Here is a 72089-nt window from a genome sequence, read left to right on the forward strand (position 1 = left end):
AGTTATATTACAGGTCTTGAAGTATTTTAAAAGTTAAGTTAGAAGGATCTATTTAGTTTGCAAACAAGTTTGAAAACATTCAAACTATGTTCTTGTTGTTAAACTTTTGTACCACAAAATAAGATAGCTATATATATATGAATCGAACAAGGTTATGAACATAGATTCTACCTCAAGTTCCTTGGATAAGTTTGCTGTAAAAGAGGAGTAAGAAGCTAGAATCAAAAGGGTGATAGAAGTGGATGAAAGATTGGAAGTAAGTTGGTGTTCTTGGAAGGTTTTCTTGAAGTGTTTTTGTATGGTTTTCTTATGGTGTTTATGTAAGGTTTTTGAAGCTAGATCTTCTTAGAACTTTACTGAATTGTTGAAGGTGTTTAAGGGTTATAAGTGTGTGTGTTTTAGCTAGGAGATTGAAGTAGTAAATGAATCAAAATGATGATACATATATACTCCTAAAAATGTGATCTTTAAGGATAACATGACAAAATTTTAGTTTGTAATCTTATGTATTTGTCAAACAATAATACAAAAGCAATTACCTTATACCTAGGGTAGTAACAAGGGCTGGTTAGGTGGTGATTTGATGTGTATATACCAATAGTAAATACGTATAGAAGCTAGGTATGATACGAGTACAAATACTCAAGATATACGTATAGAAATTTTGTGAAAAATGGAATGAGGATTCAAATATAGCTATCTTTTGTGAATACACTTATATGATTTTATGTATTTAAGTCTTAAAAGTGAGTAAATACATTACTTATACGATATATGTATAAACATTATAAGTCTTAAGTATTTATGTCAAATAACGTTACGTATAGTTATCGTTTTGAAAACTTAAGTTAGTAGTTTCAAAATATACTTATAACTTATAGTTTTTGATACAAAATAAGATATTAAAACATTCATTAATCATGTTAAATATGTATATATACATATATATACGCAAACGTATAATTATCATATATTGTATAGTTCGTGATATCGTCGGTCAAACTAGACGGTCAAACGTTGTGTAAAACTCTTTTCGGAAATATAAATCTCGACAATTTGGATTACTTATCATGTTGGTAAGTTTTAATTTATGTAAATATTAATCTTATAAGTATAGAACGATCGAAAAAAAATGCGGGTCAACTTTAGGGTTTTTGCTTATCGTGTCGGAACCATATAGAGATTAGAGTTTAAATTTGGTCGGAAATTTCCGGGTCGTTACACTTTTAATCCGTTCATCGAAACTATTCGATATCTAAATGAAAAGTTATTGATTTTTCATTAGCTTTCCAAAAACATGTATATCATATATCTTTTTTGTAGTGACCCGAACTTTTCCATGTTTATATATATTAATTGAGATTGATATTTACATGATTAAATGTTTCCAACATGTTAAGCAATCAAACTTGTTAAGACTTGATTAATTGAAATATGTTTCATATAGACAATTGACCACCCAAGTTGACCGGTGATTCACGAACGTTAAAACTTGTAAAAACTATATGATGACATATATATGGATATATATATAGTTAACATGATACTATGATAAGTAAACATATCATTAAGTATATTAACAATGAACTACATATGTAAAAACAAGACTACTAACTTAATGATTTTTAAACGAGACATATATGTAACGATTATCATTGTAAAGACATTTAATGTATATATATCATATTAAGAGATATTCATACATGATAATATCATGATAATATAATAATTTAAAATCTCATTTGATATTATAAACATTGGGTTAACAACATTTAACAAGATCGTTAACCTAAAGGTTTCAAAACAACACTTACATGTAACGACTAACGATGACTTAACGACTCAGTTAAAATGTATATACATGTAGTGTTTTAATATGTATTTATACACTTTTGAAAGACTTCAATACACTTATCAAAATACTTCTACTTAACAAAAATGCTTACAATTACATCCTCGTTCAGTTTCATCAACAATTCTACTCGTATGCACCCGTATTCGTACTCGTACAATACACAGCTTTTAGATGTATGTACTATTGGTATATACACTCCAATGATCAGCTCTTAGCAGCCCATGTGAGTCACCTAACACATGTGGGAACCATCATTTGGCAACTAGCATGAAATATCTCATAAAATTACAAAAATATGAGTAATCATTCATGACTTATTTACATGAAAACAAAATTACATATCCTTTATATCTAATCCATACACCAACGACCAAAAACACCTACAAACACTTTCATTCTTCAATTTTCTTCATCTAATTGATCTCTCTCAAGTTCTATCTTCAAGTTCTAAGTGTTCTTCATAAATTCCAAAAGTTCTAGTTTCATAAAATCAAGAATACTTTCAAGTTTGCTAGCTCACTTCCAATCTTGTAAGGTGATCATCCAACCTCAAGAAATCTTTGTTTCTTACAGTAGGTTATCATTCTAATACAAGGTAATAATCATATTCAAACTTTGGTTCAATTTCTATAACTATAACAATCTTATTTCAAGTGATGATCTTACTTGAACTTGTTTTCGTGTCATGATTCTGCTTCAAGAACTTCGAGCCATCCAAGGATCCATTGAAGCTAGATCCATTTTTCTCTTTTCCAGTAGGTTTATCCAAGGAACTTAAGGTAGTAATGATGTTCATAACATCATTCGATTCATACATATAAAGCTATCTTATTCGAAGGTTTAAACTTGTAATCATTAGAACATAGTTTAGTTAATTCTAAACTTGTTCGCAAACAAAAGTTAATCCTTCTAACTTGACTTTTAAAATCAACTAAACACATGTTCTATATCTATATGATATGCTAACTTAATGATTTAAAACCTGGAAACACGAAAAACACCGTAAAACCGGATTTACGCCGTCGTAGTAACACCGCGGGCTGTTTTGGGTTAGTTAATTAAAAACTATGATAAACTTTGATTTAAAAGTTGTTATTCAGAGAAAATGATTTTTATTATGAACATGAAACTATATCCAAAAATTATGGTTAAACTCAAAGTGGAAGTATGTTTTCTAAAATGGTCATCTAGACGTCGTTCTTTCGACTGAAATGACTACCTTTACAAAAACGACTTGTAACTTATTTTTCCGACTATAAACCTATACTTTTTCTGTTTAGATTCATAAAATAGAGTTCAATATGAAACCATATCAATTTGATTCACTCAAAACGGATTTAAAACGAAGAAGTTATGGGTAAAACAAGATTGGATAATTTTTCTCATTTTAGCTACGTGAAAATTGGTAACAAATCTATTCCAACCATAACTTAATCAACTTGTATTGTATATTATGTAATCTTGAGATACCATAGACACGTATACAATTTTTCGACCTATCATGTCGACACATCTATATATATTTCGGAACAACCATAGACACTCTATATGTGAATGTTGGAGTTAGCTATACAGGGTTGAGGTTGATTCCAAAATATATATAGTTTGAGTTGTGATCAATACTGAGATACGTATACACTGGATCGTGGATTGATTCAAGATAATATTTATCGATTTATTTCTGTACATCTAACTGTGGACAACTAGTTGTAGGTTACTAACGAGGACAGCTGACTTAATAAACTTAAAACATCAAAATATATTAAAAGTGTTGTAAATATATTTTGAACATACTTTGATATATATGTATATATTGTTATAGGTTCGTGAATCAACCAGTGGCCAAGTCTTACTTCCCGACGAAGTAAAAATCTGTGAAAGTGAGTTATAGTCCCACTTTTAAAATCTAATATTTTTGGGATAAGAATACATGCAGGTTTTATAAATGATTTACAAAATAGACACAAGTACGTGAAACTACATTCTATGGTTGAATTATCGAAATTGAATATGCCCCTTTTTATTAAGTCTGGTAATCTAAGAATTAGGGAACAGACACCCTAATTGACGCGAATCCTAAAGATAGATCTATTGGGCTTAACAAACCCCATCCAAAGTACCGGATGCTTTAGTACTTCGAAATTTATATCATATCCGAAGGGTGTCCCGGAATGATGGGGATATTCTTATATATGCATCTTGTTAATGTCGGTTACCAGGTGTTCACCATATGAATGATTTTTATCTCTATGTATGGGATGTGTATTGAAATATGAAATCTTGTGGTCTATTATTATGATTTGATATATATAGGTTAAACCTATAACTCACCAACATTTTTGTTGACGTTTTAAGCATGTTTATTCTCAGGTGATTATTAAGAGCTTCCGCTGTTGCATACTTAAATAAGGACGAGATTTAGAGTCCATGCTTGTATGATATTGTGTAAAAACTGCATTCAAGAAACTTATTTTGTTGTAACATATTTGTATTGTAAACCATTATGTAATGGTCGTGTGTAAACAGGATATTTTAGATTATCATTATTTGATAATCTACGTAAAGCTTTTTAAACCTTTATTGATGAAATAAAGGTTATGGTTTGTTTTAAAATGAATGCAGTCTTTGAAAAATGTCTCATATAGAGGTCAAAACCTCGCAACGAAATCAATTAATATGGAACGTTTTTAATCAATAAGAACGGGACATTTCAGTTGGTATCCGAGCGTTGGTCTTAGAGAACCAGAAAATTTGCATTAGTGTGTCTTATCGAGTTTGTTAGGATGCATTAGTGATTCTAGACTTCGACCGTGTTTTCTTTAAAAATGATTGCTTAACATTTTTGTTGGAAACTATATATTTTTAACATATGAATATTATGTGATATATTAATCTCTTAACGTGTTTGATATTATGTGATAGATGTCTACCTCTAGAACAAGTCCCATTGACTCACCTAATAATAATGAAGAGTCAAATGTAAATTGGAATGATTCATGGACTGATTCACAAGTTCCCGAAGAGGAACCGGAAGAAGAGTCGGAACCGGAAGAAGAATCGGAACCGGGCAAAGAATCGGAACCGGAAGAAGAATCGGAACCGGTGGGGGGAAATAATAAAACGGTTAAATAAAAGAGAATCCTCAACCAACCGACCAAGGTTAATTATGGTCAATGGTGTTTCCGCCAAGGAAGCAAAATATTGGGAGGATTACCAATTCTCCGATGAATCGGATTCCGACGAGAATTCCAATGATGTTATAGAAATTACCCCAACTGAATTTAAAAAGGCAAAAGAAAATAATAAGGGAAAGGGCATAAAAATAGAGAAATCTAATTCCAACCCCGATGAACTTTATATGTATCGTCAACCCCCGAAGTTCTTAAGTTGTAACAATGACCCGGGAACCTCTAAACCACCAGGTTTTTCTAAACCAATGTGGACAACGACGGCTCGTATTAGGGGAACATCATATATCCCTAGAAACTTGGCAAAACGACACAAAACCGAAGAAGAAGAAACGAGCGAGTCGGAATAAGATAGTTGTATTCGTGTGGTGTAATATATGTAATATAGTGTTCTTATGCTTTATGATATATGTAAAAATTGCTTGTATTAATAAGTATTTTTTTATGAATCTAACTCTTGTCTATTTTACAGTTTAAAAACACAAAATGGATAGACAACCCAATATTTTAAGAGACCTACCCGGAGACATGATTGATGAAATCTTGTCTAGAGTTGGCCAGAATTCCTCGGCACAACTATTTAAGGCGAGATCAGTTTGTAAGACATTCGAAGAACGTTCCAAGAATGTCTTGGTTTATAAGAGACTTTCGTTTGAAAGATGGGGGATATCACATTGGGAAACCCATAAGTTACGATGTGTTTACTTTGACGCATATATTGCGGGGAACCCAAATGCTATTTTACGCAACGGGTTAAGAAATTATTTTGACTCAATATATCCGAATATTGGACTTCGTGATTTAGAAAAAGCGGCTAGCATGCAACATAAAGAAGCATGTTATGCTTACGGATTAGTAATGTTCGCTTCTCACCAAAGTGAGAACAAGAACATCGGGCTACAACTATTAAACAAAACGTTTCCACAAGTGACGGAGTCGGTAATTGGGGTAAGAAATGAGGTTTTTAGATTATTACGGGACTGTTGGACATTACGTAACCATCGTCCCTTTGACGACGTTACAACACGCTGTCTTATCAACGGACATAACGGTTATGTTGCACAAGACCAAGGATGGGAAGTAGTCCTAGTAAAACCAGAATGCATGACTTGTTTCTGGACGTATGAATTACGTGTCTTTATTGCCTTTGCTGAACGACTTGTGTACTAGCTAGAATTATCTTCACAACTATCTTGTATCAAAGTTATTGTGTGCTATATTTCATGCTTTATGTAAAATAAGCGGTATTGTAAGTTTGTAAAATATTGTATAAAAGTTTGAACGCGAAATATTATTATAATCAGTTTTTCATATAGAATTGTAGTAGTTGAATTGTATATTAGCTACTAAGTATGAACTTAACGGGTAGGTACTACCCGAATTTAAACTTATAAAATGCTAATATGAAGAAAAAGCTTTTATAAATGAGTTCATATTATGCTACGAAATACTATTAACTACTCTTAATATTCTGTATGATTAACTTGTTCCATTTGACTATTTTGAAGGAAATGGCACCGACTACTCGACACACCGTGAATATGAATGAAGAGGAATTCCGTACTTTTCTAGCTTCAAACATAGCCGCAGTACAGGCTGCGCTACATACCAACAATAACCTTGGATCTAGCAGTACAGGAAATCGTGTAGGATGCACCTACAAAGAATTCACTGCCTGCAAACCTTTGGAATTTGATGGAACCGAAGGACCGATCGGATTGAAACGGTGGACCGAGAAGGTCGAATCGGTGTTTGCCATAAGTAAGTGTACTGAAGAGGACAAAGTGAAGTACGCTACGCATACCTTCACAGGTTCTGCGTTAACATGGTGGAATACCTATCTAGAGCAAGTGGGACAAGACGATGCGTACGCACTACCGTGGTCAGCATTCAAGCACTTGATGAACGAGAAGTACCGTCCCAGAACCGAGGTCAATAAGCTCAAGACAGAACTTAGAGGGTTACGAACCCAAGGATTTGATATTACCACGTACGAAAGACGATTCACAGAATTGTGCCTATTGTGTCCGGGAGCATTCGAAGATGAGGAAGAGAAGATCGACGCATTTGTGAAAGGATTACCGGAAAGAATCCAAGAAGATATAAGTTCACACGAGCCCGCCTCTATACAACAGGCATGTAGAATGGCTCACAAACTAGTGAACCAGATTGAAGAAAGAATTAAAGAACAGACTGCTGAAGAGGCCAATGTGAAGCAAGTCAAAAGAAAGTGGGAGGAAAACGGTGATAAGAATCACCAATACAACAACAACAGCAATTACAACAATAATCGCAACAATTATCCCAACAATCGCAACATCAATCGCAACTACAACAAACGGCCCAACAATAACAACAAAAACAACAGCAACAGCAACTACAACAATCATCCCAACAACAATAATAACCGCAACAACAACAACAACAATCAGAAGCAGCTATGCCAAAGGTGTGAAAAGTATCACTCGGGGTTCTGCACCAAATTTTGCAACAAGTGTAAAAGAAATGGTCATAGCGCGGCGAAGTGTGAGGTCTACGGACCAGGGGTTAATAGAACGAAAGGAACAAATGGTGTCGGAACGAGTAATGGCGGAGCAAGTAGTGTCGGAGCAAGTTATGCCAATGTAGTTTGTTATAAATGTGGAAAACCGGGCCACATTATTAGAAATTGCCCGAACCAGGAGAACACGAATGGACAAGGCCGTGGAAGAGTTTTCAATATTAATGCGGCAGAGGCACAGGAAGACCAGGAGCTTGTTACGGGTACGTTTCTTATTGACAATAAATCTGCTTACGTTTTATTTGATTCGGGTGCGGATAGAAGCTATATGAGTAGAGATTTTTGTGCTAAATTAAGTTGTCCATTGACGCCTTTGGATAGTAAATTTTTACTCGAATTAGCAAATGGTAAATTAATTTCAGCAGATAATATATGTCGGAATCGAGAAATTAAACTGGTTAGCGAAACATTTAAGATTGATTTGATACCAGTAGAGTTAGGGAGTTTTGATGTGATAATCGGTATGGACTGGTTGAAAGAAGTGAAAGCAGAGATCGTTTGTTACAAAAATGCAATTCGCATTATACGAGAAAAAGGAAAACCCTTAATGGTGTACGGAGAAAAGGGCAACACGAAGCTACATCTTATTAGTAATTTGAAGGCACAAAAACTAATAAGAAAAGGTTGCTATGCTGTTCTAGCACACGTCGAGAAAGTACAAACTGAAGAAAAGAGCATCAATGATGTTCCCATTGCAAAAGAATTTCCCGATGTATTTCTGAAAGAATTACCGGAATTACCCCCACATCGATCCGTTGAATTTCAAATAGATCTTGTACCAGGAGCTGCACCAATAGCTCGTGCTCCTTACAGACTCGCACCCAGCGAGATGAAAGAACTGCAAAGCCAATTACAAGAACTTTTAGAGCGTGGTTTCATTCGACCAAGCACATCACCGTGGGGAGCTCCTGTTTTGTTTGTCAAGAAGAAAGATGGTACATTCAGGTTGTGTATCGACTACCGAGAGTTGAACAAACTTACCATCAAGAACCGCTACCCACTACCGAGAATCGACGACTTATTTGATCAACTACAAGGCTCGTCAGTTTATTCAAAGATTGACTTACGTTCCGGGTATCATCAAATGCGGGTGAAAGAAGATGATATTCCAAAGACTGCTTTCAGAACACGTTACGGTCATTACGAGTTTATGGTCATGCCATTTGGTTTAACTAATGCACCAGCTGTGTTCATGGACCTTATGAACCGAGTGTGTGGACCATACCTTGACAAGTTTGTCATTGTTTTCATTGATGACATACTTATTTACTCAAAGAATGACCAAGAACACGGTGAACATTTGAGAAAGGTGTTAGAAGTATTGAGGAAGGAAGAATTGTACGCTAAGTTTTCAAAGTGTGCATTTTGGTTGGAAGAAGTTCAATTCCTCGGTCACATAGTGAACAAAGAAGGTATTAAGGTGGATCCGGCAAAGATAGAAACTGTTGAAAAGTGGGAAACCCCGAAAACTCCGAAACACATACGCCAGTTTTTAGGACTAGCTGGTTACTACAGAAGGTTCATCCAAGACTTTTCCAGAATAGCAAAACCCTTGACTGCATTAACACATAAAGGGAAGAAATTTGAATGGAATGATGAACAAGAGAAAGCGTTTCAGTTATTGAAGAAAAAGCTAACTACGGCACCTATATTGTCATTGCCTGAAGGGAATGATGATTTTGTGATTTATTGTGATGCATTAAAGCAAGGTCTCGGTTGTGTATTAATGCAACGAGCGAAGGTGATTGCTTATGCGTCTAGACAATTGAAGATTCACGAACAAAATTATACGACGCATGATTTGGAATTAGGCGCGGTTGTTTTTGCATTAAAGACTTGGAGGCACTACTTATATGGGGTCAAAAGTATTATATATACCACCCACAAAAGTCTTCAACACATATTTAACCAGAAACAACTGAATATGAGGCAGCGTAGGTGGATTGAATTATTAAATGATTACGACTTTGAGATTCGTTACCACCCGGGGAAGGCAAATGTGGTAGCCGATGCCTTGAGCAGGAAGGACAGAGAACCCATTCGAGTAAAATCTATGAATATAATGATTCATAATAACCTTACTACTCAAATAAAGGAGGCGCAACAAGGAGTTTTAAAAGAGGGAAATTTAAAGGATGAAATACCCAAAGGATCGGAGAAGCATCTTAATATTCGGGAAGACGGAACCCGGTATAGGGCTGAAAGGATTTGGGTACCAAAATTTGGAGATATGAGAGAAATGGTACTTAGAGAAGCTCATAAAACCAGATACTCAATACATCCTGGAACGGGGAAGATGTACAAGGATCTCAGGAAATATTTTTGGTGGTCGGGTATGAAAGCCGATGTTGCTAAATACGTAGGAGAATGTTTGACGTGTTCTAAGGTCAAAGCTGAGCATCAGAAACCATCAGGTCTACTTCAACAACCCGAAATCCCAGAATGGAAATGGGAAAACATTACCATGGATTTCATCACTAAATTGCCAAGGACTGCAAGTGGTTTTGATACTATTTGGGTAATAGTTGATCGTCTCACCAAATCAGCACACTTCCTGCCAATAAGAGAAGATGACAAGATAGAGAAGTTAGCACGACTGTATTTGAAGGAAGTCATATCCAGACATGGAATACCAATCTCTATTATCTCTGATAGGGATGGCAGATTTATTTCAAGATTCTGGCAGACATTACAGCAAGCATTAGGAACTCGTCTAGACATGAGTACTGCCTATCATCCACAAACTGATGGGCAGAGCGAAAGGACGATACAAACGCTTGAAGACATGCTACGAGCATGTGTTATTGATTTCGGAAACAGTTGGGATCGACATCTACCGTTAGCAGAATTTTCCTACAACAACAGCTACCATTCAAGCATTGAGATGGCGCCGTTTGAAGCACTTTATGGTAGAAAGTGCAGGTCTCCGATTTGTTGGAGTGAAGTGGGGGATAGACAGATTACGGGTCCGGAGATTATACAAGAAACTACCGAGAAGATCATCCAAATTCAACAACGGTTGAAAACCGCCCAAAGTCGACAAAAGAGCTACGCTGACATTAAAAGAAAAGATATAGAATTTGAAATTGGAGAGATGGTCATGCTTAAAGTTGCACCTTGGAAAGGCGTTGTTCGATTTGGTAAACGAGGGAAATTAAATCCAAGGTATATTGGACCATTCAAGATTATTGATCGTGTCGGACCAGTAGCTTACCGACTTGAGTTACCTCAACAACTCGCGGCTGTACATAACACTTTCCACGTCTCGAATTTGAAGAAATGTTTTGCTAAAGAAGATCTCACTATTCCGTTAGATGAAATCCAAATCAACGAAAAACTTCAATTCATCGAAGAACCCGTCGAAATAATGGATCGTGAGGTTAAAAGACTTAAGCAAAACAAGATACCAATTGTTAAGGTTCGATGGAATGCTCGTAGAGGACCCGAGTTCACCTGGGAGCGTGAAGATCAGATGAAGAAGAAATACCCGCATCTATTTCCAGAAGATTCGTCAACACCTTCAACAGCTTAAAATTTCGGGACGAAATTTATTTAACGGGTAGGTACTGTAGTGACCCGAACTTTTCCATGTTTATATATATTAATTGAGATTGATATTTACATGATTAAATGTTTCCAACATGTTAAGCAATCAAACTTGTTAAGACTTGATTAATTGAAATATGTTTCATATAGACAATTGACCACCCAAGTTGACCGGTGATTCACGAACGTTAAAACTTGTAAAAACTATATGATGACATATATATGGATATATATATAGTTAACATGATACTATGATAAGTAAACATATCATTAAGTATATTAACAATGAACTACATATGTAAAAACAAGACTACTAACTTAATGATTTTTAAACGAGACATATATGTAACGATTATCATTGTAAAGACATTTAATGTATATATATCATATTAAGAGATATTCATACATGATAATATCATGATAATATAATAATTTAAAATCTCATTTGATATTATAAACATTGGGTTACCAACATTTAACAAGATCGTTAACCTAAAGGTTTCAAAACAACACTTACATGTAACGACTAACGATGACTTAACGACTCAGTTAAAATGTATATACATGTAGTGTTTTAATATGTATTTATACACTTTTGAAAGACTTCAATACACTTATCAAAATACTTCTACTTAACAAAAATGCTTACAATTACATCCTCGTTCAGTTTCATCAACAATTCTACTCGTATGCACCCGTATTCGTACTCGTACAATACACAGCTTTTAGATGTATGTACTATTGGTATATACACTCCAATGATCAGCTCTTAGCAGCCCATGTGAGTCACCTAACACATGTGGGAACCATCATTTGGCAACTAGCATGAAATATCTCATAAAATTACAAAAATATGAGTAATCATTCATGACTTATTTACATGAAAACAAAATTACATATCCTTTATATCTAATCCATACACCAACGACCAAAAACACCTACAAACACTTTCATTCTTCAATTTTCTTCATCTAATTGATCTCTCTCAAGTTCTATCTTCAAGTTCTAAGTGTTCTTCATAAATTCCAAAAGTTCTAGTTTCATAAAATCAAGAATACTTTCAAGTTTGCTAGCTCACTTCCAATCTTGTAAGGTGATCATCCAACCTCGAGAAATCTTTGTTTCTTACAGTAGGTTATCATTCTAATACAAGGTAATAATCATATTCAAACTTTGGTTCAATTTCTATAACTATAACAATCTTATTTCAAGTGATGATCTTACTTGAACTTGTTTTCGTGTCATGATTCTGCTTCAAGAACTTCGAGCCATCCAAGGATCCATTGAAGCTAGATCCATTTTTCTCTTTTCCAGTAGGTTTATCCAAGGAACTTAAGGTAGTAATGATGTTCATAACATCATTCGATTCATACATATAAAGCTATCTTATTCGAAGGTTTAAACTTGTAATCACTAGAACATAGTTTAGTTAATTCTAAAATTGTTCGCAAACAAAAGTTAATCCTTCTAACTTGACTTTTAAAATCAACTAAACACATGTTCTATATCTATATGATATGCTAACTTAATGATTTAAAACCTGGAAACACGAAAAACACCGTAAAACCGGATTTACGCCGTCGTAGTAACACCGCGGGCTGTTTTGGGTTAGTTAATTAAAAACTATGATAAACTTTGATTTAAAAGTTGTTATTCAGAGAAAATGATTTTTATTATGAACATGAAACTATATCCAAAAATTATGGTTAAACTCAAAGTGGAAGTATGTTTTCTAAAATGGTCATCTAGACGTCGTTCTTTCGACTGAAATGACTACCTTTACAAAAATGACTTGTAACTTATTTTTCCGACTATAAACCTATACTTTTTCTGTTTAGATTCATAAAATAGAGTTCAATATGAAACCATATCAATTTGATTCACTCAAAACGGATTTAAAACGAAGAAGTTATGGGTAAAACAAGATTGGATAATTTTTCTCATTTTAGCTACGTGAAAATTGGTAACAAATCTATTCCAACCATAACTTAATCAACTTGTATTGTATATTATGTAATCTTGAGATACCATAGACACGTATACAATGTTTCGACCTATCATGTCGACACATCTATATATATTTCGGAACAACCATAGACACTCTATATGTGAATGTTGGAGTTAGCTATACAGGGTTGAGGTTGATTCCAAAATATATATAGTTTGAGTTGTGATCAATACTGAGATACGTATACACTGGGTCGTGGATTGATTCAAGATAATATTTATCGATTTATTTCTGTACATCTAACTGTGGACAACTAGTTGTAGGTTACTAACGAGGACAGCTGACTTAATAAACTTAAAACATCAAAATATATTAAAAGTGTTGTAAATATATTTTGAACATACTTTGATATATATGTATATATTGTTATAGGTTCGTGAATCAACCAGTGGCCAAGTCTTACTTCCCGACGAAGTAAAAATCTGTGAAAGTGAGTTATAGTCCCACTTTTAAAATCTAATATTTTTGGGATGAGAATACATGCAGGTTTTATAAATGATTTACAAAATAGACACAAGTACGTGAAACTACATTCTATGGTTGAATTATCGAAATCGAATATGCCCCTTTTTATTAAGTCTGGTAATCTAAGAATTAGGGAACAGACACCCTAATTGACGCGAATCCTAAAGATAGATCTATTGGGCTTAACAAACCCCATCCAAAGTACCGGATGCTTTAGTACTTCGAAATTTATATCATATCCGAAGGGTGTCCCGGAATGATGGGGATATTCTTATATATGCATCTTGTTAATGTCGGTTACCAGGTGTTCACCATATGAATGATTTTTATCTCTATGTATGGGATGTGTATTGAAATATGAAATCTTGTGGTCTATTATTATGATTTGATATATATAGGTTAAACCTATAACTCACCAACATTTTTGTTGACGTTTTAAGCATGTTTATTCTCAGGTGATTATTAAGAGCTTCCGCTGTTGCATACTTAAATAAGGACGAGATTTGGAGTCCATGCTTGTATGATATTGTGTAAAAACTGCATTCCAGAAACTTATTTTGTTGTAACATATTTGTATTGTAAACCATTATGTAATGGTCGTGTGTAAACAGGATATTTTAGATTATCATTATTTGATAATCTACGTAAAGCTTTTTAAACCTTTATTGATGAAATAAAGGTTATGGTTTGTTTTAAAATGAATGCAGTCTTTGAAAAACGTCTCATATAGAGGTCAAAACCTCGCAACGAAATCAATTAATATGGAACGTTTTTAATCAATAAGAACGGGACATTTCATTTTTACTAGTAATATATGTATTAAATTCGTGATTCATTATAAACTGTTTAACGACGAAATTTAGTATACAAGCATGCATAAACATATATACTCGAGCACTAGACATGGATACACAATTAATATATAAAAGATAAGATATGAATACTCACGTATCAATATTGTGATTCAATATTGCAGGAAAGTACGTAGACACAACGGAGATGATAAACACTAGGTTTGACTTACGAATAGTACCCATGAATATTACCAATAACCTTCATAGCTATAATCCAAAGTTTCCTTAGCTCTATCCCGCTTGAAAACCCATTTTGAAAGTGACACGCTTATGACCTCGTCGTAGTATTTTTTGTATAATATTAATTAATATTACTACTAATATTTCTAATAATAATATTAGAATTAATAATAATAATAATAATAATAATAATAATAATAATAATAATAATATTAATAATAATAATAATATTAATAATATTAATATAAATATAGAGAGTAGAGATACAGATGTGTGTGAAAAACATTCGCAGAAAACTGGAGAATTTATAGTACATTTGCTGAAACTGAACCCCATGCGATCGCATGGGTTTTATGCCTATTTCTCATGCGATCGCATGGCCCCAAAATCCAGTTCACAATTTTTTAACTTTTAGCTTGTCGACATATTTTTATATAATATATATAATATATTTAATTTAAATAATTAATTATATATTATATTAAATTCACGTGCATAGTTGACTTGTAATTTTTATTCCGATAAGTCGTACGTCATCACTCGACTCATGTCCCGGTTCCGGTTTCTCGAACGCATTTTTGTACGTTTAGAAAACTTGCATTTTACGTTTCGTGTCACGTACCTTTGTCAAAATATAGCATTAAATTATCCCTAAACTATACCCCTCAAAGTATATATTAAACTTTCGAGTGTTTTGGTCATTTACTTCTATAAATCATTGTCTCGCTATTTGTTAATATATATATAATAACAATTCGTTTTATGACCAGTTTAATATTATATTTTATATATTTTCAATATTAATATATACGTTTTAAAATACATATCACAAGTTATTCATATATCTAATTCCAACAGTTAATATTCCTTATTATTGTATGTCTCCAAATTACGTTATTTAAACAAACACTTTACCATTTATTTCGAATATCGTTAAAAATGAACGATTTCCCAAATCAACGTGGACCTCACAACAGAGACTCGTAATAATATCATAATCTTTAAGGGACTCAATAAATATCTTTTAATTCAGTCGTTTGGCATAATCTTTTAACTCCGTAGTTAAATATATCAATCAGATAATCAAACCAATAAGGTTTATGCACAGTATCTTTTTCATAACACTTTGTTACGTTTTCAAGTTATAGTATATATATGTATCTATTTACATATATTTGTTCATGAATCGTTGAGAACAATCGAAGGGTATTTGAATAGTTCAAGAATTTTAGGATTCAACTTATAGACTTTGCTTATCGTGTCGGAAACGTCAAAGATTAAGTTTAAATTTGGTCAGAAATTTTCGGGTCATCACAAAAATGGACTATAAAAGCTCGATCATTTCTGTTTCTGATTCATTCACTTACACTAGCATAAACATATATATATATATATATATATTATTTATATTATTATTATTATTATTATTATTATTATTATTATTATTATTATAATTAAAATTAATATTATTATTAATCTTATAGTTAGGAGTATTATTATTAGTATTATTATACATAAAATATTACGACGAGGTTATGTCCAAACGATTTCAAAACAAGCTTTTCGAGCGGGATAAAGCTAAGGAAATTATGGGTTATAGTTATGGAGGTTATGGGTATTGCTTGGGGGTTATGATCATGAGTCAAAGGTCAACCTAGCGTTTATCATTTCCGTTGCGTCTACATACTTTCCTGCAATATTGAATCACAATATTGATACGTGAGCATTCATATCTTACCTTTTATATATTAATAGTGTATCCATGTCTAGTGCTCGAGTATATATGTTTATGTATGCTTGTATGCTTAATTTCGTCGTTAGATAGTTTTATGATGAATCACAAATTTAATACATATACTGTTGATATAAGATATATGATATGCATGTTATTGGAAAGCTGGCGAAAAATTAGTAACTTTTCATTTAGGAATCGTGTGATTTCGATGAACGAATTAAAAGTTATGGTCAACTGAATTATGATTGACGTTAATTGAAATTGCTTTTGAATCTACAATTTATATTTAAACAACTTATTTATAAGATTAATAAATTGGATTTTTGGATACTACTAGTCGAGTAAATAAATTCTTATATAAGACACGTCTCGTTTTGTTAAACAATTGTCAAAGTTGACTGTCTTATCATGTTTTAAAGCTTTACAAACACTATAATTTGATTTTACAAGTATTGAAAAACTATGTGAAATAATAAAATATTTTCGATTGCCATGATAATTCAAATATAATATAGCTACTGAAATAAATAATATTTTGAGTTTGATAAACTATAAATTCGTTCAATTATTAAGACTTATACTATGTTAATATAATAAACATGTATAGATTTAAAGATCATATTGGGTCAGATTGACTTTTGAGATGACTTTTGTTAACTTTTGCATGTCAGTCTCGAGCATTAGGATTGTGATACACTATGACCTAACCTAGCTTGTTAAACATCTATTGACCAACATATGTTCTCTAGGTTGAGATCTACGGTTACTTTGCATTACGAGTTTCGGTCACATTTCGGTGAATAACTTTATGTGCTAAGGTGAGTTTATAGATCCCTTTTTAATTGCTTTTGAAATCTATATTTTTGGACTGAGAATACATGCACTTTATTTTAAACGCAATGGATACAAGTACATACTAAATTCTACACTGAGTTTGAACCGAAAATCCCTTAGCTTTGGTAACTAGTAACTGCCAGTTATAAGAACTGGTGGGCGCGAGTAGTTGTATATGGATCCATAGGGCTTGACATCCCCGTCTGTTCTAGGTATAGAAACCCTAGCCTGAACTATAAAACAGACGTATGCTATTTGAGTTTAGTACACGTTGGATTGCGTGTATTGTACATGTTGGTTGCATGTATGTTAGAACAGTGGTATTTATTATAACGTTAAAACTTAGTTACCAGGGTGCTCAATCTTGTAGAATATTTTGATAAACTTTTCTGGATGAAACAACTGAAATCTTGTGATCCACCTTTATATATAGATTATGCGCAACGTTAAAACTATGAACTCACCAACCTTTGTGTTAACACTTTTAAGCATGTTTATTCTCAGTTTCCTAGAAGTCTTCCGCTGTTTGCTTATATGTGATACAAGCTATGTGCATGGAGTCATACATGCTTTATTCGAGAAAACGTTGCATTCACAAAATCATCACCATGTATCTTATTTTGACTGCATTATCAACGGATGTAGTATTGTAAACTATTATTTACGGTGATTGTCTATATGTAGAAATCATCAAACGTTAAAAACCTTAGAATTTGATATTCAATTTTGGTGTGCCTTTTCAAAAGAATGCAATGTTTATAAAACGTATCATGTAGAGGTCAGTATCTCACTGTGAAATCGATGAATGATGTATTCGTCCAAAGGAATTTGGAAGGATCATCACGCAAAATAATACAACTCTTTATTCATTATCGTTATTAATATTATTTTATCAAATAAATTACTATTATATAGAATATATATATAAAAGTATATATATAGAAATATATAATAACTAAAATATATATATAAACTTATTCGATTACGAGTGTATGTGTTAATATATATATACTTGATATAGGTTCGTGAATCCGAGGACAACTCTGCACTTGTTCAGTGCCATCATACTCGTAAAATACGAAATACAGTATCGTGAGTTTTCATAGCTCCCTTTTTATATAAATTTTTGGGCTGAGAATACATGCAATGTTAGATACAAGTACTAAACTTAATTCTACGTGGGTTAGAATCACAAATATTCCCCTAGCTTGGTAACGTAATCTATTGGTCTCTGTACCGTAGGCGCGAATCCTATTGATAGATCTATCGGGTTTGACAACCCCATCCGGGCTAGTCGCGCTAGCAGTCAACGGATGTTTAGTACTTCGAGGGTATTTTTCGCACTTGATTCGGTGCTCTTTAGACATCAGGGGTATTCATTATTATATTATAATCGTTAAGGCTGTTACCAGGTGCCCATGGTTGTAGAATCTTTTTATTACACTGCGGTGTAAGGATATTTATGGAAATTGAAATCTTGTGATCTATTACTATTATCAAAATCATTAATTATGACAAACCTATGAACTCACTCAACCTAGTGTTGACTTTTTAAGCATGTTTATTCTCAGGTACTTTTTGCTTCCGCTGTATAACTTTGCTGTTACATAGAAGTCGAGCCAAGCACTGGGACCAGAGTTAACATCGCCGTTAATGGATTTTGACGGGGTGTTACAGTTAAATTTGTTACTGCTAATCTTCCTGGCCAGTAATTAAAAGTAGTGAAATCATAAGAGCTCTAGATATCAATTGTCTATTTCGACGTTTTGAAAATGGACACCGAAATTGACGCGCCAATCGACACCCTTTAAAGTAGATTTCGGTGTCCATTTTCCGTATAGTCTAAAATACGACGATGTGTTTTCACTTTATTTTTATTTTACCTATTCTCTTTTTTATTGGTCTACATAATATTTTCTCTCACCAACACTTTATAAAATGATATGGAATAACTTCTTTGATTTATCAAATTCGAAGTCCTTCATAAACTTTGAGATGGACACTAAAATAAACCAACCATCACAATACATCTCTAATACACATCGTGCTCTAATACATGTTCAACAAGATGGGTCCATGCTACCTGGCACTCCGTATGTGGCATGCCATAAATTGCAATAGCCGGTAGTAGTTGGTTAAAAATGGACAAGAGAAAATGATTTTTTGATATTTATCATACAGTACACTTGTACATTCCTTATAAGTGATTTTATCATTCTTACGTAATTATTACAAGTTGATCAAAACTAATTAGGTGGCAGGAATCGGTGGGCATAAGAAAAATGGCTATAACAATCGCAATCGCAATCGCCTCAGACCCTCAAACACGTAGTGAAATAGTAGAAAATACTGGTAGCGGTGGAGGAGAGGGAAATGACAAAAAGGACCAAAGACAATATATATATATATATATATATATATATATATATATATATATATATATATATATATAGGCAAGGTTGCAAAATTCGCTATTCGGAGATTAATCGGTCGGGGCTTTAGAAGGATTAATCGGTAATTCGGAGATTAATCGGGGATTAATCGTATTGTACTGTTTACATTTAAATATTAAAATTTAAAAATTATATGTGTAAATATAGAAAAAACCATAAATATAAAAATAAACTTTAACATAATTGTCTAAAATTATTCATTTTCCTCAAAAACTATAAAGTTTAAATGTTAACCATTATTTACTTTGACCGACTTTGATTACCAAATTCGATTTTGATCCATTAATTGACGTTCATCGTTTAATTAAACGGATTTTTAAAAATCGAAACGGATTTCTCTATAAAATGATTAATCGGAGATTAATCGGAGATTAATCGGCGAGTAATCGGGTTTTTTGCAACACTGTATATAGGGGCATGATCAATGGGGAAGTAACCAATCGGGGTGAAGCGGGGGGAAGAAAAAAAAAATTTCGTTTTTTTGGAATTTTTTTTTTCCGGCATCAAGATCACACGAAAATATAAACATTTAGAAGAGACACTTCGTGATGAATGTTATTATTTAGGCGGGAAAACGATCGACAAAAATAACATTCAAGATAATATTGTTCGTGAAGAATATGAACGTTTTTTTTCTCCATGTTTTGTGAAGTAAAATTTAGCCCGATTTAGAGTTTAGGGTTTAGGGTTTAGGGTTTAGATTTTGGTGTTTTGGGTTTATTCCATAAACCCAAAACACCAAACCCTAAACTCTAAACCTTAAACTCTAAACCGTTCGTGTTAAAAACTCAATCTAAATCCTAAATCTAAACCCTAAACCCTAAATTTCTAAACCCTAATATCTAAACCCTATAAACCCTAATATCTAAACCCTAATATCTAAACCCCAATAGCTAAAACCTCAACATACGCTCGAAAAACACGATAATTGTTATATATTACTTCTTCGAGCATTTTCCCGCCAAAATAAAAACATTTATCACAAAGTGTCTCTACTAAATGTGTATATTTCCATCCCATCTTTAATGTTCGTGAACAAAGTTTTTTCAAAAAACGAAAAAAAAAAGAAAGTTTTTGCTCCCCCCGCTTCCCCCAGATTGGTTACTTCCCTCTTGATCCTACCAATATATATATATATATATATATATATATATATATATATATATATATATATATATATATATATATATATATATATATATATATATATATATATATATATATATATATAAAATTAATTAGTAATTCTTGTCTTGTCATATTCTACTCATATATTATTATCGTGACTCATATAATCAAGAATAGTGAGATGTGCTACTATGAATCAATGATTGATTAAGACATTCCTATTTCTCAGTCTTTGGTTTGTTATTGGTTTATTTCTCCTTATTTTGTCATTCTAGTTCCTCACTATATTTATATAGTTTATTTATTGTATGTGAGTGAATTGTGAGACTTTGATTCAACAGTTTGAGTATTTTGGCGCGGAGCTTTTAAGAGTTTTTAACTTTTATAAAAATACTCATATTTAATAAAAAGTTTCATTTGGTTAAACGAGCTTAAAGCTTTAAAGTTAATAGCTACAATACTAGAATTATCGCTTAACTTTTAGCTTCTAACTTTTATTGTTTTACTATTTATTTAACAAATTTAGCTACTCCACCGAACATAAAAATATATCTAAAAAGTTAACAGCTATCGGCTAAAAGGTAACAGCTACCAGCTAGTTTTGTCCAACATACTCATAATAATATGTATATGTACTTGCATAAAATCGTGACTAGTTTTAATTTGTAGCCATCTAAGATATTTCGGAAAAAGTCCAACAAAATTCTGTAAACATAAAATTCTGTCAAATATGGATGACATAATGAACGGGTCGGGTTTAGATGATCCACACACACTTGGCATACAATTACAATCTGAATTACTCAAGAATATGATTTGGGAAATTCGCCAAAATACACTTTTTTCAATATTTTCGTTCAAAATACACTTTTTTAAAAAAAATTGTCTTTTTACACCATTAGGTCGACCAAGTGTTTGGTCGACCACCTCATAACATGGTCGACCACCACTTTTTCAAGGTGGTCGACCAACTATTTTCAAAGGCCTGGTCGACTACAATACAAGCTTGGCCGACTACATAGTCGACCGTCCTTACATTGTGGTCGACCATATTTTTAGTCGACTACCTCTAAATCCATTTTTAGAGTGTGATGTTTGCATGAAGTTGTGCTTTATTGAGCTACTATGGTCGACCAAAACCAAACTCATAAGTATTATGGTTGACCAAAACCAAACACATTTCGTTTCAAGGTTACTTATTATTCAGATTCAACAACTAACTTTAACATCATCCAACCAAACTTATAACTTACTCACTTCGATTATAATAGCATTTTGTTTTTTACAATTTCACCTACTTAGATTAAAAACATCATAACAGAAACCAATTCTTTTAAAATCCTAACATGTTATTCTTTAAGGGATTAGGATTAAAATCTCAAGCAGCCATAGCATCAACTTCTTCTCCATGATCTCTAGCTTTACCTTTTGCGGTTCCAATTTGGGGTCGTCTCAATAAGCTGGTGAGGAACAAGCCGTCTTTCACGCTTAGTGAGTTAAATTGTGAACTTTTAATTGAGCTATTTCCGCTTCTTCTTCGGGAGTTATTTTTCTTAAAACAACTGTAAAGTCTACACTCGGCAGTCGGCTCTCACTCTTACTCTGCTTCTTCCTTTTGCATGTTCAAAACAGCTTAAAAACATGTTCAAAATAGTATCTGATTCAATTGGAAAGTTAAAAAGAAATTGTTTTGGTTTTATTTATATTACCAACAAAAAGACGAAGACCATCAAACCCATAATTGTGTGTTGAATTTGCACGAGCTGAGTGAATAACTTAGGGGTGGTCGACCAAAAACTTGGTTGACCACAATATAAGGATGGTCGACTATGTAGTCGACCAAGCTTGTATTGTGGTCGACCGAGCCTTTGAAAATAGTTGGTCGACCACCTTGAAAAAAAAGTGGTGGTCGACCATGTTATGGGGTAGTCGACCCAAAGGGTGGTCGACCTAATGGTGTAAATAGACAATTTTTTTCTAAAAAGTGTATTTTGGAATAAAACTAAAAAAAAAGTGTATTTGAGGCAATTACACATGATTTTAGTAAAATACTCTTCGGACTACCTTCAATTCACTTGGTACGTTCTATCTTAATTCTTAATCTAAACCTTATAGCTTAACCCATCTGAAATAAGACCATTCAAGTTGCCCATTAATAACTATACGGATCGAAATTACCACATCAATGTCAAGTTTTACACTTCTAAAATGATGAAATAGTAGAACTATAGTATTTACCACCATCATACAAATGGAACGTACTACTTGATTGCTTGACCATTCTAAGGTTGACCCGTTCCAGACCCGATCCAAGGCCAAGACAGTACAAATTAACGGGTAGATCCATGGCAGGACAGTACAGACCCATGGTTTTGGCCAGATACAGTACAATATACTTAACCATAACTTGTACAGTACAAATAAATGTAGGAGACCCAACTAGTTCATAATCCTCCATTCATTTCTAGTTGTTACAAAAAATAGAGTATGAGATTATGCAATGAATTCTTCATATAGCCATCGAAAATTTTAAAAAATAGTCAGACAAGCGTATTCAATGTAACAAACCATAAAAAGATCAAACAAGAAAAAAGAAACTGTAATGCAATGCAGTCGAAGCCCTTGTCAGTTGTCACCGAGGAAGTCCAAAGTCTAGCGAAAATTCGTAAAAAGATTAAATTAGTCAAAAGAAAACTTTAGCGAAATCTCAAGGATCACATATGTCAACCAAGAAACACAGCAAAAGGCATCATATGATTTTTTTTATTAACATTTCATATATTCAAACTTAATGGCATTCAACGCAACATTGTCGTTACACATAAAAGTTGAAGTCACTCATGAGTGACTAATTATTAAATTCACAGAATGAGGATCTTAATTTGGGTACAAAGTTGAGAATTAAAACTGGAAACAGATTCCTATGTTAATGGTTTAATGCAATTTTCTCATGCCTTAACTGCCTTGATTAATCCCACGGTCACAACGACGATGCAAAACCTATAGCAGTAAGCAGAAGAACTAGTCAGAATATATGTTGTATTGACACAACAATAAAACTACTTGACGTATGCCATGAACAACTTATTATCCATTGAAATAATTTATTTATAAGCTAACTCTTAAAGTTTATCCACTTGACCAAACACAAAATGCTGAATCCAAATTCGTTTACACATAAATGGCTTGAACCTATCCAATCTAATCCCAAGTTATTAACTCTTAACATACATTTAGGTATCTAACGAGTATAATCTATATCAAATAGGCAGGACGTAAAGGACTGGACGTTAAACGCTTTTCTCCATTGGTTCTCCATTATCATGTGTAGCTATAAATGAATGTTCAAGGACCGGTGTCCATTTATAAAGGACCGGTGTCCATTTATAAGCTCTAAGCTAAACTCCAAGACCAATCCTATATCAATTATCAGTACTTCAATATCCCAATAATTACTCTGTCTAGTAAATACGTTCAACTGTAACCTAAATCGAGAACTTTCGTAAGTAAAATCTAGTTACTGATATTTACCAATCCAGTTTATTTCTCTTAAATTTAAATCAAATACAATATTCCAAAAATTCACAATAAATAGTTCTCGAGTAGCAGACTTTAAGGTCATCATAACTAGTTATTTACCAATACATTCAATATCTAACAGCTAAACTATTAGTGTCAGCAATAACATTAGCTTAAAATTATAGTAATGCAGATGGATTGATACGTAATGATCATACTAAATCCGGATCGCGGATAGAATACGAGTGCAAATTACAATCACGTTAACGGTGAGCGGTTTAAGTCCTTGAATACTCTCTGAATAACAATGATTACCGGATCCGAAATCAAATTGCGAATCAAGTCAAGGTCAAATTTGGTCAATCATTTTAGAGAGAGAAAATCACTCTGTTGAGAGAGAAGGTTATGCTTGACAATATTGATGTAATCTACCTATCAATGAAGTCTAGGTGGCCTATTTATAGGCAAAAAAGTCAAAGGTTCTTCCGAGGATGGAAACGCGTCACATTCTAATTGGTAAGTCAACCCTTATTCTTCGGAAGTTGACTTTTGCCTTTAAGGCTATCTGTTGTCCGCTATACGCTATGATTTGTTCACTGAAACATAATGCTTTTATGCTTTTATTCACGTTTATGGTGATCGGTTTCTCTTTGGATTGTGCTTTATCGCCGTGTTTTTGTATGCTAACCGAATAGCGTATCATTACGTATAATATAATATAAATATAAATATAAATATATATGAATATACCTTGTGAAAGCCAGCTCCAACAAGAGGAATCAACAGCAATACTTGACGTAAGACGAGCTGATGCAATTGCACTGTGAAGAGGCATCATTGATTCAACACTTGCCAATGCAGCAACAACTCTAAAAACCGCAAAACATCAATTTCTATGAAATTAACATGTGATTAATAATTCAAAAGTGCTCAATTGTTTGTGAATTAACCTTGAAGCTGAGCGATGGAGTGATTTTGTCGATGACTGAAAAGAAGAAATAGGCACGGATTTGGGGGTTAGGGTTCGTGAGATTAGACCTGATTTAGATGTAATTGTTCTCGCACCGGAGATGATTGCTGATCTGGTTGCTGAAGCCATTTTTGTTTCAATCGCGGTGTAGTGCTGTTAAACCCTAACTTGAACCCTCACGAGAGGCATCATTTTTGTATTTAGGGGTTTTGAATTTTCTGAGGGGTCTTCCTCGAAGTCTGTTATACCCCAGGGTTTAATTGTTACTCCGTATTTCTGTAAGGCATATCGAACGAAATAAAATAAAAATTGAGACTAATTTTGTTAAAAATCTCAGACTATTTAGTTAAAAAAATCTCAGACTATTTTGTTTAAAAAAACTTAGACTATTTTTGTAAAAATTCGAGACTATATTGTTAAAAAGTTCGGACTTTTTTTATGAATTAAAACTTTTTGTTGTAATATAATTCAGTCTCTTTTAAAAACACTAGACTATTTTTGTTTAAGAAAACTAAAACAAAATTGTTAAAAAAAAGTGAGACTTATTTGTAAATAAAATTAAGATTTTTTTTTATTAAAAATGAGACTTATTTATTAACAAATAATACATTTTTAAAAAAAATTGAGACATAAAAAATTGATTATTTTTTTAAACTTTTTTTGAAAAAAAAAAATGAGACTTAATAGTAAAAAGTATATGAAAAGTACATACAATTTTCACTTAATTGCATAGTTTAATCTATAGTTAATATTAAAATTCTACAATGATGATGTCATAATTAGGTTAATTTTTTTGTTAAGAAAAAATCAAAAAAGAAAAAAAGAAAAAATCTAAGCATGGTGGATGATGTCATTAATATAAATAATTTTGAATTAAAATTAAATCTTATTAATTAATTAATTATTATTGCTAATTCCTTTTTTAAGAAAAAATCAAAAAGAAAAAGAAAAAAATCTAAGCATGGTGGATGATGTCATTAATCTAAATAATTTTAAATTAAAATTAAATCTTATTAATTAATTATTATTATTAAATCTTATTAATAATTATTTTATTATTAAAATTAAATAATTTTGAATTATTTTAATTAATTATTTTGAATTGAGTACGAGAAGGTATAAAAGCTAGGCTGAAGGAAACCAATTCTAAATTTATATTTTAATTTACAATTTTAAAATAAAATAACAATCAATATTATCTTTTATGATTGGATGTGGATTGTTTAATATGCATTTTAGGTGTTTAATGAAATGTTCAGCTGACGAGTTTTTTAGTCGGACTATGTGGTTCCACGGGTCATTAAACTAAATGACTTTAGCATTTACGTTCACTTAATACCTAAAACATATCATTAAACTGTTTCGTTTAAACAAACCCGTAGTTTCACGGGTCATTTCACTAGTTTTTTAAAAATAGCCAACATTATATGCAAATGAATTTAGGAGCTTAACTGTCACAGTAAAATGTTTTCTTGAATATCCATTAACCACCATAAAACTAACACATCATGGTTAAATAGTTTGCTTTAGCTGGTTTTATAACCACCGTCATCAACCATCAAACTGTCATTTGGTGTGTATCGTCGACTTTTAGATTTTTTTGGACATCAGTTTGAGATTACTCAGGGGAACTTAACCACCCACGCGTTCATCTCTCGTAGTTGTATAACTCGCCCCCAACTACTGCCCTGGAAGAAACTCAGACCAATCCGAGAGCATGACTAGTAAAATCCCCTCCCGCTGCCCCGCACTAAGCGAAAGGCTACCTGTGTGGATACTTCACGTCAAACCTGACTTTTAGATGTTATATAAGTTTTTTTTTTTTTTTTTTTAAAATCAACCACACATCAATTAACCATAGCCTTTAGCCCTTTAAGGTTATGTTTATCTAAATTCAGTAGTTTAAAACTTCTACACACATAGTATTATAGAAATTGAATTTAGATACGCGTCGTGTCTAAATTCAATTCCAATTCCGCCAGAATCCCATTGATTCCGTGAGCCAAACGGGACTTTAGTTTCTTATGTCCAAAAGGTTGGTTTTATGGAGCTTTCACAAGCATTTAATCAGGTGATTGTTTGTCTTGTTCAAAAAATGGGACAACAGAAGTTGGCAGGAACATATAACATAGCATACCATTTTGTCAGCCTCAATAGATACCAAAGATAGCCCATTATACGAATGTACCAATAGCTCAGTGGTACCCAGTACCTTTGAAGTTGAGACCCACCATGTAGAAGCTTGTACCTAAAACAGACGCTGCTCCTGTCACATGTGTGGGTCCGTTTGGGTGTCCCTGCCAAATATACACCTTTTGGACCTAAAGATAGCCCATTATAACCTTTTCCCCCAATAACCCGAACACATCATGGAGAAACCACTATAATTACATACACAAGAGATGCTGAATTACCTCTATTTAACTCTATAAACCACATCAAAACATAAACCATCCACAATTTACAATTAGAAACAAAAACTTTCAAGCATGCTATCAAGCTCCAAAACTAAGGAACATCAGTTAATCACGACATCTGAAACCCGAGTTTTCACTATTTATATATATCAACAACCCGACATCTTTCCATCAAGAAAAACCATCCTAGCCTATCCAATCCTATCCTAATCCTCGTTTAATCTTTCTTCATCTTGCACAACCAACGGTTCACGAAATACATCCTTCGAATGCTTAATAGTAGACAAGCAACGATCCACACTGTCCTGCAACTGAGATCCTCCCACCTGTCGTGGCAAACTATGCCGCCAGCTGGCACCACCACAAGAACACTTATTGGAGGAACTCGCTCGTAGTTCGGTGGAGTTCGTAGTCTTTTCACGAACAACTTTTAAAGGATTTTCCAAAGCTTTGAGTACGAATCTCATTAGTGGTCTCTTTGACGGTTTTGGATGAAGGCAAGATTTAGCAATTATAGCCATAGCCCATACTTCCTCTAATAAATCCTCATCTACTACCAGCGTTGGATCCATTATGTCTGTCACAAGTTCTTTATCGTATGTACTGATAGATGAAAGGATGCCTTCTAATAAATCTTTTGTGGTTGAGTCATTCGACGCACTAATACCAATTATACCAGTTACGAGCTCGAGCAATACTTTTCCAAAGCAGTAAACATCGTATGCACATGTAGCCGTAGCTATGCCTAAAAGAACAGCTTATTAGCTATATACGTATACAATCATCAAACATTCTAATATAACCAAAGATATAGGGTGAATATAGAGTGAAAGTATGGCAGATTTGGAACAAACAAATCATGAAACTTACCAGAAACACTCTGATCTGATGTCCTGCACGAATCCAGTAAGATAATTGCTGTTAAACCCTCAAATTTTCAACTATAAAACAGCAGTATAAATTTTTAATGATAATGTAAATGAGTACTTACTGGGATAATCGTAGCAACCTTGTGATCCTCTTTGAATTACGATCGCCTTCTGGGGTACACGCATCGCTTAGACTTCCTAACTGCACTTCATATTTATTATCAAGAAGAATACTACTAGCTTGAACATCTCTTCAAATATTAACATCAAAAAGGAAAGATTAGTAAATCAACTTTGTCACTGAAAGTCTCAAGTTAAAAACAACAAGATTCATCGAGCGAAGACTCAATCGCTCAAAGACTTAACAGCCAACAAGATTGTAGTACTTTGTGTGGTTCGCACCATAAGTAGTTGAACATGATTACAGGGGGTATGGGGTTAGTGTTGACCACTTGCCTTAGCATCAATCCTAGTATTTTCTAATAAATTTACAGACAATTTACTAAAAATACTGTAGAAGTTAATGTGATCTGAAGCATAACTTACTTACGACTGACTAAAAAAAAAGGAAGTCACCAACATGTTTTTATTTAAAGGTGGATATTTCGATCCATGTCGCAAAGGAATTGGATAATACAGGTTATGTTTTCTCAACCAGACCAAATAGAAGATTTGCTAAAAGGTAAACGGGATGAAAGCCACTCAAATTGTATTTCGGTTAAATGCATAAAGCTTCCGATAACATCTTATATAGAAAATCAGCTTATCACATAAAAGTATATATCCATATTTGACACATAATTGGTTATAAAACAAAAAAATGTACGACAAAACTTTTTCAGGCCAACCCACTCCATTTGACCAATACTAAAATACTCACTTTTTACCTGTTACTCAGACAAATCTGAACTGTCCATTTCACCACCTCTAAATTTTGATAGTTTAGTCTTTAGACTTATATAGATAATTGATGTATTATGCAATTATGTTACTTATGTATAAGTGATGCCACAATATGAATATAGATTTTTCTGACTAAATACAATAAAGACGAAAAGGATCTTCAAAATACCTATGAACAATGGGCGGAGAACATTCATGATGCAGATATGATAGACCCTCCGCAGCTCCAACTGCAATTTTCAACCTCGTGATCCAATCCAACGACTTTAAAATATCATCATCCGAACCATTATTCTTGTACAATGAACTTGACAAATCCCCGTTTGGCATATATTTGTAAATCAGAAACTCTCCTTTCTCTTTCTCCAAGCAATGTCCCAATAGAGGAACAAATCGGTGATGAGAAATCTTACTAAATATATCTGATTCTACCGTGTATGTGTTTTTTCCCGACTGCAGGTCGAATCTTTTAACGATTATACAAGTCCCTAGACCCAAAACGCCCATAAAAATATCCCCTGAATGGCCATTTCTAATAAAATTGGATTCATTGAAGCCACCAGTGGCCGCCACAATCTTCTCGTATGCAAACATTTCACCATATCCTTCAGCAGGTTCCACACCAGTTCCTGTTTGACTTGTTCTTCGTTTCTTACGACTGCATACAATCAGTAATATAACCAATGTCGCTAAGAGGATAGTGAACCCTAAACTCCCAAAAACAGCTACCACCAGTATGATCATTATATGTTTGCTTTTACGATCCCTTAATGTAGTAAGTCCAAAATTATCAAACAGTAACCCTTTTCTAGAGTAAAATAATGCACATTCTTTTAACTTTCTCTGATTTGAACAGCTTCTAAAGCAATTTCTATCCAGAATTGCAACATCACGCGTGCAATCAGGTAGTTTCCCTTGAAAGTAATTGTAAGATAAATCCACAAAACTAAAACTCCTAACTACATTTGTCAGCACCCCGTAAAACATATTATGCGAGAGATTAAACGTCGCCCTGGTCACGTTAGCATTCAAACTAATATTCGGGAGAGATCCTAGAAAACTATTATAAGATGCATCGAAAAACCTCAAACCAGGTAGTGACCACAATGCATAAGGAAGCTCACCAGTGAAGTTATTATCATTAATCATCATTATGCTCAAGTTCCTTAAATTCCCTAAACTTTTAGGTAAACGTCCAGAAAACGCATTGAAACTCAGATCAATAACAACTAAACTAGCAAGACTACCAAGTTGAGAAGGAACAAAAGAGGAAAAACTATTTCTAGAAAGATTCAAATAATGTAAGTTCAACAGGTTCCCAAAAGAAGACGGAATTGAACCAGTCAGCGAATTAATCGAGAGATCGAGAACCATAAGGCGCGATAGCATCCCTAAACTTGACGGAATACTGCCCATAAGATTGTTACCAGATAGATACAATTCACTGAGATTAGTCAAATTCCCAATACTGTAAGGAACACCACCAGTGATTTCACAAAACCTGAGATCAAGAAACTTAAGAGTTTTCACTTGAATCCCTAACCAATCCGGAATCGAACCAGGAAGTAAAAACCCTGAAGCATTAAACGAAACCAATTGCGTAAAATTCGCAAGCGAATCGACCGAAAACCTAGGGGTTTGACTACCAGTATTAGTTCTTTTAAAACCTGAAATATTAATTTCAGTAACAGTACCATTTTCACTACATACAATACCAGTCCAAGTTAAGCACGGATCAGTTTTAATAGGCCATTGTTTTGTTCTTACCCCTAATGTTGACCTAAGCTGAAACAGAGCCGCCCGTTCTACACGTGAATTCAGTGAACCAGATTGCAGTGATTGTTGTTGCTGTTGCAATGCAGTTCCAGAAAGCAGTAACGATAGTAATAACAGTGCGATCAAACTTACACAGATTGTCATTGTTATTGAGTTGTCGAATTAGGGTTTGTATGTGATTTTTGTGTTGTAATCCTAATCGCTTTGTGCTTACCTTAATTTGTGATTGAGAAGTTGAATGTGTATGTGATTTCTGCTTAGAATTAAGTAGAAATTGGTGTTTAGATTCATATGGATGTAGGAATTGAGAGAATTTTAAGGATTGGAGCATGGAGTGAATGAATAAAACTGACAGTGACTTCGTTGAGTTGAGAGGGAGGTTGTGTTTTATGAGTTTTGCAGAGTACGAATAACTGAAGATTCCACGATGAATGCTGATATTCGTAAGAGGCTGGCCGGGTCCAGGTACTAGGAGAAAAAAAAAAAAAAAAAAAAGTTGCTTTGGGTTAAGCACTAAATTATTCATAATAGGAATGATTAATAGGTTTTGAATGAATTTAATTTTAAATGACAATAAGCTGTTTGATAATCATTTTGGATGACACAATATGAAAAGATTAAATCGGCTTACTAACGTTTAACATTAAAGAAAACTTTAATATACTTATTTGATAAGTATTCTGAATACAATTTAAGAAGAATATTACATAAAATTTAGACTCTTAATAGTTAAGAGAGTGTTTCAACTCTGAATAGTTCATCACTAAATACTGAATCATTCAGCACTATATGTCATTCAGAGGTCATAAACAAACGCACTAAATATTGAATGATTCACCATTCAGTGTTGAATCATTCCATTAAAAATACATTATGGTTTTTTTTAGAGCCTTTAATTTTTATTTTTGTGCCTACTTTAATTGTGTTTCTCTAATTCTTGTGATCCTTAAATCACCAATTATCTCTATATATAAAAAAATTGGCCCTTAAAACCTCTATATCGATCGCTTTGTTCCCCTCCGGGTCTCCCCTGATAAGAGGAGTCCCAACTAGAGATGGGAATGAATGTGGATAATTTCATATCCGTATCTATATCAATTCAGCTTTTATTCACCATATATATATATATATATATATATATATATATATATATATATATATATATATATATATATATATATATATATATATATATATATATATATATTTAATTTCAGTTCATTTGTCCATATCTATATCTATTGAATTAAGCGAGTTAATGAATATATGTTGGATATAAATAAAATGTTATTCTAACAAACGATTTTGACAATTAAATATAGATAACAAATGTGTATGTATAATATGTATGTTTTTAGTTTATTTCACGTGTTTTGATTGGAATTTGTCACGACTGTGACTTTAATTGCTCAAAATACATTACAATATAAGTAAATATATGTTTAAGATAATCTAAATATGTAACGTTTAATATTATTAATAACAATTTAATAATATTAACTTTCATAATAACCCTTATTTTTGTTAATAATTTAAATTTTGTATGCTATATGTATTTGTATATCTATATGTATAGATACATACGCATGTATTTTAGTACGTATATATATATATATATATATATATATATATATATATATATATATATATATATATATATATATATATATATATATTCATGGATAATAATTTTCATCCATATCCGATCACCAAATATTTAGATCATTCATATCCATTACTCTTTCATTCACATCATCCATCTCTAATATAAATGAATTGAATCAGATGAATATCCATGACTAGAACATTCATTATCATCCCCAGTCCCAACAGACCAATGAATATTACGAGATATATACTTTAATTTTGTTGATATACTTTAAAAAAAAATTTGTTTTGAAAAGCAGAATATATTATAACTCGAGAATCTCAACAATACAATAGTGTTCGCACGGTATAAAAAAACGTAGAGATGTCGAGCTAGAATCCTACGTTAATATACCAAAGTACACGGAGATTATTTACAAATTACATAAGAAAAACTTGTGGATTATTGTGATGACCCGGAAATTTTGACCAAATATAAACTTAATCTTTATATGATTTCGACACGATAAACAAAGTCTGTAATGTTGAGTCTCAAAAAGTTTTGGAACTATATTCATGTAATCAATTACCCTTTGACTATGCTCGACGATTCACGAACAATTATATGTAAAAATACTATTAATTATATTGTAGTAAATAATAAGAAGACGATTTAAAGAAGCAAATGACCAAAATATTAAAATGTATAAGTTACATTTCAAATAAGATAATTTATTGGCAAATAAGTCTAATTATTGATAAAGGTACTTATCGCGAACTGTAAAATACAAGATATTAAAGCATACGGAAAGACGTTCGAGAAACCGGAACCGAGACATAAACTGGGCTTAAATGTACGAGACAACGGAGCTAAAATTACAAGTCAACTATGCACAAGAATATAATATATATATAATTATATAAATTATATATATATATATATATTATATAATTAATTAATTATGTCGACAAGCTAGTGAACAAAAATGTGTGAGCTGGAAATGCGCACCTTCGCGATCGCGGAGCTGTAAGGCACAAAAACTCCACGATCGCAGAGCTGTAAAAATCAGAATATGCCTATAAAAGGCACGAGCCTTCTGCCGAATTCAACACATCTTTTTCTGAATCCATTCTCAATCTGTCTCAATATATTTATATTTATATTTATAATTATAATTTTAATTTTAATTTTAATTTAAGTTTAATAATAATAAAGTATATACGAGGGTGTTTTAATTCGGGTCTTAAACCGTTTTAAACTAAGGAAATATTGGGTATTATTCGGGGTATTATTCGGGGTATTGTTCGTGAATCCAAGACCAACCATACAGTCATCCACTATCTTTACGTCTACGTACTTTTCTGCAATATTGAATCACAATATTGATACGTGAGCATTCATATCTTATCTTGTATATATTAATAGTGTATCCATGTCTAGTGCTCGAGTATATATGTTTATGCATGCTTGTATGCTTTAATTTTATCGTTAGATAGTTTATGATGAATCACGAATTTGATACATATGCTACTGATATAAAGTATATGATATGCATGTCGTTGGAAAGCTATCGAAAAATTAATAACTTTTCATTTAGAAGTCGCGTGATTTCGATAAACGAATTAAAAGATATGGTCAACTGAATTATGTTTGACATTAATTGAATTTGTGTTTGAATCTACAATTAATATTTAAATAACTTATTTATAAGATTAATAAATTAGATTTTTGGATACTACTAGTCGAGTAAATGAATTCTTATATAAGACACGTCTCGTTTTGTTAAACAATTGTCAAAGTTGACTTTTGTGATCCACCTTTATATACAGATTATGCGCAACATTAAAACTATGAACTCACTAACCTTTGTGTTGACACTTTTAAGCATGTTTATTCTCAGATTCCTAGAAGTCTTCCGCTGTTTGCTTATATGTTGTAACACCCCGCCAAAATCGCCATTGACGCGGATGTTAACTCTGGTCCCAGTGCATGGCTTGACAGCAAAGTTCTACAGCGGAAGCAAAATATCTAAGTACCTGAGACAAAACATGCTTAAAGTGTCAACACAAAGGTTGAGTGAATTTCATAGGTTTATCATAAATAATCATTTTGATTATATAAATTTCAGTAATAGGCCACAAGATTTCAGTTTATAAATATTCATACACCGCAGTGTAGTAAAAGTATTCTATAAGTTGTGGGCACCCGGTAACTAGCCTTAACCAAAGTGTGTACCCCTGAGTTATAATAATATGTGCACCGAATCAAGTGCGTACCGTTAATCTCGAAGTACTAAACACCCGTTCTTCTAAGTTAAAATCATTGACTAGTACAACATTCTAGGTGGGGGTGTAAAATCCGATAGATCTACCTTTAGGATTCGCGCCTACCAGTTCATAAACCAATAGTTAAAGTTACCAAGCTAGGGGAGTTTTGATTCAAACCCACGTAGAATTAGTTGTAGTACTTGTGTCCATTTCGTAAAAGAGTTATAAAAGCAAGCATGTGTTTCACCCCAAAGGTTGTAAAACAGTTATGAAATAGTAAAAAGTGGGGCTATGAAGTTCATCTTAACAGTAGTTGAAGTTATTCCAAGAAAGAGAAGAATGAACGAGAGTAAACAACCGGGATCTCAACCTAGAGATATAAGCTTGGTCATTAGTTTGTTCAATCCAACGCGTAAGTGTTCATAAGAGTCTTATGAATTATTGAGTTTGCAATCAAGTTGTGTCCACTATAATCAAGTTTAGATGTTGTACAACTTTGCCCAAACCTCAGTGCTATCAAGTAAGTCGAGGATGACCAGATGTAATCGGGGGTCAAGAACTTTCAGTTGGACTATAAGTCTACAACCTTTCGTTTAATTCAAAACCTTATTCCTATCATGGCAACCTAGACATCATCCACATGACCGTAAGTAGCGGTGAGGTTAGTATAAGTCATACGTTATCGGTATGATTATAGTTTCCACGTTTTATGTGTGTATAGGAATACAACACGTTTAATATTATATATCATATTAATTATTATACTTAAATGTTTATTTGTATTATATATCATTATTAGTAAAACCTTATATGATAAATATAACTTAGTTAAATTAAGATGTTACATTATAAGATAGGTTTATATGTTATAGTATTATTATATAATCTTATCGCTTTATTTAGTATTTAGCATTAGGTGTACAATACTTTAAATAATTTAGATAAGTTATACGTAGTAACTTTTAAAGTCTTCCATGTTTTATCTAATCCTTTACTTTTAATATAAAAACTTATCATCTTAATATCTCTATGTTCATAACAACTAATAATCATTATCTTATTATTTTATTTATTCTTGTAAGTATAACTATAATTATATTCTGTTATCAACATCTTTCATTCATATTCATAAACATAAACTTAAAGAATTTAAATACATAAAAAGTATAATCAGTTCATGGGTTTATGAGATACCTTAAGAGTGTTTTAAGCAAGAAAAAGTGATGTTTGATGGTGGTGACAAAACGGAACAGCAACAGCAACAAAATAGTGACAAAACGTAACTAAAAAGTGGCGGTTTTGGGCGGACAGCAGCAGTAAAACGCAACAGCAGTGGGACTGTTTTGTGGGCTGTTTGGGTGGGTGTTTTGACGCACAGAAACAGCATCAAAGGCTGCAAAAAGTGGCGGTGGTGGTGACTTTGTGATTGCCGATTGCAAGAGAGAAAAAGGAAGAGTATTGGTGTGTTTTTGGTGAGTAAATTGTGAATGATAATTGAAGAGCTAGGAGGTCCTTTTTATAGTGCAAGTATTAGAGTTAGTCAAAATTAAGATGCTTAAAAATAATGAAAAATATTTAGAGTTAGTCAAAATTAAGATGCTTAAAAATAATGAAAAGATTAGGATTAGTCAAAATACTAGGACTCATTAATTTAGTCTTAATCTTTTTTTTATATTTGTTTTATTTATTTATTTAAATGTTGTTATTTTCTCAAATGTACAATTTAGTTCTTGTACATTTTAATTATTATTATTATTTTTTTTGATGATGATCCAAGGTTATTGATAGTTGGTAAATAAATTACCCAAGTCTCGTTGGTTTCACAGAACTTAGTCTCGATTTTCTAACCGGATATGTTTCAAGTTTGCTTTTAACAGTGTAGGATTCATTCCTAAGTTTTATGTTTCGTTAACTTATGAATAGAAAACATGACGGAAAAAAATCGGGTTGTTATATATGTTATACAAACTATGTGCATGGAGTCATACATGCTTTATTCGAGAAAACGTTGCATTCACAAAATCATCACCATGTATCTTATTTTGACTTCATTATCAACGGATGTAGTATTGTAAATTATTATTTACGGTGATTGTCTATATGTAGAAATCATCAAACGTCAAAAACCTTGGAATTAGATATTCATTTATGGTGTGCCTTTTCAAAAGAATGCAATTAGGGATGGCAATGGATCGGATATGGATCGGGTGAGGCCGTATCCATATCCATATCCATTTATTTTTTTTTTATTTTTCATCCATCCATATCCGTATCCGTCGGGTGAAGCGGGTTAATGGATAATTATCCATATCCGTTTAAATTTATTTTATTTTTAACAATTATAAGCGGTGGTTCACTATATACGATCAAAAGTAATATTTTTAATAGTTTATGCAACCAAAAGTCACACTTTACTAATCTATATAACAAACATTCAATAGATAACCTATTAAACGTGTAAAGATATTGACATGTAAGTTTCTTACTTTTAGTTACATGGAATCACATTTGAATCACCAAAGTACGATAAATACATTTGATTATTTAAACAAAACAAAATATAGGAAGAAAGTTACATTTTTAGAGAAAATATAAAGAAAGATGAATATGAATATAATTAATGAAATATCATTACATAAATGATACTAATTTGAGTGATAAATTTATATATTTAGTTATTTTGGGTGAAAGCGGGTTCATCCATGGATGAAATTTTTTCATCCACATCCATATCCATATCCATTTAGATCGTCCATATCCATGAATAATCGGGTAGATCGGATGGATATCTACTGGATCGAGTATCCATTGCCATCCCTAAATGCAATGTTTACAAAACGTATCATGTAGAGGTCAGTACCTCACTGTAAAATCGATGAATGATGTATTCGTCCAAATGGATTCGGACGGGTCATCACAGTTGGTATCAGAGCTTGAGGTCATAGGGAACCAGAATTTGCATTAGTGTGTTTAACTGGTAATTGTTAGGATGCATTAGTGAGTCTGGACTATGACCGTATCTATTTTTACCGAGTTTTGCTTATCATTTCTTGTCGAAAATTACCTGCTTATCATCTTAAGTCTAAGACACATCTTATTGCATTAATTGCATGAATAGTGTATAGACAAAATTTATATCTTAACGTATCTATTACTATAAACTCTGCCTGACAGCTTTCGAAAGTTCCTCCGTAATCTACGGAATCTGTGGGACTATATATAGGTATTCTATGTAATTGGAATATCATCCGAATCCAAAAATCATTTCATATTGAAAATTATTTAGCTGATCGTGTAAGATGGATCTTGTACCAAATTCGAGTTCATATAGTTCCGAAGGCGATTCTGAAGACTCTGAAGGTAGTGTGACCGAACTACCTCAACTGGTTGACTACACTTCTTTTTGGAGGAGATGGAGATGGGTTCGAGACATACTCACTCGCTGGAGAAATGAAGAGGGAGAACCCTACCGCGAACCAAATTTACCTCCCGACATCGGAGAACTTGACGCGATCACCGGTCAACCAATTCACAATACCATTTTCACACTCTTTGCCCGAATATTTCGCCTCGAAGAACGCATTCATAGAATTATGTTAGTAATTCAGCCTCTACTCCTGACTACTAATCAAGTAGGATTAGTGGAAGAAGTTAGAGAGCTTCGTGCTAGGCTTGAAGAAAGAATGGAGTTTCTGGAAAGTACAGTACGCAATTTGAAAGATAGACTTACGTCTACAGCAATAACACCAGTACCACCAACAACATCCACATCACAAACCTCAATACCACAAGTACCAGCAGCATCACTGGCATCAACAGTACCACCATCATCAATACCAACAGTATCATTACCACCACCAACAACCACATCCGCAACCCACACCTCAATATCACATCTAAAATCTGTACTTCGAACATCAACATCATACGCACCATAGGTACCAAGGAGTACCAACAACAATAAACGATGAAGTATCGATTCATCACTTCATTGAAGAAATATTCTTCAGAGAATATGTAGTTTCTAAATGTTTTAGAGATTACTTATTCTAGTTCTAACCGTAAATCAGATGAGTGAATGAATAGAGATGATAAAGGGAAGAAAAGAAACCCTGACAAGAATGGTGCGTGAATTACAAGATAGATTTGTTATACAAGCTCCACCAGTAGTACCACCAGCATCACCATCAGTATCAACAACACCAGCTCCATAACCATCAACGATATCGACACCACAATCACCAATGAGTATATTGAAATAACGTGTTATGAAGTATTAACTCATTTCCACTGAAGAATTTATATTTAAATCTTATATATATATATATATTTTGAAACCATAAAAAATATATATTTTTTTGTACTAAGCTATTATGTATGAATTGAAAAAGGGTAGATACTACTTGGTTAAATTCATATTACTAATATGCTATAATCCTTCGATTAACGATTTAACCATCGTTAACTGCAATCTCTGTTTCAACTCAATGAATTCTGTTTCATAATAAATTAAGTGTATTATTCAATTATATGTTTGATTTTACACTTTCATCTTCGATATACTCGAAACTTTCTAAGAAAACATCATTCGTAACTGGCGAAGTTCACAAGAATTCCACAAATACCAATATCATTCACCTAGAAATATCAATAAGAATAAATAATAAAGTATTGACTACATTAGTGAAATACTCCGTGAAGATTATGTAATCTCTAATGTTTTATAGATTATTCATTTCTAATTCCAGCCGAAAATCAAATGAGCTTAATATGATATTAACTCATTAAATCTGTATTACATCTGAAGAAAATATACATACATATATTTTCATAAAGACTGTAATGAAAATTCTTTTATACAAAGTATTACTTGTGAAATCTTTAACGGGTAGGTAATACCCGAGAAATATTTAAGTTCACAATTAATATGTTACACTATACATTCTTCAATTTTGATTCAAAAATCATTAACTATACCCACTACTCTCACAACGATATACATTTATTCATAGAAACCTGAGCAACCATTCTCACTCAAATTCAATTACATATTCTGATTCTAACAGATCAGAATCTAAGTCGAGATTTAACCAATATCATCACTCTTAGATCCCTATATCTTTCAAATCTATACTTTGACTTCAAAACTGTGCTAGAACACCACTTCTATTCATAAAACCCAAAAAAATATTTGTATCATTCAAAATTCAAGAACATCATATATATCTTGACAATTACAATCTTCATTCAAACCCTTCAAACTCTTGAAAATACCTCGGATTGATAACCGACGATTCGGTTATGATAACTTTGAATGCTGATGAAGCAGCAAAACTGTAAATGGTCTTAATGGCCAAAAGTATGATAATAAAGAGTGGTGTGTTGAAAAAGCTCAAATTTGGAACTGAAAAATGAATTGAGCAAACTATGAAGGAGACTGTTGACAAATCACAAAGACTAAACCTGCCTTCAAAGATTCCAAATGATTCAGTATCTGCTGAAGTCATTAACGAATACCTTGCTCCTGACTCTAAACCTTTACGGACAAATCTTCTTTATCATCATTCGATATTAGAAATTCTAAGATATCATAGTACCTTTCATCATAAATATCTTCGATATTTCTGAAGATATCTTCATAACTATTATTATCCGAAATTATTTATATCCTCGCGTTATCTGTATTACATTATAAAGGAAACTGTTTAGTTTCTATATTTTGTAAACCTTCGAGTTTAAATTATGAATGTTTTTGAAGTAGTGTTGGGAATTGAAGCATGAGTTAGTATAATATAATGACACTTGATCAACGTGATTATATTACAGTAAGTCATGCTGAGTTTCTAATGGAACGTGATAAAGGTTCACAGATCATACCCTCATCATGAACCATGTTACATAACTCTTTCATTCTATTTAACCTCTAAACTATCAAGAAAATATTTTCTTGATGATTCGGTCTTTTCCGGATATTCTGGTAATTTGACAAATCAAATCGTGCTATTACTTTTCCTTTTTACTTTGTATATTATGATCATTTGAAACTCCGTACCTACGAATTCTGGACCATTATTCGCTTGACTTGAAGTCGGGAAGAAGAAACAAAATCATGGAACTCCGAAATAGGGGGAAAAATATAAAGGCCAATAACAACACAGAAATTACAAACCGTGTATATCTATGCAAATAGCAAGATAAAGACACGGGAGAATTAGAAATACTATAACCTTAAGGTAATAGTAGAAGTGAATAAATTCTTCCGGTGGTAAATGGAAAAGAAGAATGACATATGCGATAGTTAGGATAATATCAAGAATCAGAACTGAATTGAGCATTTTTCACAATCTTTGGAAGTATGAATTGAAGAAGGAAGTAAAGAAGTGGTGAAAATAATGGAACGGAAGATGATCAATCCTTAATTAGTGATGTTACTTAATTACGGATTGAGTGCAATAAGAATGTAATAGAGGATGGAATGTTTGATGATTATTTTGGGCCCCGATGATCGTCTTTCACTTTAACTATCAAGTGATCAACCACCCCGACCCGGTCTTGATTGTTAATTAGCTTAATTCACCTTTGCGCGGTGTAAAAATCCCTTGGGCAAGATCACAAGTGGAAATTACGAAGGCTTAGGCAAAATGGCAGAGAATCAACAACCTATAAATGAGAGGCCAAGCTCTCTATTTATAGTGTTCGAGATAACCGCGATTCGCGGATTACTTATCCTTCCGCGAAAACTCAGCGGATTGAACCGCAGTCCCCGATTAGTGCGAAAACACAGCTGCTATGCTTATTTTCAGCGGATACTTCATGACTTTGCATTATAATCCGCATAACTCTGCTTTTGGCTTTTGGCAAATAAAATATACATATACAATGCTATGTATATGATCAAGTCCCCCCAGTTTATTATGATACACTTTCGCGAAGCAAATATATCATGATAAACTCCATGAATTCGCCGTTAACCAGACCACTATCCGCATTGAAACATATTTCGCGTTATCTTTGTTACCGTTATAACAGTCAATGTTACCGTTTGAATTATCTCAATAGATAATTAACATAATTAACCCCGTCGCCTATATATATTGTGATCTGAAATCACAAATTCACTACTCATTTTTCCAAAATATTAGAAAATTTCTCAATTCGTCAGTCAATCTTTATCATTTTAGTCATTACTTGCAGCTCTTATTTAATTTTAAATGAAGATTAACGAGTTAGATAGGAAGGCTGATCCAAAAACCCTGATCACCAAACTATTAACAAGCCCGGAAGCTAAATCGTCATCATCAAAAGAAAAGCAACCCATTCCAATTGTCGACTTAACCTCCAAATCTCCCTATACAAAGCCGAGCTCTACCAAGCGCCCGTTACAAATGCCGCCGTCTTCGCAAAGCAAAAAACATAAACAACAGGAGACCCCCCTCGCGATAATCCATTTATATCAGAACACGAAGGGGACCAGCAAACTGGTATATTGCAGATTGTTATTGCATATGTAAAATATACATTATTTTTATTTCGCCGACTAACCAACGATGTTATTTTGCAGGCGATTCTTCTGGTGATCGTATCTTTCCAAGCCCGAACACTCTTGATCAAATCACTGAATTGTTCCGCACTCCACCTGACTCTTATGGAGTGCGGATTGACAGTTTAGCAGGATACACTTATGCTTCAGCTGCTGCTGCTCTGGATCAGCGCCAACAGATGAAGTTAGTAATCCCCGGCGAGCTTCGCCGCGAGTTCTCTAAACTCTCTGCACTGGACGCGCATAATGATTTTGTTCAAAATTTCTACATGTGTTTCAATTCAGCATATGATGTTATATGCCGTCAAGAACAATTTTTCAATGCTCTTGAAGCTGAACAACTAAAGTACAATGCCGAGAAGATCAAAGCTGAAGATAGCGAAAAATGCTGTGCTAATCTCTCCCATGAGCTAACCGCAGCAAAAATCACCGTTGATGACTTGAAACAACAGGTTCCTGCTGCGACTGAGAAAGAAAACCAACTGCAGGACACCATTAAAGCACTGTCAGAGAATGTGACAAAACTAACGACAGAGCGAGACAACGCTCTTGCTTCTAAAGCCTCTGCGGAACTTGAATGTTGTACGATGTGCCCATAACTCATTGGGTAATTCATCTACCCAACCTGTTCTCTTTTCATATAATCTCTTTTTAATACCGCTTACTATGTCACGATTGGTTACTTCGCATAAACCGTTAGCCTGTGGGTGCGCCACTGATGTAAATTTTTGTATAATATTTAAATCAGTGCACCATGTCTTAAAAGGATCTTTCACTATTTGAGCACCATTATCGCTAACCAATTCTCGCGAAATGCCAAATCGGCAAACAATGTATTCCCATACAAAATTTCGTACTTGCACACCAGTAATAGTGCGAACCGCCTTAGATTCAACCCATTTGGTAAAGTAATCAATCGCGACAATCAGGAATTTAACATTTCTAGGGCCTGCAGGAAATGGCCCTACAATGTCAATAGCCCATTTATTAAACGGCCATGGTGAATTAACAGGAATCATATCATGCCGCGGCATTCGATTCTGCGGAGCATGCCTTTGGCAACTTTTACAGCGTTTAACAATTTTTGCTACATCGCGGTATAGGGATGGCCAAAAGTATCCCATTCGCATAATTTTTGCTGCGATAGTTTTGTAGCCTGAATGCAGTGCACAAGTACCATTATGCACTTCTTCTATAATCATTTCTGCCTCGATTGGGCCGACACAATGCATCATTGGCCCGCAATATGATTTGCGATATAAGATATCATCTTGGATGATATACATCGGTGCTCGCTCTCTTACTAAACGGGCTTCGCGACTATCATCTGGCAGAATATCACTGCGGATATACTGTAGAATTGGGTCCATCCAATTTTGCTGTTCTTCTGTAACAGATGCAACCATTAAGTCACTATCTATTGATTTACTTGGTAATTCCTCAACCCATACTTGTTTTTGAAAGTGCGAGAACGTTAAAGCAGCCAATTTGCTCAACGCATCCGCCTTTTTGTTTTGGCTTCTTGGCACTTGCGCGAGTTCGAAATGCTCAGATCGCATTGCCATTTCTTTCAACAACTGCAAGTATTTATGCATAGAGGGATCATGCGCGTCAAAAGATCCATTAAACTGATTCGCTACTAACTGCGAATCCGTAAATGCACGCAACTTAACAATATTCATTTTTCGCGCAATATTTAAACCTGCAAGCAATGCCTCATACTCTGCCTCATTGTTTGTTACGTCAAAATTAAACCGCAGAGCATAAGTATGCTCTTCACAGCTTAAACTTGCCAAAACTAAACCCACACCTGCACCTTCTGCACACGAAGCACCATCAGTAAATAAATCCCAAGTTTCACCATGTTCAGGTTTTAGTGCGGTTCGCTCGTTAATCACCTCCAACTCTCCAGACAGTTCAGCGAGATAATCCGCCATAACTTGTCCTTTTTCCGCGCTACGCGGAAGGTAAGATATTTGATATGCACCTAATTCTACCTCCCATAATGTGAGTCTACCAGATATCTCTGGCTTTGTTAAGACTTGCCTGATTGGTAGATTAGTTAATACATGCACGGGATGCCCTTGAAAATATCTTCGTAGCCTTCGCGTTGTTAAAATGAGCGCATACACAAACTTTTCAATCGGCGCATAGTTTATTTCACTCCCTGTAAGAGCTTTACTAACAAAATACACTGGCTTTTGTATTTTGTCCCTTTCCGTGATCAAAACTGAGCCAAAAGCTTCGTTTGCTACTAAAATATAAAGATAAAGAGTTTCGCCATGAACCGGCGCTGTTAGTGTAGGCAAAGTTTTTAACAACGTTTTTATCTCCTGAAACGCAGATTCTGCTTCGCTGGACCAAGCAAAATTCTTTTGCTTCAAGCAACCTTTTAAGGTTTTGAAAAATGGCAACTGCCTTTCCGCGGCTTTAGACAAGAAGCGCGTTAATGCGGCTAGCTTTCCCGTCAAACTTTGCACTTTTTTGATCGTTTTCAGCGCGGTCATATTTTCTATAGCCGCGATCTTTTTTGGATTAGCTTGAATACCTTGTTCTGTAACAAGATATCCCAAAAATTTCCCTTCCGTTTCGCCAAAACTACATTTTAGCGGATTAAGCTTCATGTTTATTTTTTGCAGTCTGTCAAATGTTTCTCTCATATCTTCTATGATTCGCTCTTGCATCGTCCTTTTGATGACTAAATAATCTACATAAGCTTCAAGATTACGTCCTATTTGTTTATCAAACGCGGTATCAATCAACCGTTGATATGTCGCGCCCGCATTGATTAAACCGAAAGGCATCATGATATAGCAATATATGCCTTTGCCCGTATGAAATGCGGTTTTATCTACATCTTCTTGCGCCATAGGGATCTGATGATATCCTCTTGCCGCGTCCAAAAAACATTTATATGGAAAAGCATGTAAAGATTCCACTTTCAGATCAATTTCTGAAAGCGGATAGTTATCCTTGGGGCACGCTTTATTCAAATCTTTGTAATCAATACACATTCTCCAAGAACCATCAGGTTTTTTCACCAATACTGGATTCGCAATCCATGATTGGTATTGGACTTCGCGCAAAATTCTGGCTCTTACCAATTTTGTTACTTCTTCACACAACCATTTTACGCGATCTGGGACCATACCCCTTCGCTTTTGCACTACGGGTTTTAGAGCTGGATTCACATTAAGCATGTGTTCCGCAATATGACGCGGAACACCAGTCATATCGTTTTCGCACCAGGCAAAAACATCCATATACTGGACAAGTAATTGCACAATTTGCTTTCTAGTATCCGCACTAACATTGAGTCCTACTTTGATTTTCTGTTCTGGATATGCGGGATTAATTATTTCCATAGCATCCGCACCATCAACAGGTTCTTGCCCTGTGGTTTTTACGTTAACAGCCGCACAAATAGGCATAATGCTCATTGAACATATTGTGGCAACTCCCTTATATGTTGGAAACTTAATCATGCCATGAATTGTAGACGGGACTATTCCAAATTTACTTATAGCGGTTCTTCCCAGCAGCATGTTATAGCGAGAAGAGGCTCGCATAACATAAAAATCTAATCGCGCTTGTCGCACCAAAGCATCATCATTAACAGCAGCTAACTCGATGTTTAATGACAAAACACCTATAGGTAATGAAGATTCTCCTGCAAAACCGGTTAGTGAAACTGCGGTTGTTTGCAGGTTTGTTTTAATACTTTCTAACAATTGAGCGAAGCATTGTTCGTAAATAATATCAACGCTACGGCCGTTGTCGACATGGACTTTCATGACTGTGATATCAGCTTCCGCGATTTTGCACGATACCATTATCGGCATTTCAGAGAAATCATCGCTCTGCATTTTTGGGAAACTAATTGGCGCAAATTGCCAATTATGATACATTTTAGCGGGCTTTCGCTTTTTTCCTCTTTTTTGGGCATTCGCTGTAGTGACCCGAACTTTTCCATGTTTATATATATTAATTGAGATTGATATTTACATGATTAAATGTTTCCAACATGTTAAGCAATCAAACTTGTTAAGACTTGATTAATTGAAATATGTTTCATATAGACAATTGACCACCCAAGTTGACCGGTGATTCACGAACGTTAAAACTTGTAAAAACTATACGATGACATATATATGGTTATATATATAGTTAACATGATTTTATTATAAGTATGTATCTCATTAGGTATTTTAACAATGAGTTATATACATAAAAATGAGACTATTAATTTAAGAAACTCGAAAACGATATATATAACGATTATCGTTATAACAACGTCTTACTAGGTACATATGAATCATATTAAGATATTGATACACTTGGTTAATTATGTTAAATGATAAGTAAATATATTATTAAGTGTATTAACAATGAAATACATATGTAAAAATAAGACTATTAACTTAATGATTTCAAAACGAGACATATATGTAACGATTATCGTTGTAACGACATTTAACTGTATATATATCATACTAAGATATATTATATATCATAATATCATGATAATATAACAATTTAACATCTCATTTGTTATAATAAATAATGGGTTAACAACATTCAACAAGATCGTTAACCTAAAGGTTTCAAAACAACACTTACATGTAACGACTAACGATGACTTAACGACTCAGTTAAAATGTATATACATGTAGTGTTTTAATATGTATTCATACACTTTTGAAAGACTTCAAGACACTTATCAAAATACTTCTACTTAACAAAAATGCTTACAATTACATCCTCGTTCAGTTTCATCAACAATTCTACTCGTATGCACCCGTATTCGTACTCGTACAATACACAGCTTTTAGATGTATGTACTATTGGTATATACACTCCAATGATCAGCTCTTAGCAGCCCATGTGAGTCACCTAACACATGTGGGAACCATCATTTGGCAACTAGCATGAAATATCTCATAAAATTACAAAAATATGAGTAATCATTCATGACTTATTTACATGAAAACAAAATTACATATCCTTTATATCTAATCCTTACACCAACGACCAAAAACACCTACAAACACTTTCATTCTTCAATTTTCTTCATCTAATTGATCTCTCTCAAGTTCTATCTTCAAGTTCTAAGTGTTCTTCATAAATTCTACAAGTTCTAGTTACATAAAATCAAGAATACTTTCAAGTTTGCTAGCTCACTTCCAATCTTGTAAGGTGATCATCCAACCTCAAGAAATCTTTGTTTCTTACAGTAGGTTATCATTCTAATACAAGGTAATAATCATATTCAAACTTTGGTTCAATTTCTATAACTATAACAATCTTATTTCAAGTGATGATCTTACTTGAACTTGTTTTCGTGTCATGATTCTGCTTCAAGAACTTCGAGCCATCCAAGGATCCGTTGAAGCTAGATCCATTTTTCTATTTTCTAGTAGGTTTATCCAAGGAACTTAAGGTAGTAATGATGTTCATAACATCATTCAATTCATACATATAAAGCTATCTTATTCGAAGGTTTAAACTTGTAATCACTAGAACATAGTTTAGTTAATTCTAAACTTGTTCGCAAACAAAAGTTAATCCTTCTAACTTGACTTTTAAAATCAACTAAACACATGTTCTATATCTATATGATATGCTAACTTAATGATTTAAAACCTGGAAACACGAAAAACACCGTAAAACCGGATTTACGCCGTCGTAGTAACACCACGGGCTGTTTTGGGTTAGTTAATTAAAAACTATGATAAACTTTGATTTTAAAGTTGTTATTCTGAGAAAATGATTTTTATTATGAACATGAAACTATATCCAAAAATTATGATTAAACTCAAAGTGGAAGTATGTTTTCTAAAATGGTCATCTAGACGTCGTTCTTTCGACTGAAATGACTACCTTTACAAAAACGACTTGTAACTTATTTTTCCGACTATAAACCTATACTTTTCTGTTTAGATTCATAAAATAGAGTTCAATATGAAACCATAGCAATTTGATTCACTCAAAACGGATTTAAAATGAAGAAGTTATGGGTAAAACAAGATTGGATAATTTTTCTCATTTTAGCTACGTGAAAATTGGTAACAAATCTATTCCAACCATAACTTAATCAACTTGTATTGTATATTATGTAATCTTGAGATACCATAGACACGTATACAATGTTTCGACCTATCATGTCGACACATCTATATATATTTCGGAACAACCATAGACACTCTATATGTGAATGTTGGAGTTAGCTATACAGGGTTGAGGTTGATTCCAAAATATATATAGTTTGAGTTGTGATCAATACTGAGATACGTATACACTGGGTCGTGGATTGATTCAAGATAATATTTATTGATTTATTTATATACATCTAACTGTGGACAACTAGTTGTAGGTTACTAACGAGGACAGCTGACTTAATAAACTTAAAACATCAAAATATATTAAAAGTGTTGTAAATATATTTTGAACATACTTTGATATATATGTATATATTATTATAGGTTCGTGAATCAACCAGTGGCCAAGTCTTACTTCCCGACGAAGTAAAAATCTGTGAAAGTGAGTTATAGTCCCACTTTTAAAATCTAATATTTTTGGGATGAGAATACATGCAGGTTTTATAAATGATTTACAAAATAGACACAAGTACGTGAAACTACATTCTATGGTTGAATTATCGAAATCGAATATACCCCTTTTTATTAAGTCTGGTAATCTAAGAATTAGGGAACAGACACCCTAATTGACGCGAATCCTAAAGATAGATCTATTGGGCCTAACAAACCCCATCCAAAGTACCGGATGCTTTAGTACTTCGAAATTTATATCATATCCGAAGGGTGTCCCGGAATGATGGGGATATTCTTATATATGCATCTTGTTAATGTTGGTTACCAGGTGTTCACCATATGAATGATTTTTATCTCTATGTATGGGATGTGTATTGAAATATGAAATCTTGTGGTCTATTGTTACGATTTGATATATATAGGTTAAACCTATAACTCACCAACATTTTTGTTGACGTTTAAAGCATGTTTATTCTCAGGTGAATATTAAGAGCTTCCGCTGTTGCATACTAAAATAAGGACAAGATTTGGAGTCCATGTTTGTATGATATTGTGTAAAAACTGCATTCAAGAAACTGATTTCGATGTAACATATTTGTATTGTAAACCATTATGTAATGGTCGTGTGTAAACAGGATATTTTAGATTATCATTATTTGATAATCTACGTAAAGCTTTTTAAACCTTTATTTATGAAATAAAGGTTATGGTTTGTTTTAAAAATGAATGCAGTCTTTGAAAAATGTCTCATATAGAGGTCAAAACCTCGCAACGAAATCAATTAATATGGAACGTTTTTAATCAATAAGAACGGGACATTTCAGTTGGTATCCGAGCGTTGGTCTTAGAGAACCAGAATTTTTCATTAGTGTGTCTTATCGAGTTTGTTAGGATGCATTAGTGAGTCTGGACTTCGACCGTGTTTACTTGAAAAATGATTGCTTAACAAATTTTGTTGGAAACTATATATTTTTAACATGTGAATATTATGTGATATATTAATCTCTTAACGCGTTTGATATTATGTGATAGATGTCTACCTCTAGAACAAGTCCCATTGACTCACCTAATAATAATGAAGAGTCAAATGTAAATTGGAATGATTCGTGGACTGATTCACAAGTTCCCGAAGAGGAACCGGAAGAAGAGTCGGAACCGGAAGAAGAATCGGAACAGGAAGAAGAATCGGAACCGGATGAAGAAATAGAACCGGTGGGGGAAATAATAAAACGGTTAAGTAAAAGAAAATCCTCAACCAACCGACCAAGGTTAATTATGGTCAATGGTGTTTCCGCCAAGGAAGCAAAATATTGGGAGGATTACCAATTCTCCGATGAATCGGATTCCGACGAGAATTCCGATGATGTTATAGAAATTACCCCAACTGAATTTAAAAAGGCAAAAGAAAATAATAAGGGAAAAGGCATAAAAATAGAGAAATCTAATTCCAACCCCGATGAACTTTATATGTATCGTCAACGCCCGAAGTCCTTAAGTTGTAACAATGACCCGGGAACCTCTAAACCACCAGGTTTTTCTAAACCAATGTGGACAACGACGGCTCGTATTAGGGGAACATCATATATCCCTAGAAACTTGGCAAAACGAACTAAAACCGAAGAAGAAGAAACGAGCGAGTCGGAATAAGATAGTTGTATTCGTGTGGTGTAATATATGTAATATAGTGTTCGTATGCTTTATGATATATGTAAAAATTGCTTGTATTAATAAGTATTTTTTTATGAATCTAACTCTTGTCTATTTTACAGTTTAAAAACACAAAATGGATAGACAACCCAATATTTTAAGAGACCTACCCGGAGACATGATTGATGAAATCTTGTCTAGAGTCGGCCAGAATTCCTCGGCACAACTATTTAAGGCGAGATCAGTTTGTAAGATATTCGAAGAACGTTCCAAGAATGTCTTGGTTTATAAGAGACTTTCGTTTGAAAGATGGGGGATATCACATTGGGAAACCCATAAGTTACGATGTGTTTACTTTGACGCATATATTGCGGGGAATCCAAATGCTATTTTACGCAACGGGTTAAGAAATTATTTTGACTCAATATATCCGAATATTGGACTTCGTGATTTAGAAAAAGCGGCTAACATGCAACATAAAGAAGCATGTTATGCTTACGGATTAGTAATGTTCGCTTCTCACCAAAGTGAGAACAAGAACATCGGGCTACAACTATTAAACAAAACATTTCCACAAGTGACGGAGTCGGTAATTGGGGTAAGAAATGAGGTTTTTAGATTATTACGGGACTGTTGGACATTACGTAACCCTCGTCCCTTTGACGACGTTACAACACGCTGTCTTATCAACGGCCATAACGGTTATGTTGCACAAGACCAAGGATGGGAAGTAGTCCTAGTAAAACCAGAATGCATGACTTGTTTCTGGACGTATGAATTACGTGTCTTTATTGCCTTTGCTGAACGACTTGTGTACTAGCTAGAATTATCTTCACAACTATCTTGTATCAAAGTTATTGTGTGCTATATTTCATGCTTTATGTAAAATAAGCGGTATTGTAAGTTTGTAAAATATTGTATAAAAGTTTGAACGCGAAATATTATTATAATCAGTTTTTCATATAGAATTGTAGTAGTTGAATTGTATATTAGCTACTAAGTATGAACTTAACGGGTAGGTACTACCCGAATTTAAACTTATAAAACGCTAATATGAAGAAAAAGCTTTTATAAATGAGTTCATATTATGCTACGAAATACTATTAACTACTCTTAATATTCTGTATGATTAACTTGTTCCATTTAACTATTTTGAAGGAAATGGCACCGACTACTCGACACACCGTGAATATGAATGAAGAGGAATTCTGTACTTTTCTAGCTTCAAACATAGCCGCAGTACAGGCTGCGCTACATACCAACAATAACCTTGGACCTAGCAGTACAGGAAATCGTGTAGGATGCACCTACAAAGAATTCACTGCCTGCAAACCTTTGGAATTTGATGGAACCGAAGGACCGATCGGATTGAAACGGTAGACCGAGAAGGTCGAATCGGTGTTTGCCATAAGTAAGTGTACTGAAGAGGACAAAGTAAAGTACGCTACGCATACCTTCACAGGTTCTGCGTTAACATGGTGGAATACCTATCTAGAGCAAGTGGGACAAGACGATGCGTACGCACTACCGTGGTCAGCATTCAAGCACTTGATGAACGAGAAGTACCGTCCCAGAACCGAGGTCAATAAGCTCAAGACAGAACTTAGAGGGTTACGAACCCAAGGATTTGATATTACCACGTACGAAAGATGATTCACATAATTGTGCCTATTGTGTCCGGGAGCATTCGAAGATGAGGAAGAGAAGATCGACGCGTTTGTGAAAGGATTACCGGAAAGAATCCAAGAAGATATAAGTTCACACGAGCCCGCCTCCATACAACAGGCATGTAGAATGGCTCACAAACTCGTGAACCAAATTGAAGAAAGAATTAAAGAACAGACTGCTGAAGAGGCCAATGTGAAGCAAGTCAAAAGAAAGTGGGAGGAAAACGGTGATAAGAATCACCAATACAACAACAGCAGCAATTACAACAATAATCGCAACAATTATCCCAACAATCGCAACATCAATCGCAACTACAACAAACGGCCCAACAACAACAACAACAACAACAACAACAACAACAACAGCAACTACAACAATCATCCCAACAACAATAATAACCGCAACAACAACAACAATCAGAAGCAGCTATGCCAAAGGTGTGAAAAGAATCACTCGGGGTTCTGCACCAAATTTTGCAACAAGTGTAAAAGAAATGGTCATAGCGCGGCGAAGTGTGAGGTCTACGGACCAGGGGTTAATAGAACGAAAGGAACAAATGGTGTCGGAATGAGTAATGGCGGAGCAAGTAGTGTCGGAGCAAGTTATGCCAATGTAGTTTGTTATAAATGTGGAAAACCGGGCCACATTATTAGAAATTTCCCGAACCAGGAGAACACGAATGGACAAGGCCGCGGAAGAGTTTTCAATATTAATGCGGCAGAGGCACAGGAAGACCCGGAGCTTGTTACGGGTACGTTTCTTATTGACAATAAATCTGCTTACGTTTTATTTGATTCGGGTGCGGATAGAAGCTATATGAGTAGATATTTTTGTGCTAAATTAAGTTGTCCATTGACGCCTTTGGATAGTAAATTTTTACTCGAATTAGCAAATGGTAAATTAATTTCAGCAGATAATATATGTCGAAATCGAGAAATTAAACTGGTTAGCGAAACATTTAAGATTGATTTGATACCAGTAGAGTTAGGGAGTTTTGATGTGATAATCGGTATGGACTGGTTGAAAGAAGTGAAAGCAGAGATCGTTTGTTACAAAAATGCAATTCGCATTATACGAGAAAAAGGAAAACCCTTAATGGTGTACGGAGAAAAGGGCAACACGAAGCTACATCTTATTAGTAATTTGAAGGCACAAAAACTAATAAGAAAAGGTTGCTATGCTGTTCTAGCACACGTCGAGAAAGTACAAACTGAAGAAAAGAGCATCAATGATGTTCCCATTGCAAAAGAATTTCCCGATGTAATTCCGAAAGAATTACCGGGATTACCCCCACATCGATCCGTTGAATTTCAAATAGATCTTGTACCAGGAGCTGCACCAATAGCTCGTGCTCCTTACAGACTCGCACCCAGCGAGATGAAAGAACTGCAAAGCCAATTACAAGAACTTTTAGAGCGTGGTTTCATTCGACCAAGCACATCACCTTGGGGAGCTCCTGTTTTGTTTGTCAAGAAGAAAGATGGTACATTCAGGTTGTGTATCGACTACCGAGAGTTGAACAAACTTACCATCAAGAACCGCTACCCACTACCGAGAATCGATGACTTATTTGATCAACTACAAGGCTCGTCTGTTTATTCAAAGATTGACTTACGTTCCGGGTATCATCAAATGCGGGTGAAAGAAGATGATATTCCAAAGACTGCTTTCAGAACACGTTACGGTCATTACGAGTTTATGGTCATGCCGTTTGGTTTAACTAATGCACCAGCTGTGTTCATGGACCTTATGAACCGAGTGTGTGGACCATACCTTGACAAGTTTGTCATTGTTTTCATTGATGACATACTTATTTACTCAAAGAATGACCAAGAACACGGTGAACATTTGAGAAAGGTGTTAGAAGTATTGAGGAAGGAAGAATTGTACGCTAAGTTTTCAAAGTGTGCATTTTGGTTGGAAGAAGTTCAATTCCTCGGTCACATAGTGAACAAAGAAGGTATTAAGGTGGATCCGGCAAAGATAGAAACTGTTGAAAAGTGGGAAACCCCGAAAACTCCGAAACACATACGCCAGTTTTTAGGACTAGCTGGTTACTACAGAAGGTTCATCCAAGACTTTTCCAGAATAGCAAAACCCTTGACTGCATTAACGCATAAAGGGAAGAAATTTGAATGGAATGATGAACAAGAGAAAGCGTTTCAGTTATTGAAGAAAAAGCTAACTACGGCACCTATATTGTCATTGCCTGAAGGGAATGATGATTTTGTGATTTATTGTGATGCATCAAAGCAAGGTCTCGGTTGTGTATTAATGCAACGAACGAAGGTGATTGCTTATGCGTCTAGACAATTGAAGATTCACGAACAAAATTATACGACGCATGATTTGGAATTAGGCGCGGTTGTTTTTGCATTAAAGACTTGGAGGCACTACTTATATGGGGTCAAAAGTATTATATATACCGACCACAAAAGTCTTCAACACATATTTAATCAGAAACAACTGAATATGAGGCAGCGTAGGTGGATTAAATTATTGAATGATTACGACTTTGAGATTCGTTACCACCCGGGGAAGGCAAATGTGGTAGCCGATGCCTTGAGCAGGAAGGACAGAGAACCCATTCGAGTAAAATCTATGAATATAATGATTCATAATAACATTACTACTCAAATAAAGGAGGCGCAACAAGGAGTTTTAAAAGAGGGAAATTTAAAGGATGAAATACCCAAAGGATCGGAGAAGCATCTTAATATTCGGGAAGACGGAACCCGGTATAGGTCTGAAAGGATTTGGGTACCAAAATTTGGAGATATGAGAGAAATGGTACTTAGAGAAGCTCATAAAACCAGATACTCAATACATCCTGGAACGGGGAAGATGTACAAGGATCTCAAGAAACATTTTTGGTGGCCGGGTATGAAAGCCGATGTTGCTAAATACGTAGGAGAATGTTTGACGTGTTCTAAGGTCAAAGCTGAGCATCAGAAACCATCAGGTCTACTTCAACAACCCGAAATCTCGGAATGGAAATGGGAAAACATTACCATGGATTTCATCACTAAATTGCCAAGGACTGCAAGTGGTTTTGATACTATTTGGGTAATAGTTGACCGTCTCACCAAATCAGCACACTTCTTGCCAATAAGAGAAGATGACAAGATGGAGAAGTTAGCACGACTGTATTTGAAGGAAGTCATCTCCAGACATGGAATACCAATCTCTATTATCTCTGATAGGGATGGCAGATTTATTTCAAGATTCTGGCAGACATTACAGCAAGCATTAGGAACTCGTCTAGACATGAGTACTGCCTATCATCCACAAACTGATGGGCAGAGCGAAAGGACGATACAAACGCTTGAAGACATGCTACGAGCATGTGTTATTGATTTCGGAAACAGTTGGGATCGACATCTACCGTTAGCAGAATTTTCCTACAACAACAGCTACCATTCAAGCATTGAGATGGTGCCGTTTGAAGCACTTTATGGTAGAAAGTGCAGGTCTCCGATTTGTTGGAGTGAAGTGGGGGATAGACAGATTACGGGTCCGGAGATTATATAAGAAACTACCGAGAAGATCATCCAAATTCAACAACGGTTGAAAACCGCCCAAAGTCGACAAAAGAGCTACGCTGACATTAAAAGAAAAGATATAGAATTTGAAATTGGAGAAATGGTCATGCTTAAAGTTGCACCTTGGAAAGGCGTTGTTCGATTTGGTAAACGAGGGAAATTAAATCCAAGGTATATTGGACCATTCAAAATTATTGATCGTATCGGACCAGTAGCTTACCGACTAGAGTTACCTCAACAACTCGCGGCTGTACATAACACTTTCCACGTCTCGAATTTAAAGAAATGTTTTGCTAAAGAAGATCTCACTATTCCGTTAGATGAAATCCAAATCAGCGAAAAACTTCAATTCATCGAAGAACCCGTCGAAATAATGGATCGTGAGGTTAAAAGACTTAAGCAAAACAAGATACCAATTGTTAAGGTTCGATGGAATGCTCGTAGAGGACCCGAGTTCACCTGGGAGCGTGAAGATCAGATGAAGAAGAAATACCCGCATCTATTTCCAGAAGATTCGTCAACACCTTCAACAGCTTAAAATTTCGGGACGGAATTTATTTAACGGGTAGGTACTGTAGTGACCCGAACTTTTCCATGTTTATATATATTAATTGAGATTGATATTTACATGATTAAATGTTTCCAACATGTTAAGCAATCAAACTTGTTAAGACTTGATTAATTGAAATATGTTTCATATAGACAATTGACCACCCAAGTTGACCGGTGATTCACGAACGTTAAAACATGTAAAAACTATACGATGACATATATATGGTTATATATATAGTTAACATGATTTTATTATAAGTATGTATCTCATTAGGTATTTTAACAATGAGTTATATACATAAAAATGAGACTATTAATTTAAGAAACTCGAAAACGATATATATAACGATTATCGTTATAACAACGTCTTACTAGGTACATATGAATCATATTAAGATATTGATACACTTGGTTAATTATGTTAAATGATAAGTAAATATATTATTAAGTGTATTAACAATGAAATACATATGTAAAAATAAGACTACTAACTTAATGATTTCAAAACGAGACATATATGTAACGATTATCGTTGTAACGACATTTAACTGTATATATATCATACTAAGATATATTATATATCATAATATCATGATAATATAACAATTTAACATCTCATTTGTTATAATAAATAATGGGTTAACAACATTCAACAAGATCGTTAACCTAAAGGTTTCAAAACAACACTTACATGTAACGACTAACGATGACTTAACGACTCAGTTAAAATGTATATACATGTAGTGTTTTAATATGTATTCATACACTTTTGAAAGACTTCAATCCACTTATCAAAATACTTCTACTTAACAAAAATGCTTACAATTACATCCTCGTTCAGTTTCATCAACAATTCTACTCGTATGCACCCGTATTCGTACTCGTACAATACACAGCTTTTAGATGTATGTACTATTGGTATATACACTCCAATGATCAGCTCTTAGCAGCCCATGTGAGTCACCTAACACATGTGGGAACCATCATTTGGCAACTAGCATGAAATATCTCATAAAATTACAAAAATATGAGTAATCATTCATGACTTATTTACATGAAAACAAAATTACATATCCTTTATATCTAATCCTTACACCAACGACCAAAAACACCTACAAACACTTTCATTCTTCAATTTTCTTCATCTAATTGATCTCTCTCAAGTTCTATCTTCAAGTTCTAAGTGTTCTTCATAAATTCTACAAGTTCTAGTTACATAAAATCAAGAATACTTTCAAGTTTGCTAGCTCACTTCCAATCTTGTAAGGTGATCATCCAACCTCAAGAAATCTTTGTTTCTTACAGTAGGTTATCATTCTAATACAAGGTAATAATCATATTCAAACTTTGGTTCAATTTCTATAACTATAACAATCTTATTTCAAGTGATGATCTTACTTGAACTTGTTTTCGTGTCATGATTCTGCTTCAAGAACTTCGAGCCATCCAAGGATCCGTTAAAGCTAGATCCATTTTTCTATTTTCCAGTAGGTTTATCCAAGGAACTTAAGGTAGTAATGATGTTCATAACATCATTCGATTCATACATATAAAGCTATCTTATTCGAAGGTTTAAACTTGTAATCACTAGAACATAGTTTAGTTAATTCTAAACTTGTTCGCAAACAAAAGTTAATCCTTCTAACTTGACTTTTAAAATCAACTAAACACATGTTCTATATCTATATGATATGCTAACTTAATGATTTAAAACCTGGAAACACGAAAAACACCGTAAAACCGGATTTACGCCGTCGTAGTAACACCGCGGGCTGTTTTGGGTTAGTTAATTAAAAACTATGATAAACTTTGATTTTAAAGTTGTTATTCTGAGAAAATGATTTTTATTATGAACATGAAACTATATCCAAAAATTATGATTAAACTCAAAGTGGAAGTATGTTTTCTAAAATGGTCATCTAGACGTCGTTCTTTCGACTGAAATGACTACCTTTACAAAAATGACTTGTAACTTATTTTTCCGACTATAAACCTATACTTTTCTGTTTAGATTCATAAAATAGAGTTCAATATGAAACCATAGCAATTTGATTCACTCAAAACGGATTTAAAATGAAGAAGTTATGGGTAAAACAAGATTGGATAATTTTTCTCATTTTAGCTACGTGAAAATTGGTAACAAATCTATTCCAACCATAACTTAATCAACTTGTATTGTATATTATGTAATCTTGAGATACCATAGACACGTATACAATGTTTCGACCTATCATGTCGACACATCTATATATATTTCGGAACAACCATAGACACTCTATATGTGAATGTTGGAGTTAGCTATACAGGGTTGAGGTTGATTCCAAAATATATATAGTTTGAGTTGTGATCAATACTGAGATACGTATACACTGGGTCGTGGATTGATTCAAGATAATATTTATCGATTTATTTATGTACATCTAACTGTGGACAACTAGTTGTAGGTTACTAACGAGGACAGCTGACTTAATAAACTTAAAACATCAAAATATATTAAAAGTGTTGTAAATATATTTTGAACATACTTTGATATATATGTATATATTGTTATAGGTTCGTGAATCAACCAGTGGCCAAGTCTTACTTCCCGACGAAGTAAAAATCTGTGAAAGTGAGTTATAGTCCCACTTTTAAAATCTAATATTTTTGGGATGAGAATACATGCAGGTTTTATAAATGATTTACAAAATAGACACAAGTACGTGAAACTACATTCTATGGTTGAATTATCGAAATCGAATATACCCCTTTTTATTAAGTCTGGTAATCTAAGAATTAGGGAACAGACACCCTAATTGACGCGAATCCTAAAGATAGATCTATTGGGCCTAACAAACCCCACCCAAAGTACCGGATGCTTTAGTACTTCGAAATTTATATCATATCCGAAGGGTGTCCCGGAATGATGGGGATATTCTTATATATGCATCTTGTTAATGTCGGTTACCAGGTGTTCACCATATGAATGATTTTTATCTCTATGTATGGGATGTGTATTGAAATATGAAATCTTGTGGTCTATTGTTACGATTTGATATATATAGGTTAAACCTATAACTCACCAACATTTTTGTTGACGTTTAAAGCATGTTTATTCTCAGGTGAATATTAAGAGCTTCCGCTGTTGCATACTAAAATAAGGACAAGATTTGGAGTCCATGTTTGTATGATATTGTGTAAAAACTGCATTCAAGAAACTGATTTCGATGTAACATATTTGTATTGTAAACCATTATGTAATGGTCGTGTGTAAACAGGATATTTTAGATTATCATTATTTGATAATCTAAGTAAAGCTTTTTAAACCTTTATTTATGAAATAAAGGTTATGGTTTGTTTTAAAAATGAATGCAGTCTTTGAAAAATGTCTCATATAGAGGTCAAAACCTCGCAACGAAATCAATTAATATGGAACGTTTTTAATCAATAAGAACGGGACATTTCATTCGCTCGCACAGCGACCACTACATCACTATTATTTCCAATATTACTCATAATTCTAAGCAATCAAGCAATTCGCCGCCGATTTTAGATGTATGCACCTGCAAATCATCACAACAAAAACACGATTGAAATTAAACCGTCGAATTAATTGTTTTAACGGCATAAAACAAAAAAAATTCAGTTTAATTCATAAAACGTGTCCCACGGATGGCGCCAATTGATCAATCCTTAATTAGCGATGTTACTTAATTACGGATTGAGTGCAATAAGAATGTAATGGAGGATGGAATGTTTGATGATTATTTTGGGCCCCGATGATCGTCTTTCACTTTAACTATCAAGTGATCAACCACCCCGACCCGGTCTTGATTGTTAATTAGCTTAATTCACCTTTGCGCCATGTAAAAATCCCTTGGGCAAGATCACAAGTGGAAATTACAAAGGCTTAGGAAAAATGGCAGAGAATCAACAACCCATAAATGAGAGGCGAAGCTCTCTATTTATAGTGTTCGAGATAACCATGATCCACGGATTGCTTATCCTTCCGCGAAAACTCAGCGGATTGAACCGCTGAAAGGACCCGTTCATATACATCATAAACGATTCACAATAGTTGATTACATCGCGAGGTATTTGACCTCTATATGATACATTTTACAAACATTGCATTCGTTTTTAAAGGACAAACTTTCTTTACAACGAAAGTTGATGGCATGCACACTATTTCATAATACATCCAACTATAATTGACTTAATAATAATCTTGATTAACTCAATGACTCGAATGCAACGTCTTTCAAAATATGCCATGAATGACTCCAAGTAATATCCTTAAAATGAGCTAATGCACAGCGGAAGATTTCTTTAATACCTGAGAATAAACATGCTTTAAAGTGTCAACCAAAAGGTTGGTGAGTTCATAGGTTTATCATAACAATCATTTCAATATATTAATAGACCACAAGATTTCCGTTTATAAATATATGTACACTCGCAAGTGTATAAAAGTATTCTATAAGTTGTAGGCACCCGGTAACAAGCCTTAACGTTCATGTTTTACCCTCTGAAGTACACCAGATCAGGTGTGTTTAAAATAACCTCGAAGTACTAAAGCATCCCATAGTCAGGATGGGGTTTGTCAGGCCCAATAGATCTATCTTTAGGATTCGCGCCTACCGTACATAGACAAGTAGTTTAATGTTACCAAGCTAAGGGTATATTTCTGGTTTAAACCCACATAGAATTAGTTTTAGTACTTGTGCCTATTTCGTAAAACATTTATAAAACAACGCATGTATTCTCAGCCCAGAAATATATATAAAAAGGGAGCAAATGAAACTCACCATACTGTATTTCATAGTAAAAATACATATAACGTCATTTAACAAGTGCAAGGTTGGCCTCGGATTCATGAACCTATATTAAGTATATATATTTATATGTTGGTCAATATCTGTCTAACAATTTAGGTCAAGTCGTAGTTTATCACAATCCTAATGCTCGAGACCGACATACAAAAGTCAACAAAAGTCAACTTGACCCAAAATGACTTCCAAAATCTATACATGTTTATTATATAACTTATATATAGTCGTTTTATATATTTAAATATATTTATCAGATCTTATTATACTAAATAATACCAGTCATTTATTAATAAATAAAAATTTATATTTAAATTTATATATGATAAAAATATACTTTTATATATCTCAAGTAATAAAATTTATAAAATTCACTTAATATCATAAAAATATAATGGTATATATTATTAATGTAATTATATTACGTGTGGTAAAAATATCTTTGTACGCATATTTATTTGATTAAATAATATTGATAATAATAATAATGATAAAGATAATAAAATGATAGTTTCAATAAAAATATTAATTTTTAGTAATAAAGATAATTTTAGTAATAACATCAACTGATAACAATTATAATAATCGTTTTAATAATAATATTAAAATTAATAATAATTCAGTTGACCATATCTTTTAATCCGTTCATCGAACCCACACGATTTTTAAATGAAAAGTTATTAATTTTTCTTTAGCTTTTCAACGACATGCATATCATATACCTTATCTCAGTAGCATATGTATCAAATTCGTGATTTATCATAAACTATTTAACGACGAAACTAAGCATACAAACATGCATAATCATATATACTCGAGCACTAGTCAGGGATACACTATTAATATATAAAAGATAAGATATGAATGCTCACGTATCAATATTGTGATTCAATATTGCAGGAAAGTACGTAGACGCAATGAAAATGATAAACGTTAGGTTGACCTCACGAGCAATACCCTCGAACAATACCCATAACCTCCATAGCTATAACCCATAATTTCCTTAGCTCTATCCCGTTTGAAAACTTATTTTGAAATCGTCTGAATATAACTCCATCGTAGTATTTTATGTATACTAATAATATCTTGAAATAATACTAAGTAAATATATATATGTAATTTGATTGAGAGAGTTTAGAGAAATATATTTTCAAATTTCTATGAAATAATGAAACCTATTGAATTCTATTTATAACAGATTTTTGAATTATTAAAGTGAATTATTAAAGTATGAATTATTAAAGTGAATTATTAAAGTATGAATTATTAAAGTGAATTATTAAAGTATGAATTATTAAAGTGAATTATTAAAGTATGAATTATTAAAGTGAATTATTAAAGTGAATTATTAAAGTTAAAGTAAAGTAAAAGTAAAGTAAAGGTAAAGTTAAAGTATAGTAAAAGTATAAAACTATGTACGTATAATACGCGTATAAATATATTTAATATTAATTTAAATCGTTATATCATAATAACATTTTAGAAAAGTAGAATTATATATATTCATAATAGGTTTCAAGTTTTTAAATTACAGTCTGTTGGTGAAGCATGGGATAAAGTCCAAAGGTTTAATAAACGTATGAAATCATCTTAATGAAAAATGTCGAGTTACTTAACTTGTCGATATCCAACATCTAAGTTATTTACACTCCACGTTCTTACTTATAGATCACTTTACCATTTTCCGAATATTGTCAAAAAGAATAGATTTCTTAAATCACAGTGGACCTCATAACATTGGCCCGTAATCATATCATAATGTATCTGATAATTCAATCATTTGATATTATCTCTTAATTCTGTCGATAAATATATCGAAACAAATACGTTCATGTAAAGTATCATATATATCAAATACTTTGTTAATGTTTTCAGTTATTATATATTATATATACATATCTATATACACATAATTGTTCGTGAATCGTCGAACACGGTCAAAGGGTAATTGATTACATGAATGTAGTTCCAAACTTTTTGAGATTCAACATTACAAATTCTGCTTATCGTGTCGGAAACATATAAAGGTTAGGTTTAAATTTAGTCGGAAATTTTCGGGTCGTCACAGTACCTACCCGTTAAAGAAATTTCGTCCTGAAATTTGATCGAGGTCGTCATGGCTAACTTTAAAAATGTTTTCATGATGAATATGAGTTGATAAATAGAGTTTTATCATCATTGAGTAATATAGATAAAACAATTTGATTACGCGAAGAGTATAAGTGAAGTTATCGCAAGAGAGTGAAATGAGTAAACGTATATTCGAACCGATGACGTAGTTATGATTGATTTTCGGAATTCATGGAATTTAAAGAAAATCTTTGCAATAAGATTTGGTTCTTCGGCGATTAAGGAAATCATGATCTTATTTGATTAAATGCGATAATCTGTCTCGATTTCTCTGTCTGATATTTTACTATAAATCCACCCCCTTCGTTTCTTTATTTCCACAGCTCACACCTTCTAGTCTTTCTCCCCAATTCATACTTTAAAGCATTCGTTAATATGCTTCATCCAGTATTGATTCTTGATATACTCTTAACTTTCATATCTGTCATTCTTCTTTTTCATCTACCACCGGAGGAAGTTATTTTCTTCTACCATTACCTTGGGGTTATTGTGTTTTTCATTCTCCCGTGTCTTTATATTGCTATACGCATTGATATACAAGGTTTGTAATTTCGGGGTTGTTATCGGGCTTTATATTCTCCATTATATTTCGGAGCTTCATGCTTTCGTTTTCTCTTCCCGACCTTAAGTCAAGTGGATAATGGTCCAGAATTTGTAGATATGAATTTTTGGATGAACATAGTTAATGTTCCAAGAAGAAAATCGTAATGGCACGATCTTGATTTGGCAAATTACCAGAATATCCGAAAATATAGAGCTATCAAGATGATATGTTCTTAATATGTTTGGAAATTGGGTAGAATGTAAGAGTCGTGTAAATAGTACATGATGACGGTATGTTCTGTGAATCATCACGTTCCATTAGAAACTCAGTATAACTTACTGTAATATAATCACATTGATCAAGTGTCATTATATTATACTAACTCATGCTTCAGTTCCCAACACTACTTCAAAAACATTCCTATTTTAAATTCGAATTTTTTCTTCTTCAGAATTTAGAAACTAACACAGTTTCTTTTTATGTTGTAACGCAGATATTGTGAATAGATAGAATATTTCGGATAAGAATAGTTGTGAAAATATCTTCAGGAATATCGAAGATATTTATAATAAAAGATATGATGATATCTTAGAATTCTTAACATAGATGGATGATGAAGAAGATTTGTCTGTGAAGGTTTAGAATAAGAAGTAAGGTGTTTGCTAACGATTTCAGTAGACACTAAATCATTTGGATCCTTTGAAGGCAGGTTTAGTCTTTGTGATTTGTCCACAGCCTCCTTCATGGTCTGCTCAATCCGTTTTCCAGTATCAAACCTTCTCTTTTTCTCAGCTTTACCACCATACTATTCTTTATCATCAAACTTTTGACTGTTAAAGTCGTTTACAGTTTTTGCTGCTTCATCAGCATTTTTCCAATTTCGGAGAACTAGTTCATAGTTTGGGATGTTTTTCAGAAAATTCACATTCGAAGTATGTAAGTCTAGGAGATAGACGTTATATGTATACATATAACTTTTGACGTAAAATTGTCGCGGAATTCAAAATACTGATTGCTAATTCCCAGTAGTTGGTGTGACAATTATTGTTACAGGATGTAGGTGAGTACATGATGTGGTTTTAATGAATAAGTATAGTGGCTTTTCGGAGAGGCTTAAGTCGAAGGTTAATAAAGTTGTTGATAAGTTTACTGCTAATGTGGCGAGATATGAAAGGTTCCCCGGTAACAATGATGAAGGGTAATTGTTATAATAAGGTTTATTCGTATAAACAAATGAAGGTGATTTGTTGAAGCTATGACAAAACTGTCTATTTTGGAAAGAGATTGAAAAATTATATTTAGTAATAAATATCAAAGGATCTGACAAGGATACGTGTTAAACTATAACTTTGGTTTCGAGAGCTTTTCAAGTGCATGATAGTGGGTAATGTGTGGTTGGATCATCATCTCGCATGTCTTTAAGAATTTTGAAGTGTTTGAACACATATTGTAATTGTTAATATACATATGATGTTCTAAGATTTTGAATGATACAAATATTTTGTGAGTTCCATGAATAGAAATGAGGTTCTAGGACAGTTTTGAAGTCAAAGTATAGTTTTGAAAGATGTAGAAATCTAAGAGTGATGATTTCGGTTATATCTTGAATCGAATTCTGAGATTTCAAAATCAGAATATGTAATTAGATTTTGAATGAGTATGGTTGTTTTGATTTCTATAAAAGAATGTATATTATTGTGAAAGAAGGGAGTATAATGGATGATTTGCTGAATCTGATTCGAAGAATGCAACATATTAATTGTGAATTTATATATCTCTCGGGTATTACCTACCTGTTAAAAAATATTTCACAATTAATATTTTGTACAAAAGAATTTTATTACAGTCTTTATGGAAATATATATGTGTATATTTCTTCAGATGTAATATAGATTTAATGAGTTAATATTAAATTAAACTCATTTGATTTATGGTTAAGGCTAGGATAGATAATTTCTAAACTTTAGAAATTACATAATCGTCGTAGAATGTTTTCCCAATGAAGTTATGAATCAATACTTCATCGTTGTGGTATTCCTTGGTATCTACATGGCGTATGAAGTCGATGCTCGTAGGACAGATTGTGAAGTTGAGGTTTGCGATGCGGTTGTTGTTGGTGGTGGTAATGGCACTGTTGATGTTGTTGATGGTGGTACTTGTTATGCTGCTGGTGCTACTGCTGGTGTTTGTAACCTTTGCACCATATTCTCCAAAGCCACTACCCGAGCGCGAAGCTCGCTGACTTCTTCTATTACACTGGGGTGATTGTCGGTTCGGACGAGCGGATAGATAAGATCTAGAATTTGGTGTAGTATATAATCATGACGAGATACTCTGGAAATGAGAGAGAAAATGGTGTTTCGGACAGGTTCGCCGGTAAGTGCTTCAGGTTCATTGCCAAGAGGGCAATGTGGTGGATGAAAGGGATCACCTTCTTCTTGTCTCCAATGGTTAAGTAGATTACGAACCCATCCCCAATATATCCAAAATAGATGATGGATAATTGGTTGATCCATTCCGGTCACACTGCTTTCGAAACTTGAGTGGAATTCCATTTCAGAATCTGAGGGACTTGAACTAATGACGAATTCCATTTCGTACGATTGAATAAAGAATTTTTTCCGATATGAAATGATTTTCCGGCTATCGGGTGGTATTCTAATTATATAGAGCAAAAGGTTTCGTAGATTACGGAGGAATTTACGAAATATGTCAGTCAAAGTTTACAGTAACAGATACGCTAAGATATGAATTAGCAGACACGCTAAGATATGAATTTTGTCTATACACTATTCATGCAATCAATGCAATAAGATATGTTTAGACTAAGAATGATAAGCAGGTAATTTCCGATAAAAATGATGAGCAAAACTTTTGACATGCAAACACGGTCGAAGTCCAGACTCACTAATGCATCCTAACGACTATCAGTTAAACACACTAATGCAGACCTGGTTCGCTAAGACCACCGCTCTGATACCAACTGAAAGGACCCATTCATATACATCATAAACGATTCACAATAGTTGATTACATCGCGAGGTATTTGACCTCTATATGATACATTTTACAAACATTGCATTCGTTTTTAAAGGACAAACTTTCTTTACAACGAAAGTTGACGGCATGCACACCATTTCATAATACATCCAACTATAATTGACTTAATAATAATCTTGATTAACTCAATGACTCGAATGCAACGTCTTTCAAAATATGCCATGAATGACTCCAAGTAATATCCTTAAAATGAGCTAATGCACAGCGGAAGATTTCTTTAATACCTGAGAATAAACATGCTTTAAAGTGTCAACCAAAAGGTTGGTGAGTTCATAGGTTTATCATAACAATCATTTCAATATATTAATAGACCACAAGATTTCCGTTTATAAATATATGTACACTCGCAAGTGTATAAAAGTATTCTATAAGTTGTAGGCACCCGGTAACAAGCCTTAACGTTCACGTTTTACCCTCTGAAGTACACCAGATCAGGTGTGTTTAAAATAACCTCGAAGTACTAAAGCATCCCATAGTCAGGATGGGGTTTGTCAGGCCCAATAGATCTATCTTTAGGATTCGCGCCTACCGTACATAGACAAGTAGTTTAATGTTACCAAGCTAAGGGTATATTTCTGGTTTAAACCCACATAGAATTAGTTTTAGTACTTGTGCCTATTTCGTAAAACATTTATAAAACAACGCATGTATTCTCAGCCCAGAAATATATATAAAAAGGGAGCAAATGAAACTCACCATACTGTATTTCATAGTAAAAATACATATAACGTCATTTAACAAGTGCAAGGTTGGCCTCGGATTCACGAACCTATATTAAGTATATATATTTATATGTTGGTCAATATCTGTCTAACAATTTAGGTCAAGTCGTAGTGTATCACAATCCTAATGCTCGAGACCGACATGCAAAAGTCAACAAAAGTCAACTTGACCCAAAATGACTTCCAAAATCTATACATGTTTATTATATAACTTATATATAGTCATTTTATATATTTAAATATATTTATCAGATCTTATTATACTAAATAATACCAGTCATTTATTAATAAATAAAAATTTATATTTAAATTTATATATGATAAAAATATACTTTTATATATCTCAAGTAATAAAATTTATAAAATTCACTTAATATCATAAAAATATAATGGTATGTATTATTAATGTAATTATATTACGTGTGGTAAAAATATCTTTGTACGCATATTTATTTGATTAAATAATATTGATAATAATAATAATGATAAAGATAATAAAATGATAGTTTCAATAAAAATATTAATTTTTAGTAATAAAGATAATTTTAGTAATAACATCAACTGATAACAATTATAATAATCGTTTTAATAATAATATTAAAATTAATAATAATTCAGTTGACCATATCTTTTAATCCGTTCATCGAACCCACACGATTTCTAAATGAAAAGTTATTAATTTTTCTTTAGCTTTTCAACGACATGCATATCATATACCTTATCTCAGTAGCATATGTATCAAATTCGTGATTTATCATAAACTATTTAACGACGAAACTAAGCATACAAACATGCATAATCATATATACTCGAGCACTAGTCAGGGATACACTATTAATATATAAAAGATAAGATATGAATGCTCATGTATCAATATTGTGATTCAATATTGCAGGAAAGTACGTAGACGCAATGAAAATGATAAACGTTAGGTTGACCTCACGAGCAATACCCTCGAACAATACCCATAACCTCCATAGCTATAACCCATAATTTCCTTAGCTCTATCCCGTTTGAAAACTTATTTTAAAATCGTCTGAATATAACTCCATCGTAGTATTTTATGTATACTAATAATATCTTGAAATAATACTAAGTAAATATATATATGTAATTTGATTGAGAGAGTTTAGAGAAATATATTTTCAAATTTCTATGAAATAATGAAACCTATTGAATTCTATTTATAACAGATTTTTGAATTATTAAAGTGAATTATTAAAGTATGAATTTTTAAAGTATGAATTATTAAAGTGAATTATTAAAGTATGAATTATTAAAGTGAATTATTAAAGTATGAATTATTAAAGTGAATTATTAAAGTATGAATTATTAAAGTGAATTATTAAAGTATGAATTATTAAAGTGAATTATTAAAGTGAATTATTAAAGTTAAAGTAAAGTAAAAGTAAAGTAAAGATAAAGTTAAAGTATAGTAAAAGTATAAAACTATGTACGTATAATACGCGTATAAATATATTTAATATTAATTTAAATCGTTATATCATAATAACATTTTAGAAAAGTAGAATTATATATATTCATAATAGGTTTCAAGTTTTTAAATTACAGTCTGTTGGTGAAGCATGGGATAAAGTCCAAAGGTTTAATAAACGTATGAAATCATCTTAATGAAAAATGTCGAGTTACTTAACTTGTCGATATCCAACATCTAAGTTATTTACACTCCACGTTCTTACTTATAGATCACTTTACCATTTTCCGAATATTGTCAAAAAGAATAGATTTCTTAAATCACAGTGGACCTCATAACATTGACCCGTAATCATATCATAATGTATCTGATAATTCAATCATTTGATATTATCTCTTAATTCTGTCGATAAATATATCGAAACAAATACGTTCATGTAAAGTATCATATATATCAAATACTTTGTTAATGTTTTCAGTTATTATATATTATATATACATATCTATATACACATAATTGTTCGTGAATCGTTGAACACGGTCAAAGGGTAATTGATTACATGAATGTAGTTCCAAACTTTTTGAGATTCAACATTACAAATTCTGCTTATCGTGTCGGAAACATATAAAGGTTAGGTTTAAATTTGGTCGGAAATTTCCGGGTCGTCACAACCGCAGTCCCCGATTAGTGCGGAAACACAGCTGCTATGCTTATTTTTAGCGGATACTTCATGACTTTGCATTATAATCCGCATAACTCTGCTCTTGGCTTTTGGCAAATAAAATATACATATACAATGCTATGTATATGATCAGAAGAGGTTAATTTATAGTGAAATATTAGACAAATCAATCGAGACAGACGACCGCATTTAATCAAATAGGATCATAATTTCCTTAATTACCGAAGAATCAAATCTTATTTAGATTTCGAAGATTTTCTTTAATTTCCTTGAATTTCGGAAATCAACAGTGATTACGTCACCGGTTAAGACGAATCTGCATTTACTCATCTCAATCTTTGTGATAGCTTCATTCGTACTCTTCGCATGATTAAATTGTTTTATCTATATTACTCAATGGTGATAAAACTCTACTTTTCAACTCATATGATTCATGAAAACATACTTATTGTCGGCCATGACGATTCCACTCAAATTTCGGGACGAAATTTCTTTAACGGGTAGGCACTGTGATGACCCGGAAATTTTGACCAAATTTAAACTTAATCTTTATATGATTTCGACACGATAAGCAAAGTCTGTAATGTTGAGTCTCAAAAAGTTTTGGAACTATATTCATGTAATCAATTACCGTTTGACTATGCTCGATGATTCACGAACAATTATATGTAAAAATACTATTAATTATATTGTAGTAAATAATAAGAAGACGATTTAAAGAAGCAAATGACCAAAATATTAAAATGTATAAGTTACATTTCAAATAAGATAATTTATTGGCAAATAAGTCTAATTATTGATAAAGGTACTTATCGCGAACTGTAAAATACAAGATATTAAAGCGTACGGAAAGACGTTCGAGAAACCAAAACCGAGACATAAACCGGGCTTAAATGTACGAGACAACGGAGCTAAAATTACAAGTTAACTATGCACAAGTATATATATATATATATATATATATATATATATATATATATATATATATATATATATATATATATATATATATATATATATATATATATATATATATATAATTAATTAATTAATTATGTCGACAAGCTTGTGAAAAAAAATGTGTGAGCTGGAAATGCGCACCTTCGCGATCGCAGAGCTGTAAGGCACAAAAACTCCACGATCGCGGAGCTGTAAAAATCAGAATATGCCTATAAAAGGCACGAGCCTTCTGCCGAATTCAACACATCTTTTTCTGAATCCATTCTCAATCTGTCTCAATATATTTATATTTATAATTATAATTGTAATTTTAATTTAATTTTAATAATAATAATAATAAAGTATATACGAGGGTGTTTTAATTCGGGTTTCAAACCGTTTAAACTAAGGAAATATTGGGTATTATTCGGGGTATTGTTCGTGAATCCAAGACTAACCATACAGTCATCCACTATCTTTACGTCTACGTACTTTCCTGCAATATTGAATCACAATATTTGTAACGACCCGCACTTTTTCGATCATTCTATACTTATAAGATTAATATTTACATAAATTAAACCTTGCCAACATGATAAGCAATCCAAATTGTCGAGATTTATATTTCCGAAAAGAGTTTTACACAACGTTTGACCGTCTAGTTTGACCGATGATATCACGAACTATACAATATATGATAATTATACGTTTGTGTATATAAATGTATATATACATATTTAACATGATTAATAAATGTTTTAATATCTCATTTTGTATTAATAACAACAAGTTATATGTGTATTTTGAAACTACTAACTTAAGTTTTCAAAACGATAACTATACGTAACGTTATTTGACATAAATACTTAAGACTTATAATGTTTATACATATATCGTATAAGTAATGTATTTAATCACTTTTAAGAACTTAAATACATAAAATCATATAAGTGTATTCACAAAAGATAGCTATATTTGAATCCTCATTCCATTTTTCACAAAATTTCTATACGTATACCTAGAGTATTTGTACTCGTATCATACCAAGCTTCTATACGTATTTACTAATAGTAAATACACATCAAAATCACCACCTAACCAGCCATTATTCATGCCATGAGGGCTAGGTAATTGAACTTGGAAGCAATTAGGAC

The 72089-nt window shown here is 33.1% G+C and overlaps 2 protein-coding genes across 3 annotated transcripts; both read right to left on the reverse strand.

Annotated features, from left to right (window-relative positions):
* Positions 1 to 22908: 22908 nt before the first annotated feature.
* LOC139845435 (uncharacterized) lies at positions 22909 to 25552 on the reverse strand. 2 transcript variants are annotated; one of them, XM_071835694.1, is made up of 3 exons: positions 25276 to 25552; positions 25076 to 25194; positions 22909 to 23458 (listed from the first exon to the last, which is right to left on the reverse strand). In XM_071835694.1, the coding sequence occupies exons 1-3, from the start codon at positions 25422 to 25424 to the stop codon at positions 23439 to 23441; spliced, it is 288 nt and encodes a 95-aa protein (XP_071691795.1). In that variant the 5' UTR covers positions 25425 to 25552; the 3' UTR covers positions 22909 to 23438. The 2 variants fall into 2 exon arrangements, with proteins under 2 accessions (XP_071691795.1, XP_071691794.1); XM_071835693.1 differs by lacking the exon at positions 22909 to 23458 and adding an exon at positions 23560 to 23806.
* Positions 25553 to 27765: 2213 nt separating this feature from the next.
* Positions 27766 to 31404, reverse strand: LOC139842804 (probable LRR receptor-like serine/threonine-protein kinase At2g16250). Its single transcript, XM_071832909.1, has 4 exons — positions 29654 to 31404; positions 28704 to 28832; positions 28583 to 28605; positions 27766 to 28457 (listed from the first exon to the last, which is right to left on the reverse strand). Exons 1-4 carry the CDS (start codon positions 31402 to 31404, stop codon positions 27919 to 27921), a joined length of 2442 nt encoding a protein of 813 aa, XP_071689010.1. The 3' UTR covers positions 27766 to 27918.
* Between the last annotated feature and the right edge of the window lie 40685 nt (positions 31405 to 72089).

Source organism: Rutidosis leptorrhynchoides, chromosome 4 (assembly GCF_046630445.1).
Source record: "Rutidosis leptorrhynchoides isolate AG116_Rl617_1_P2 chromosome 4, CSIRO_AGI_Rlap_v1, whole genome shotgun sequence".
NCBI classification, from domain to species: Eukaryota; Viridiplantae; Streptophyta; class Magnoliopsida; order Asterales; family Asteraceae; genus Rutidosis; species Rutidosis leptorrhynchoides.

Bases quoted from the DNA above. Each gene is read 5' to 3' on its own strand.
- LOC139845435 (XM_071835694.1), bottom strand. From the start codon at position 25,424: ATGGCTTCAGCAACCAGATCAGCAATCATCTCCGGTGCGAGAACAATT. The intron at 25,195-25,275 runs GTTAATTCACAA...TGCGGTTTTTAG, and splicing joins CTCCATCGCTCAGCTTCAAG to AGTTGTTGCTGCATTGGCAA. The intron at 23,459-25,075 runs GTATATTCATAT...AATTTTCGCTAG, and splicing joins TTGGAGCTGGCTTTCACAAG to ACTTTGGACTTCCTCGGTGA.
- LOC139842804 (XM_071832909.1), bottom strand. From the start codon at position 31,404: ATGACAATCTGTGTAAGTTTGATCGCACTGTTATTACTATCGTTACTG. The intron at 28,606-28,703 runs GTAAGTACTCAT...GGATTCGTGCAG, and splicing joins AGGTTGCTACGATTATCCCA to GACATCAGATCAGAGTGTTT. The intron at 28,458-28,582 runs GTAAGTTTCATG...CTGTTCTTTTAG, and splicing joins ATCAGATCAGAGTGTTTCTG to GCATAGCTACGGCTACATGT.